This window comes from Quercus lobata, chromosome 2, assembly GCF_001633185.2.
Source record: "Quercus lobata isolate SW786 chromosome 2, ValleyOak3.0 Primary Assembly, whole genome shotgun sequence".
In the NCBI taxonomy this organism is placed as follows: domain Eukaryota; kingdom Viridiplantae; phylum Streptophyta; class Magnoliopsida; order Fagales; family Fagaceae; genus Quercus; species Quercus lobata.
In genome coordinates this window covers 37,621,154-37,692,944 of record NC_044905.1, presented here as the reverse complement: position 1 = coordinate 37,692,944, position 71,791 = coordinate 37,621,154, and the positions used below count along the sequence as shown (strand labels likewise).

At 36.1% G+C, this 71,791-nt stretch overlaps 3 protein-coding genes across 3 annotated transcripts; 1 reads left to right on the top strand and 2 right to left on the bottom strand.

Annotated features, from left to right (window-relative positions):
• Nucleotides 1-18,018: 18,018 nt before the first annotated feature.
• LOC115977876 (5-formyltetrahydrofolate cyclo-ligase-like protein COG0212) lies at nucleotides 18,019-22,422 on the top strand. The gene is made up of 6 exons (XM_031099901.1): nucleotides 18,019-18,388; nucleotides 18,490-18,580; nucleotides 20,418-20,644; nucleotides 21,239-21,314; nucleotides 21,900-22,025; nucleotides 22,163-22,422. Exons 1-6 carry the CDS (start codon nucleotides 18,053-18,055, stop codon nucleotides 22,309-22,311), a joined length of 1,005 nt encoding a protein of 334 aa, XP_030955761.1. The 5' UTR covers nucleotides 18,019-18,052; the 3' UTR covers nucleotides 22,312-22,422.
• Nucleotides 22,423-30,622: 8,200 nt separating this feature from the next.
• On the bottom strand, nucleotides 30,623-49,165 carry LOC115975514 (protein LIKE COV 2-like). The gene is made up of 7 exons (XM_031096316.1): nucleotides 48,968-49,165; nucleotides 47,669-47,721; nucleotides 47,424-47,533; nucleotides 44,871-45,038; nucleotides 35,443-35,540; nucleotides 30,773-30,888; nucleotides 30,623-30,637 (listed from the first exon to the last, which is right to left on the bottom strand). Exons 1-6 carry the CDS (start codon nucleotides 49,070-49,072, stop codon nucleotides 30,880-30,882), a joined length of 543 nt encoding a protein of 180 aa, XP_030952176.1. The 5' UTR covers nucleotides 49,073-49,165; the 3' UTR covers nucleotides 30,623-30,637; nucleotides 30,773-30,879.
• Nucleotides 49,166-56,284: 7,119 nt separating this feature from the next.
• LOC115963971 lies at nucleotides 56,285-57,163 on the bottom strand. The gene has a single exon (XM_031083245.1). The coding sequence runs from the start codon at nucleotides 57,161-57,163 to the stop codon at nucleotides 56,285-56,287; it is 879 nt and encodes a 292-aa protein (XP_030939105.1).
• Nucleotides 57,164-71,791: the final 14,628 nt, after the last annotated feature.

Sequence of the window (71,791 nt, the reverse complement as noted above, 5' to 3'; positions counted from 1 at the left end):
CACAACTGTATGAGCTTGAAAATAATGGGGTAGTTTTCATGTAGCATGCACCACGGTCAAAATAGCTTTCTCTAAGGGTAAATAATGAACTTCTGCTTCATGTAGTGACTTAATCACATAATTGGCTGTTGTACTCCATTTTCTACCCTTACCAATACCAGACTTACTACATAGGGAGCTATAACAATATAGGCAAAAAGAACCTCCTCTTCCTCGAGTCTGGACATAATGGGTGGCCAAAAAAGATAATCCTTCAATTGCTGAAAAGTTAAGGCACATCCTTCAGTCCACTCAAACCCATTCCATTTGTGCAATAGTTGGAAGAAAGGCCTACATCTGTCTGTAGATCGAGAAATAAATCGATCCAAGGCTACAGTCATTCTTGTTAACTTTTGGACTTCTTTGGTATTTCGAGGAGGTTTTAAATTATTGATTGCCTTAATTTAATCAGGGTTGACTTCAATTCCCCGATGGCTGACCATGTAACTCAGAAATTTGCCCGAATTAACGCTAAAGGAACACTTAGAAGCATTAAGGCGTAACTTGTGCTCTCTCAACACCTCAAAAATACTTCTGAGGTCATTCACATGCTCGGACATTGTCTTACTTTTCACCACCATGTCATCTATGAAGACTTCAATATTCTTGCCAAGCTGGGGTTCAAACATTCTAGTCATCATCCTCTGATAAGTTGATGCAGCATTCTTTAACCTAAATGGCATCATTTTATAAGGTAGTTTCCAGTAGTCGTTACAAAAGCAGTCTTCTCTTGGTCGGCTAGAGCTAATGGTATCTAATGGTACCCTTGAAAGGCATCCAAAAAGCTCATATGAGGATGACTAACTGTTGCATCCACCAACTGGTCTATCCAAGGTATCGGGAAGGGATCTTTGGGGCAAGCTTTATTCAGATCTGTAAAATCTACACATACTCGCTATTTTTCGTTCTTTTTCTTTACCACCACTGTGTTGGCCAACCACTCCGGGTAAAACACTTCTTTTATTGCCTCTACATGCTTAAGCTTCACTACCTCTTCTTTAACAGCATTAGAATGTTCTTTAAAAGAGCGTCGAGGTGGTTGTTTCTTAATGGTGACAGATGGATTAACATTCAAATAATGATAGTTGAAATTCAAGTCCATTTTGGGAGCTTCATAAGCACTCCATGCAAACACATCAATATTCTTCCTGAGGAAATAAATCAGTTCTTCCTTCTCCCGATGAGGCAACTGAACTCCTACTTGGAAATACTTCTCATCGTCATTATTAATGATGATTTTTTCTAACTCTTCACACTTTGCCCCCTCTGCCACAGTATCCAAGGATGTGACTGCTTTCTTTGGTTGCTATGAATCCCTTTCTGTAAAAGCCAAGGATTCACCATCAGACTGATGTCTAATTGCAGCCACTAAACACTGTCTGGCCATGGACTAACTTCTAATCAACTCCTCAACCTAGTCCCTTGAAGGGTACTTCACTGATAAGATCTTAGTAACCCGTGAAGAAATGGATTGAGTAGAGTAATAAAGAATAGAGATAGGACATTAGAGAAGGGAAATTAAGAAGATAAAGGAGATAGATGAGAATTAGAGAGGAGATTATAGAGAAGATAGGAATGAGAATGTAATTCTTATTATACATCCAAAACTCAGTACAACCTTCTGTTTCTCCCCTTTTATACTATTACAGTTCCACATTCTTAACTAACTCCCAGCTAAACTAACTAACTTCCATGACATCAGCACAACAGCCAATGACAACACATAGTAACTAACACAGCAACTAACTAACTGTCACTACTCACCACTCATCCTCTAATTACAATTAATACAATTCTCCTAATTACAATTCTTATCAATTCCCTTCCCCTTAAAAAGACCTTGCCCTCAAGTTCCACCTCCCCCCAAGGGTCACAAAACCTTGCCCACAAGGTGAGGGAACTGCTACTGCAAGTTGTAAAGTGACTCCCAAGTAGCATCTTCTAGAGAATGAGCATGCCACTGGACCAAGACTTCAGAGATAGTTCTAGACCTGAGCTGTTTAGTCCTGTTTTGAAGGATGGCAATAGGTTCAGGATTAAGTACACCAGTAGAAGTAACAGGAAGAAGAGTTGGAACTGGAACTACATTTGATCCCAACTTAAGTTTCAAGCATGAGACATGAAAAACCGGGTGGATAGAACAATCAGTAGGTAAGTCAAGTTTATGTGCCACCTGACCAACCTTCTGCACAACTTGGAAGGGTCCATAGAACCTAGGAGAAAGCTTATTGAAACCTTTCAGCCTCAATGAGTGCTACTTATAAGGCTGGAGCTTCAATAAACCCAATCACCAACAGTAAAACTTTTATCAATTCTATGCAAATCAGCCTGAGATTTCATCCTAGCTTGAGCAGAAAGTAGATTATGTTTAAGCAAGGAGATGAGGGCCTGTCTGTTCTGCAGTAACTGATCCACAGCAGCCACTTGGGTAGCACCAGGAATATAATCCAACAAACTGGGAGGTGGGATGCCATAAAGAGCCTCAAATGGGGTCAGCTTAGTTGAAGTATGGAAATTGGTGTTAAACCAATACTCAGCCAAGTGAAGCCAATCAGCCCAAGCACTGGGTTTGTCACCAACAAAGGCCCTCAAGTATTGCTCTAGGCTCCTATTCACCACTTCAGTTTGGTCATCAGATTGGGGATGGTAAGCTGAAGACATAGCTAACTCAGTACCCTGCAACTTGAATAACTCTTGCCAAAAATGAGCTGTGAAAACTGAACCTCTGTCACTCATAATAGTCTTAGGCATACCATGGAGTTTAAACACATTTTTCATAAAAACTATAGCCACCTTCGCAACTATGTAAGGATGAGAGAGGGGAATGAAATGGACAAATTTAGACAATCTGTCAACTACCACAAAGATCACTTCATAACCATGAGACTTAGGTAACCCCTCAATAAAATCCATACTGATATCAAGCCAGGGTCTGTCAGGAACAGGAAGGGGCTGTAATAAACTAGCAGGCTTGGAAGTGCTCACCTTCACCCTTTGACAAACCTCACAGCATTGGTCATGAAGCTTGACATCCTTAACCATACCTTTCCAAAAGAAATCCTGCCTAACCCTATGTAATGTCTTCAAATAACCAGAGTGACCACCACAAGGAGAATTGTGAACGTGCTGCAACACTAGAGGCTTCAATGGGGAACTATGACTGAGGAAAATACGACCCTTATAAAAAAGAAGACCATTATGAAGAGTGAAACCAGCAGGGGCAGAATCTTCAATAGCCAAAGCTTCAAAAAATTACTGGTACTCATGATCAGTATTATAACTATCCTTAAGAATGTCCAACCAAGAAGAACAAGGAAAAGAAATCAGGAAAAAAAAGGTAGAATTAGAGTCCTCCAATCTCCTTGAAAGTGCATTAGCAGCCTTATTTTCTCTTCCATGCCTATATTCCACCAAAAATGAATACCCCAACAACTTAGTAATCCACTTTTGTTGAGTTGGACTTCCAATCCTCTGCTCAATCAAATACTTAAGACTTTGGTGATTAGTCTTGATGATGAAAGGCTTTCCAACCAAATAAGGCCTCCACTTCCTCACTGCTTTCACTAAAGCCAAAAACTCATTTTCATAAGTAGATAAGTGAAGACTCCTACCCTTCAAAACTTCACTATGATAAGCTAAAGGTCTATTACCTTGTATCAAAACAGCACCCAATCCCTTACTTGAAGCATCACATTCAATCACAAAGGGTTTAGAAAAATCAGGTAGTGCCAGGACAAGAGGGGTGGATACAGCCACCTTAAGAGCAGTAAAGGCCAAAGTAGCTTGTGGAGACCATTGGAAGGCATCTTTTTTCAGTAATGTAGTTAAGGGAGCTGCAATGAGGCCATAATCCTTAATGAATTTCCTATAATACTTAGTCAAACCCAAAAAACCCCTCAAAGCCTTTACTGATGTAGGAATGGGCCAATTTTGCATGGCATCAGTCTTCTTGGGATCAGTTCTAACCCCTTGACCTGAAATTAAATGCCCCAAATACTCCACCTCTTCACAACCAAACACACACTTGCTTTGCTTAGCTTATAGTTGGTTATCAAGCAACACAGTCAAAACCATCTTCAAATGAGAAACATGCTGCTCAACAGAACTACTATACACCAATATATCATCAAAAAATACTAATACAAACTTCCTCAAATATGATTTGAACACTTTATTCATTAATGATTGAAAGGTGGATGGTGCATTAGTTAAGCCAAATGGCATAACTAGGAATTCATAATGGCCTTCATAAGTTCTAAAGGCAGTCTTATGAATATCCCCCTCCTTCATCCTAATTTGATGGTAACCAGACCTAAGGTCTTAGAAAAGATCATAGCACCACTCAACTCATCAAGCAGCTCATCTACAATAGGTATAGGATACTTATCCTTAACTGTAGCCTTATTCAAAGACCTATAATCAATACACATTCTCCAACTTCCATCAGCCTTCCTTACTAACAACACAGGTGATGAAAAAGGACTATGACTGATTCTAATATAGCCTACTTCCAGTAAATCATGAACAATTTTTTCAATTTCAGTTTTTTGATAGAAGGGATACCTGTAGGATCTCTCACAAACAAGTTCAGTGCCCTCCTTCAAGACTACAATCAAATCAACCTGCAATTCCTGACCCTGAATTCTGAGATTAACCTCATGGCAAGCACCTTGTGTTCTAAGTACTTCCCCATTAGCTACCTTAACTGTGAAGTTTTCTTGAGTTGAAAATGGCAATTTCAAGGATGACCATGAAGAAACATCCAAGAAATTATGAGTACTACCACTATCAATCAAGATAAGCACATCTTGATGATTAATTCTACCCCATACTCTCATTGTACCTGGAGAAGGACTTCCCAGTAAGGCATAAAGAGTGATTTCTGCACACCCTGCCATCTGTTGCTGCAATTCTGTGGAAACATCATACACCACTGTTCTTTCTTCCTCAAGAACATCTTGCTCACTTCCCAGGTTGTTCTGTTGAAACGCTTCCATAAGGAAAATCTTTGGTGTCTTGTATTGATGTCCCACATGCCATTTATCCTCACAATAGAAGCATAATCCCTTCTTCTTTCGATCTTCAACCTGCATAGCAGTAACCTTCTGCACCAGTAGTTTGGTAGTCTTCAAATCATTATTGATTGGTGGGGGTCCCAAAATTGAAGGCTTAGACACTTCACCCCATGATCTGACATTCTTCTTGCACGCAAGAAGATATTCTTCTTGTATTTTGGCAAGACCAAAAGCTGCATTCAAATTCTAGGGATTCAGCATCCTAATTGGTAATCTAATTTCATCCCTCAGTCCACTTAGGAAACAGTTGAGTCTGTGCTTCTTAGATAGTTCCTTAATTCAATTGGACAAAGCTTCAAACTGTCCCTTGTAAGCAGATACAGACCCCACTTGCTTCAATTTTGTTAGAGTTTTCATAGGATCATCATAGGAAGAAGAACCAAACCTCACGTGCAATGCTCTAACAAAAGCCTCCCAACTAGTAAAAAGACCAGATTCCTCTGCATCTTGAAACTAAATCAGGGCCTCATCTTCCATATGATATGATGCTAATAATATCTTTTGGTTGATTGGGGTATTATACAAATGAAAAAATTGGTTGGCTTTGTACACCCAACCTGATGGATTCTCACCCTTAAACCTCGGAAACTCCAATCTCACAGCTTTAGGAATCATCGCAGAATCTTGTTGTGGGTTTGTCACTATTAGAGATGAGGTTCTTGGAGGAGATGACGGAGGTCTCTGTTTCCAACCATTACCAACTTCTGTAATACCTTGCACTATTTCTGATAGAGCTTGCAACAAACTTGTGACTACATCCAATTTCTGATGGACTATACGAAATTCTTGATCATGTTGCTCGATCGTCAATGATAGAGCATTGACTTTTTCATTAAAGAAAGAAGAAGATCAAGTTTCTGCCATAGTAGCAGAATGGGCTCTGATACCAATTTGATAAGATCTTAGTAACCCGTGAAGAAATGGATTGAGTAGAGTAACAAAGAAGAGAGATAGGACATTAGAGAAGGGAAATTAAGAAGATAAAGGAGATAGATGAGAATTAGAGAGGAGATTATAGAGAAGATAGGAATGAGAATGTAATTCTTATTATACATCCAAAACTTAGTACAACCTTCTGTTTCTCCCCTTTTATACTATTACAATTCCACATTCTTAACTAACTCCCAGCTAAACTAACTAACTTCCATGACATAAGCACAATAGCCAATGACAACACACGGTAACTAACACGGCAACTAACTAACTGTCACTACTCACCACTCATCCTCTAATTACAATTAGTACAATTCTCCTAATTACAATTCTTATCATTCATTTTCAAGTGCAAAGTGGAAGAGACAGCCCCCATGGCATGAAGCTAAGGTCTCACCATAATAGTAGTGTAGGGGGAATATGTGTCTACCATAATAAAATCCACTTCCATGACCTCTAACCCTACCTGAACTGGTAATCTAATATGGCCCTTTGGGATAATTGTCTTCCCATCAAACCCCACCAAAGGGGAATCATAGCTGAACAAGTCCTCGGGTTTTAGCTTGAACACCTTGTATAGGTTAGGGTACATGATCTTTGCACCGTTGCCCTGATTTACTAAAACTCTCTTCATATCATACCCCCCCCCCCCCATTCGGAGGGTAACCATTAAGACATTATCATGTGGCTGAAAAGTTCCCACTTTATTTTCATCAGAGAAGCTTAGAGTAGGCCGGACTTCCACTCTCCCCCTCTTAGAATCAGGGATCAAATCCTCAGTATGTGGCCTTGCTATGGACATAACCCTTGATGGATAAGAGCCAGTTTGACTTAGGGCAATAAGAATAACACTAATCATCCTCAACGGTGGTCTTGAGGAAGCATCCCTCTGATGTGCCGACCTTACCTGGCTCCCCTACCCAGTAGAATTGCCTTATCTTCCCAATTTTGACCAACTGTTCTAGGTGATCACATAAAGTCCTACACTCTTCTGTAGTGTGCCCTCGATCTTGATGGTACTGACAATGAAGACTTTGATTACACTTCATGGGGTCTCTTCCCATCTTGTTTGACCACTTAAAGTATGGTTCATTCTTTATCTTTTTCAAGATCTGGTGCACAGGCTCCTTGAACACAGTGTTGACTACCTGGGTAGTAGCAGACCCAATATGTCTAGCAAAATCTCTCATGGGCCGATTATTATTATACCTCTCTAACCTAAAATCTCTTCAGTCCTGGGGAACTACCTTCGCCTTCCCCTTTCCTTGTTACTGATCTTCCTCAACCCGTTTATACTCATCAATTTGATCCATGAGCTGATGTACACTTTGGGCAGGCTTCCTTATCAAAGATTTCCTTAAATCATGCTCAGCAGGTAGGCTAACCTTTAACATCCTTATTACTACATCATCGAAATTTCCATCTATATCATTAAACATCTCTTGGCATCTATCTGAGTACGTCTTCAGGGTCTCTCCCCTTCATATGGCCATAGACAGCATGAAATCCAAGAAACGAGGAACCTTACTACAAGTAACAAATCAGGACCCAAATGCCTTGGTAAGTTCTTGAAAGGAGCTAATTGATCCTTCCTTTAGTCCATCAAACCATCTCATCGCCCTCGGCCCCAAGCTAGATGGAAATACCTTACACATTAAGGCCTCATTCTTCGAGTGAACAACCATTCTCTGATTAAAATGGCTAACATGCTCAATTGGATCTATCCTATCATTATACATGGTAAATGTTGGCTAAGTAAACTACCAGGGAAGTTTTCCCCCTTTAATCCTCCGTGTGAACGATGATTTGGAAATTTGGTGCAAGGCCTTACTAATAGCATCATTCCCCAAGCCCCTACAAGACAGGCTTCTACTCTTCTACCTATAATGGCGATCCTCATCACAAGAGAAAGACTCACTGAGAGGAGTCCTTGATTTGGACCTATAACTATCATCATCACCATTAGAGTGAGATTCTGAACTTGAGGGAGTCCCTTCCCTTTGCTTACAGCGTAACTTCCTTTGTAAATGATCTATCTCCAGCTGGATGTTCCTAGTGTTTTCTTCATGGGACACATGACTCCCACTTCTAGAATGACTCCTACTTGTATGAGTGGTGTGTACACTAACTTCACGATCTTTCCTTTGTTTAAGATTAAGGAATTGATCTTGCCGTTGGGATCCCACAAATTCTTCATGGTTTGGCTCTAAACCTACTATATTTGAACAAGCTCAAGAATGTTCAATTTCTCACAAACAACGCCAATTGTAAGGACACATTTAGCTCCTAAAGCCCAAATGGATGGTTAATGGCCCAAAGAGCCCAAAACAATGAATTTGTTACAGAATGGGCTTGAAACTGAACTTTCAATGAGTTAGGTTAATAATGATCATTGTAGGTTAGTTATTACTAGGAAGAATAAAACAAATAGTTTTGAACAAGAAAAGTTCTCCTTGATCAAGTCCGAGGAAGGTTTGTTCATATATATTTCTCTGAAACTTGTACAAAAATTACAGTTCTTGGGCATATAGTGATTTCTCTCTAGTTTTTCTAATCCCCCATCTGTAATGGGGTTCCTCTCTTTTATATTCCCTCCCTTTCTTTCATCTCAGCCCTCCACATGTAGGTTAGATTGCTAATCTTTTTTATACTTATTCCATCAGCACCTTCCTGAAGTCTTTGGGAGTAACGGTAAGGCTGAAAGTTACTATTCAGGTATCATTTCCATATTAATGCGGCCAGGGAAGTTAGATGCAGAGCATTCAATATGGTGGTAGTAGCTTTCTTCTCAGATATTTCCCAACTTTCTTTTGTCTCATCCGTCTCTGATGTTCATCCTACGAGAATGATTGTTTGCTACCCAGTACTTGATGGGTGGTCAGCCTCCCGGCCTCCACCCTGTTGGTTGAGGAGGTAATGTTCCTCGGACAATGTCCCCTGCTCATCATGACCTAATTTCTTCCTCGACCTAATATTTGTCTGCCTTCACTTGTACTAGTATGTCCTCGGGTTATCTGACGTCCTCAGGGGTGGCCCATGGCCCAATACCTATATTTGGGCCCTTCATCCCTACACCTTCAATTCGTTACTTTTTCAGTTAAATCTAATGAAATTATAATGATTATAAATGCAATTTAAGAAAACAATAGTGCAATCTTCAACTTTTTCTCTTCCTTATGGTGTTCAACTAATAATTTCTTCCAAAAATTTCGTTAGAATTAACTGATAAAGTAACAAATTAGGAGTATTTACTTATTTACCAAACATAGAGGGGGAAATTAGTTGGTTTCAAAGATAAATGAGGGAATTGTGAACTACCCCAAATATAAAGGGGGAAAGTGATTTTCCCCTACCTAAAAATTAAAAAAATTAAAAAAAATTAAAAATCAAATAAGGGCATGAGAGTAAATTTATACAATCTAACTTTTCTATTTTTTCATTTTTCTTTTCAACCAAACAAATAAGTTTTCCATTTATCTATTTTTCCATCATCCCAATCGAATACATATGAAAGAAAACTAAATTTTTTCTATCATTCCACTTTTCCACTCCTCTAGACTTTAAGAACAACGGTTAACAGACATTTTTTGAAAATAAGTCAGCTTTTAAATTTTTTTTTTTTTTTTTTGTTTTACATTATACAAATATAATATCGAGAAAATAAGCAAATTTCAAATTAAAATAGAAACAGTCCCATTAAAAAAAATAGAAACAAAAATAAATATATCTATACTACTATTAAAGGGGCTTCCCCTATTTGGGATCCTCATTTTTTTGATTCAAAAATACCCCTACACCCTTATATTTAAGTAGAGACAAAACTAAAGGACAATCCAGTAGACAGAAACTAAAGGACAATCCAATAAAAATACAACTCTAACTCCCACTAAAACATTGCCTAAAAAATAGGGTCACTCTCCTATTGATTTTCAAATTGCTTTATCCACTTACAAATTAGATTTTCAAAATAAAAATTACATAACAAAAAAAAAGAGGTGCTACGTCCACAATATTTTCACAACAAATTATAGGTAGTTAGTTGTTATTGGTTCAAATTTAAACCTAATACTAAAATAACTTTTTTGCCCCAACAATAACAACCAATAACAATTTGCCACCTAAGGTTTGTTATAAAAATATTGTGAAAATATTGTAGACATATCATTTCTCAAAAAATAAGACACAAGTTTTTTTTTTTTTTGCTATAAAATAGGACCACTAAGCCTAATGTTTTCACTTTTTTTTTCTTCTAATTTTTTTTCCCTTTTATCAAGACTTAAACGTTTCTCTCTTCTTCTTTTTTTCTCTTTTTTTTTTTTTTTTTGGTTTCCTTTCTTCTAAATTCTAATCTCACATTTTGTTTTTTTGGTTTTTGTTTTTTTGGTTTTTGTTTTTATTTTTCAAATCTCTTCTTCTTTATTTTTGAACTATTAAAAAAAATATGATTTTTAATTTACTCCCTTTATTTTCATTTTAATGAATGTATTTTTTATGTCCAAAATAAAAATCACTATATGTGTGGATTAATTGGATAGAAAAGAGAAATGTCTCAAATTGAGATGAATGAAAAATTATGACATTGAATCTAAAAAAAAGCCTCATCGCATGCGCGAAAGCCTTGTGATGAGACTAGTTATTATCATGGTTTTAAAAACCGAACCGACCAGTTCAACTGGTTTAATCGAGAACCGGACACTAATTTGGTCCGGTTATGATTGAAAACCGAAAAATCATAAAAAACCGGAATTAACAGGAAACTGGCCGATTAACTGTGAAAACCAAAAACCGGAACGGCTCAAACGATTTTTGAACAGTTCTGTTAAAATGCCAAAATGATCCCAAAGTCACAGTTGTTAAAGCAATTAGAGGCACTTTTGATCTTAGTTGTTGTTTTTTAATCTCTTGAAATAATTATAAATAGAAAGAAAAAGAACATTTAGTCGAAACACCCACAGCAGATCTACAAATTTTGACTTACAAATTTTTATCATTGATGAGGCCGTAATATCACCAGTGAGCTACACGATCCACGCTCGCTCAAGCTAACAACCTGCAAGAAGAAAAGAAGTGATCTCGCCGTGGGTACTGGTGTGGTGTCGACCAAATACCCTCCGACGGTCAAGTTAGAATTGTTCTCAACTCTAGAGTGTTAGAGAGGGTAAATTATGTGTGCCTTGATTTGCGAGGGTATTGAGGCTTTTATAGTAGTAGGTTGACCTCTCCTCCTTGATGCGGAAGTCTTTTCCTTATAGGAATCCTCTTGAGTAATCCCAAACGTGATGGACAATGGTTCTTCCTTGTAGAGGGGATTAACGCGCGTATCTTCCGGAATGCTCTTTGCGCTAGGTTTCTGATTTCCTTGGAGACTCTACGTGTGCGACAAGAATATGGAACTGCTCTAGGCCCCTGGGCTCTACTGTTGCCGGCCCATGGGCTCGGATCCGTCAGGCCCAATATGGTGAAAGTCCATTGTGCTAGATTTTGACCCTTCAATCATAGTTTTGAATTTCCAACTCCCTTTTGGAGGCACACCATAGATTTCAGTGTGCCACAGTGCCAGTGCCGTCACTGCTCTGTATGTGTGTGTAAGGAGAGAGAGAGAGAGAAATTTAGATTTGAAATCTAGAAGTTTAAATCAATGAGAGAGCAAGTGGGCAGTTATGAAATCTGAGAAATTTATTAGATTTACAAACTGTGAGAGGAAGAGAAATTTAGATGTGGTCTAAGAGTAAGTGGGCAGTTGGGCTACACTTAGTATTTATATGGGGCATTAGGGTTGTGGACTCTTTTTATTTTTTTTACCTTTTGTTTTATTATTTATTATTTAAGGAAATGATATTAGTTTGTGTGGTGGATAGTTTTAGTCTGTTTGCACGTTTGGTAAAATAGCACAATTGCACAAGTAAGTCACAAGCACGATTTTTTTTTTTTAATGTTTGTTTGCTTTTCTTTTTTAGGAGGATTATTTTTCTTAATCAAATGAAATAACTTAAAATGTACTATACTTTTCTTTAAAATGATTTCATAAAAAACCAATTACTATTTTCTTATATTAATAATTTTATAATATAATTTATGAGATTAACAACAACTCTTTTTTTGTTTTTTATTTTTATTTTTATAATCAACAATTACAATCTATGTCATAAAAGAAAATAAAGACTTCTATACAAGCTTTTAAAATTGTGTACAACTTTTTTTTTTTTTATAGTGATGGCCATCTATGCCACTAGTTATTTTTATTTGTTTTAAGGATGATATTGTAACGTTAATATGTTTAGTTACATTTTTATTTAATATAAAAGGTGAAAATTCACTTAATTTTTTTTTATAAAAAATTTATTATATTCTAGTCGCTAACCCATGTAATGCACGGGAAAGTTACCAATTTTTTCCAAATGATGTGACATTAGCTATTGGAATTCAGCATCAATTCTCTGGTAGCACATTCTTATTTTTCTATTTCATTTATTTGATGTCTTCCACTAAATATTCAATGCATTCATTATATTTTAAAAACGTTGAACTTTAGATATTGTTTTTCAATTCCTCTTGACACACAATGATACTACCTAAACTTCTCTTGAAGTAGTAAAAAAACTCTCGACACACAATGATACTCTTTGATTTTTTTTATTAAAAAAATATGGATTGGTATTTGGTACTACTTGAGACTATTATAGATTCAAAAGTAAAATGAAAATAGAACATTGGATCATGAATGTCTGGTTCTTCTTCATCACAAACGCAAATTACTTAGGACACAAATTCACTCAACCTCATTAATTTAAGACACATATTCTCCATACTCTATCCATTCAATAGATGGTTAATTCAATTTCACAACTCCTACTAAACCATACTAACTAAAAAAGAAAAAGAAAAAAATCCTATTGAAGTCTAAACATATATGCATTTTTTTAACACATGACATACGTACCAACCAAAAAACTACACAAAACATATTGTTTATAAACCAAATTATTAGTTGTATGTTAAAGGACAAAGAAAATGCTAATTTTGACTATAAGCACAAATTTTGAAGAAAGAATCTTGTGCTCAATATGAGCTCCACATCACAGTGGTTTCCCCCTTTAAGCCATAGTGGTTCATACTTCTCTTTACACAGTTCCCAGAGTTGCTTACCATGGGAGCAATCAACAAATTCATATGAAGTCCCCTAAAAAAGGATATTAAAGAGCTAGACTACAAAAAAAATTAATTTATACCAGCATTTGGAAGCATTTTCACTTATTTCAGAAAACTCTCTTGGTGGGAAGCAAACAATCTACTTGTGATTATAAATGCATACTTATAATTGAATGCCATAAGAGAGGAAAGACCATGGCTCATTAACCTTAGAAGATTTTACAGAAGAAAAAGCTATTAATATTGGATTAGAAATATATATTTTTTGATATGTTTGGCATGACCAACATGAAGATTTATTGAGTTTTTTTGATGCGTCTTAGAAGTGTTAAATATCCACTCTTAATATCAGTGCTTCTCCACCAAAAGTCTACACATAGGCATATCCTAATAAATTCCTTAATGTATACCTGTACCAACTTGCCCAAGTTTAGAATTCACAGAAATATAGAGGACAAAACAGGGGTATGTTAAAGTTGTTGGTGATGGATAATGTCTATATTCTCATGTATATTTTTTAAAAGTTCCTTTGACCCTTAAATGTGAAGAGAAAACAATTGAAGAGCAGCAATTGTCGTTGAACATTCCACTTGACAAAAGACAATTAATCCTATCCATGAAGAATAGATGATCATTCCACTTGACAAAAGACGATTAAACTTGAAGAATATATATATTACCTACCAATCACTCAACTCTTCTACAAAAATTCAACTTTCTTATCTAAGTTTTATTTGAATAAATTTTCATTGCTCCAGTTAATTGAATACTTTGAAATAGATTTTCTATTTACATTGAATGAAGGCCAAACACGACAAACATAATCTTTCATGACTGAACAAATGATACTACAATTCCATTATCAAATTCCTCCCATTTCCTAAATTATTAAAGCAAAATTTAACAATTATTCAGGTTTTGAGATAAATTAAGGAGGGAATCCTAGAAAACAGCATGAATGGACAACTAATATCTATATAAATAGTAGTCACAAACCTAATTGAAAAATCAAAGTCATGGATTTCACTTCCGAGATTTATTGGCAAAAAAATTCATATTATGACCATCCATTATAAGCCCATCATATTCATGGGCAGTAAAAGTAAAGAAATAATTTTTTTAAGAACAAAGAAACCATAACGAATTAATAGCTTTATTGAAGTATTCACCTCATACCTCAAAGAATGTTCACAAATTCTTCACTTAGTTATCTCAGGCCTTGTGAAGAAGTAGAATGTTGAATGGAGGGAGAGGTATAGTGCAAAAGGCAAGAGTAAGTAATAAGCTCCACCACCACAGATGGAGACAGAGTTTCAAAGAATAATTGCATGATTTGGCAAGGTGAGATTTTATAAGGACACTTTAGTAGGACATATAAACATGACCATGTTCCTATAATTGAACTGAAAGATATATAAAACAATCCCTACAGTAACTAAATTTTTTTTTTAAAAAAAAAAAAAAAAACCCATTAAAATAAATTGCATTGTTCAAACGTATTATGGTGCAAAGTCCTGCATCATACATACACATGCATTTATTTGTTGTTGAAAATGTAACTTGATCTAAAATATAACTCAGTTAAATATGATTATGCAGGATGAGAATGGTATTAGATATTATCTTAAAATAAGTAAGATTGCAAGATTAAATAATTTCTACTTGGCTCAAGACATACCAGCAATATTTCAAGATCAAAGAAGGTATTGTCGTTCATCTATTTGTAAGCTTATAAGATTCAAAGATAAAGTATGTATAGTGAGGCTAAACTGTCTACAATACAAAAATAAATATGAACATAGTGGCATAACTTTCATGAAAAAAAATAGGCTAATGCCTGAGCCTATCTAATGTATATCAAAAAGAGAAAAACATTTTGTTGTGGCATAAGAATGTCAACAAAGAAATCAATGACTCATGCTAGGTAATTAGCAAAACTGGGGAAAAAAAAAATAGTTATTTCACCAATATGAATTTCAGTCTCATACTATATGGTAGTTTTCCTCAGCCTTATTGAAAATAGATAGATACCCAAACCAATTTAATCCAAATACCCAAAAGGGGAAAGAGAGAGTTATTTTAGCAATATAAACTTAAGTCTCATTTCACTGCATAATTTGAACATGGTGGAAGAGAGTTCACTATTCTAATATGTTTTAACATCGTAGTAATTCTTTTAATGATATTACTCAAGAGTTGATCTTTTGTCTTAATGAATCTTATGTAAAGGTTTGGAATTTTGAAATAAGGAACCATACAATTCAACATGATCCAAAATCTACAAACTAAAAATGGCAATTGATGATTTAAACTATAAAATAATCATTATTTTATATATCCATGAAGAATATATAAACAAACAGGAATTAATCTCTTATATTAATTTTGGATGGCTGTAGGTAATATGTTGAATTTCAGTGATAAAAAAAAGTGAATTTCTCAAAAACTCTTCTCATGAAATAAAAAGGAAAAAGTTACTTTCCCACCAACAATGAAAACCCAACAGGAACTCAATATGCCAAAAAAAAAAAAAGAATCTTTATAGCTATCAATGATGAAACAGAATAATAACAGAGCAAAACCACAACAACATTAAAACATTTTGTATTGCTTGCCTAATACATTAGGCATTCAGAATTCAACTATTAAGTTTTTGTTGACATTTTTCCCTAAGAATAACTTTTCTTTGATAAAGAGGTTGCAAACATTATCAATGTCGAAAATCCAAATGAAAACATGCACTGCAAAAATTAATATAAAAAACTAAAAGCATACCTTGCTCAGAAACTTCAAACATCAAAGAGTCTCAAGTATATAGAGTCCCTAAAACAATAGGGGTAAAAAACTATTATTGAGAGCATAATATATTCTTAATTCCTTTCATAGATTAAAATAATGACCAAAATAACATAAAAATCACAATAACAAACCACAAAATTTGGACTAAAATTATAAACTTTGACACTTTCAATAACATTAATAATAAATTACAAACTTACCATACATGCAATAATTTATTAGTTGTGACGTTAAGAAAACATGCCTTCAAATTCCAATCTGCATAAAGCAATAATTTTTTAAAAAAGATCTTCACCACGTATGTAATAAATAGCAACCATAAAACTCATTAATAGAAGACAAATATATATACAGCAACTTCTTCATCACAATGATAAAAGCAGATTTAAAACAGCAACCTTATGAACACTGTTTAGGAATTCTATCAAACTCTTGTGCGGAGCCAATAACAAAAACATATGTACAGCCAACAAACATCATTATTATGTACACATATATATAGCCAACAAAAAAAAAAAAAAAAAAAAAAAAAAAAAAAAAAAAAAAAAAAAAAAAAAAAAACTCTTGACACACAATGATACTATTTGATTTTTAAAAAAAAAATTCAAAAATTCAGTATGAACAACGTAATGAATAACTAACCTCAACGTACTCCACACCAATTTCGCTAAGATTATCAGGAAGCAAGCAGATAACTCCACCTCGCTCAGTTTCCACTAAACAAATTCAAACCCGTGGCTCAGTTTTCACACAAAAACAATTCAAATTAACCAATAGAACTAAAATTCAAAAAAAAGTTAAATTGATTATCTAAATGTGTGCACAAAAATTACAATTCAATCAACTATAGAATACAAAATAGGCTGGGGTAAAAAAATAATCTATAGCTTAGTTTCCACACAAATTGAATAGCCGTGAAAAAAAAAAAAAGCATCATGAAAGGTTTATATATATATATAAGCATCGTTAAAATATATATATATATATATATATATATTATAGGTTTATAAGATAATACCTTTGGGCCGGTCTCGACGGGCTGGGTCGGTTGCATTGCCGACCAACATAGTTGTTGGGCCATGGGCTATAGGTATGGTGGGATCTATGGCCATGGGCTTGCCGTGGAAAGGAAGAGGCAGAGGATCGATCTGTTGGGTCGGATCGGTATCGGGCTGTTGGGTCTTGCCGTGGAAAAGGAGAGGCAGAAGATCAGTCTGTTGGGTCAGATCGTTGGGTCTTGCCGTGGAAAGGAAGAGGCAGAGGATCGATCTGTTAGGTCGGATCGTTGGGTCTTGCCGTGGAAAAGAAATGGTAGAGAATCGGCCTCGGTCTGTTGGGTCGGATCGTTAGGTCTTGCCGTGGAAAGGAAGGTAATGGCAGAGTATTCGTGTGGGAGGAAGGTCTGGTATTGCCGTGGAAAGGAAAAGGCAGAAAAGAGCTCGTAGAGGAGGAATGGTATTCGTGAAAGGGAAAGGTATTCGTGAAAGGGAAAGAGAAGGAATGGTTTTATTTTCGCAGAGAAGAGCTCGTAGAGGAGGAATGGTATTCGTGAAAGGGAAAGGTAATCGTGAAAGGGAAAGAGAAGGAATGGTTTTATTTTTTGTGTTTTATTATTTGTTATTATTTTGTTATTTTTTTTTTGTTTTATTATTTATTATTATTTTGTTATTATTTTTTTTAATGATGTGCTGACGTGAAAAATTGTGGAAACTTGAAAAGTTTCGGTTATATATATATATATATATATGAATTATTAGTCATAATCTTATTATATATTTTTATAATTTTAAAATTATTAATTAAATATTTATGACATCACCAATTCGGCAACCGGTTAGGCTTCGGTAGGACCACAAAACTAAAAACCACCCCTTTCTTCGGTTCTTTAACCGGACCGATTTTTAAAACAAAGGTTATTATATTAGGCCGTTCATATCCAACCATCAAAAATTAATCGTTAGCCACTCAAACGGAGCGGTGGGTTTGAGAAAATAAAGTCGAAGCTGTGGTGGTATTGCATGTATGCTAATGCCAATGCCACTGCTACAAATTAGAAAATGGATTCAAGTCTGTTCCGATTATCAACTCCAACGTTTACGCTGCCAAGAGCAAGGCCCAGCCTTTCCTATAAAAGAATTCATTGTCAGCGTGAGAAGGTGGCGTTCGACGAAGCGGCTTTCGAGGCCGAGAGACTCAGCCTTGACGCCAAGGATCGTGAAACGATGATGGCTCAATCTAGTAGTAGTAGTAATGGTGGTGACCCGAAAGCTTGGAAATGGGTAATCCGAAAGAGAATTTGGGATACGATGGAAGCCCTCAATATTGCTCAAAATCCCAGACCTGTTCACCACCGGATTCCCAATTTCGTCGCTGCTTCAACTGCTGCCAAAAATGTTTAATTTTTTTTTTCCTAATAAATAAATAATGTCTATTCTTTTTTATTTATTTATTATATATATATATATTGATGATACGGTTGGTTGGGTTGGTGCAGTTAAGTAAGTTGAAGGAGTTTGGGGTTGCCAACTGTGTAAAGGTTAACCCGGATTCGCCTCAGAAACAAGTTAGATTTCTCACACTTTCTGGTTAGTTACAGTTGCTTTGTTTTTATCTATCTTATATATGTTTTTGTTGGGGGTGGGGTCCTTTGCTACTGCTATCTTGACACATATATTTTGAAGAACATTTTTTTTTTTGCCTTATTAGGCTGGCTTGATTTTGATAGCTTGGTTGAAATTGTATTTGCTCAGGAAAAGATTTTTTTTTTTTTTTTTTTCGGGTGCTTATGGAGTCAGAGAAATAATTCTCAGCCTGGGACAACTTGCTACAACTTTTATGTGAAGCATCATATGTGGTGAGAAGAAGACACTATATTCATATGGAATGATAACTAACTGGTATTCTAAACTAAAAGGACCACCATTAATTCCGAAGTTTGGCCAAAAGGGATTTTTCTTTTTTAAATGATGAAAGTGAAATTAAGCTGCAAAACATTCAAGTGTTTTGTGCGACAGAATTTGGACTTGGAATGCAGCAGGATCTAAAAAAAAAAATTGTTTTGATTCAAAGTCAGATGTTTGTAAGTTTAGTCGCATCAAGCTGACTATATCTCTAGCTTCCTTCAAAATCATGAAACTATACATGCACTCAGGTTTGGGAAGCTTTTATGGCTTTCTAAAGCTGTGCCTAAACATGCTTTCATTTGTTGGCTTCCCATTAGAAATGGCTTGACAATTAGAGATAGACTTGCAAATTGAGCTTACAATGGAGACATGCGTGTTTTTTCTTTAGAAGTAGAATGGAGAGATATGTGATCATTACTTTGAATGTGTGTTCACTAGAAGATTGTACAATGCTGTTTTCAACAAATGTTTGAATAGATGATCAATTCATGATTGGACTGCTAGGTAAATTGGGCAATTTCCAGTCTTAGAAGTTAAGGATTGAAATCTTTGGTTCTAAAGCTACCTTGGGCTGCAACTATCAACCATATATGGCGTGATAGAAATGCTAGAATCTATAATGGCAGATTCAAATTGGAGGAAGGGGTACTTCAATAATGTGTGATCACTGAGATGCAGGCTTATGACCTGTAAAAGGATTAAGAATATTATTTAGAATAGGTTGTTTGATGTAAGTGGCAAGTTCTTCTGTCTTTTTTGGGGGAAAATGCCCTGACACCCCCTGAACTTTGGGGTAGTTGCACTTGCACCTCCTGAACTTTGGGGTAGTTGCACTTGCACCTCCTGAACTTTTATTTTAGCCAATTTAGTACATAAACTTTGATCCTGCAGCAAATAGGCCCCCTTAATTTTTTCTTTCACCTATTTGGTACAAAAACATTCATATTGTACCAGTAACAACCTTTTTTTTTTTTTTTTGGTGTGTGTGTGTGTGGCTAATTTAACCTCTTTTTGCACCAAATCATTAAAAAAGAATGAAAATGAAGGGGTCGTACTGCAACATAAATGTTTATGGGTCTTGTTGTTACAGTATCAAAGTTTATGTACTAAATTGGCTAAAATAAAAGTTAGGGGCTCTATTTTTAACCATGCTAAAGTTTCTAAATTGGCTAAAATAAAAGTTCACAGGTGTAAGTGCAGCTACTCCCAAAGTTTAGGAGATGTCTAGGCATTTTACCCGTCTTTTTATAAAAGAAGCAGTTTTTTGTTTTTTTGTTTTTTTTGGGTAGTCTTCAGATGTTTCTGCTAGTGTTAAGTATTCTATTTTTTCTTGAATGAAATACTAATTCATCCAAAATAGAAGGACTGGTTTTACTAATAATTGAACTTGCATTTCTTTGAATTGACATACTGTTCTTCACATGAGTTTAACCCTTTATATTACATTTAATACCAGTAACAACGTAAACTTTTTCACATAAAAATCTTATTTATCTTTACGACCTTGTATCGTGTGCAGGTGGAAAGAAGTTGTTAACTCCTCAGCCCCGATTAAGGACTGGGTTTTTCTCTGTTCTTGAATCCCATATGTTAGCTCCTAGTGTCATCTATGAGGCTTGTACCTCTGTTGGGGTTGCCAAGTATGGCCGGTCTATTGGACTAGATGAAAAGATAAAGGTGGATCTAATTGTTATTGGCTCAGTTGCTGTTGACCCAAAGACAGGTGCTCGACTTGGCAAGGGTGAGGTAATAACAAACTACTTGTTGCTTTACAATTTGGCTCTTTTACTTTTAGAAAGGGTGAAAAATGTAAGATTAAAACAAGATTCTAGAATCTTAATGTTGCAAATCATGCATACCAGTTGTATGGTTGGCATGGAAGTTCCAAGGCCACAGAGTTTGACATCCCTGTGCTCCTTTGTTGGGTGCTAATACAAAAATGTTCTTGGCTATGGGCTTGCTTCATTAAGTACTATTTTTCTCATTGTCTCATGATTTAGATTACCTTTACCAGACTATGTCTAATGCTAAAGATCACATTTACTTGCTGACCCTTGATCATTTTTCTTTTATATAGCTCAGTCATGATTTGTGAAAACTTTCCGGCATTTATTTTCAATGGAGAAATGATTCCTGCATGTTTGGTGAATGCCTCTTCCTTTTGGGCTAATATAGTTTTATCATAGTTTCACTATATGAGTGAGCTAATATACTTTGAATAGGGTTAAGTTTTATTAACATCTGAAGTGGTGCTGAGTCATTTATGTAACTTAAAGAAGTTTTGATTCCAAGTTTGACTTTGCTCGCTGAAAATATAGTTGCATTACATAATTTGTGTAGGGATTTGCAGAACTTGAATATGGGATGCTGCGCTACATGGGAGCCATTGATGACTCAACACCAGTTGTCACATCTGGTAACTGTGGTTTCTTTGCTTCTACCTATTATCTTTTTCCTTTAGGGAGATAGAAAATTGACTCCCATGTGTGTGCGCTTATTCCGTTTAGTGCGCTAGGGGAAACTCAAGATATACATTTTGAACTTGAACCTCTTCATTTCAGAATGTTGTTGAGCTCAACTTTCTAATAATATGGCATTGTGCCTTCTACATGCTCACTGTTTACCTCTAAGAGTATCAATTAATTATCAATGACCTAGGAAAATTTCATCATAAAGGTATGGTGGCATGTTTATAAATGTGCCTCTTTTATAGGAAATGCAATTTCATTCCTTCTGCCCTATTTAACACTCTGTTATAATTATTTTTTAATTTTAGGCCTAGAGAGGAACACAATGGATCCATCACAAATGGAGAGGATCCTACATTTTTCTCTATCCTTTTCTTTACATTCAATAGGGTATTTCTGCCCTATTCTATCCCTAATGTTAATACTGTTAGAGGTTTTAGAAACTTACCTATTCTAAGTTTCAAATGTTGTGCTCTGCTGATAATTTCCTTTGTCTGTTTGCCTCTGAAGTAATATTTGAACATCTGATGCAGTGCACGATTGTCAATTGGTAGATGATATTCCAGTTGAGAAACTGTTAATCCATGATGTGCCAGTAGACATCATATGCACTCCCACCCAGGTCATTTATACCAACACGTGTATTTCAAAGCCTCAAGGTTGGTGAAACTCTGTGATTCATTTCATTGTTTATTGTCACCCATGATGTGAAGTTAACTTGTGATGGGGCAACCTGCCTTAGTGCCTTTTATGATTGAAGATAGTATTACATAGACTTCACTTTTGTTGACTATAGGAATTTACTGGGACAAGTTGTCACCTGAGAAGCTGGGAAAAATTCGAATACTGAGAGAGCTGAAGAGCAGAATTGAACAAGAGACAGGGCAGAAACTTCCTTGTGGTCCTTCTGAGAAACTGCCACCCTCAGCTCCTCGGAGGCGCTAACTTATTTTACAATATAATTTGGGGATAAATGGAAGAATATAAAAAGAAAGAAAGCGAAACCAAATGCAACTTTTATTTATTTATTTTAGTATGAGAAAATATGACTTAATATCAGAGACGTGAATGAGAGGAATGAGTGATCATTCATTATTCTAATTCAATTGTATATACCCTTTATTCACTAGCCTACAAAGAAAAAAAGAAAAAGAAAAATGTCTATACATTTTGATGAATATATTCTCTCTGAAGAGGATTTGGCTGGGAGTGGGAGATGTGCTCGTTGTATTTTTATGATGGGCTGCAGTACTGCTTCCTTTTATTTATTTTTTAAATAGCTCTTTTAGGTACGTAAAACTCTTATAACTATAGACGTAGTTGTCGTTATTTTTCAGTCCATTTGGAGGGCCATAGCATAGAAGGGTATAAACTTGTACACAAAATTTGCTATAGGAAGGGTTTGTTGAACCTTCGACATTGTGGTTAACAGCCACACAAAATTCTCTATGGGAAAGGCTACTCCACCAACTTTAAATCCAATCAGCGTAAAAATAGCTTCTAAAATAGTATGAAGTGTATATATGATTTGACACCCCTTCACAAAGTGTAGTAAATTAGTAATTCTAGAATCCGTTAACCTTGCTATCGGGTGTATTTTTTTTTTTTTTGCAAAGGCTATCGGGTGTATTTAGTCTCTCAAAAGGAAAAAGAAAAGAAACAGTATGTATAATTCTTTGCAAATCAAATATATGTCCCATTAAATAGGGACTGCCAAAATTGACCATGCAATTTTTATGGCATTAACTGCAAATCGTTCGTAAAAAAGAAGGATCGACCATAAATTAGGGACTAAAAGCTAGCTTGTGTACTAGTACATTCACTCTTTTCTACTTTTATTTTTTGTTGGTAGAAAAAATAAATGATTAGAGGAGGTGACCTGTGTGGCTTTCTTACTTAGGTATTAACTATAATAGCATCCTAAATGCTCTTAGACTAAGGTCCCACACCACAGTCTTGGATGAGTTAGGTGAATTTCACCCCTTTCTTCAAATCTAGAGGGGTTATTCCCCAATCTGCGTAACATCTTGAAGTTGGCTTCTGTGTAGACATCCTACAAGATGGGAACCTATCCCACATTTAGTTTAGAATGGTCCAATCACGTCACCGTGTTGCAACAGCTCGAGCAACAATAGCATGACAATAACCCCAAAACGCTGAGGTCACAGTCGATCAACTTGTTATGCTTATGCTCTAGGAGGTCATTTATCTTATGAAGTGTAATTGCAAAGATCACAGTTGATCAGCTTCTTATGCTTATACTCTAGGAGGCCATTTATCTTAAGGCATGTGTTCTTGGTTATGCATATTTGCGATTTACAAATGAAAAAAATCTAGGACTACAACTTTTTGAGCCACAACTTTGCTACAATTCTGATGTGGAAAATTGTGAGTGGTAGAGAAAAAATGGTGGATCCATATGAAAGTGACAAGTAATTAGTTACAGTTTACCATATAGGATAATTGAGGAATATGGCGTGGTATATGTTGTGATTGTTTTACCAAAAAAAATAAATGTTGTGGTCCTAGAATAACTCTTTATGAATCCTATAACTACTAACCCCATAAACTAAGAAGTAAAAACCCCAATTGCCATAGACTAAAAAGTAAAAACCAAAATCATAAAGAACATTCGCATTCGGTGATGCAAACTGCATTTTTAGATGATACAGTCGAAAAATATACCAAAAACACACCCACGTCTAGTTATGTATCACTGTTGAATTTTTTACATATTGCTACAGTATCATCTAAATATAGATGATGACTATAACATGTATATCATTTATTCTATTTTTTATTCACACTATCCACTAGTTAGACCTCTACCTCTCTCTCTCTCTCTCTCTCTCTCTCTCTCTCTCATTGCCTTGTTGTTCTCGAATCGCTACAATAGTCGTCTAATTGTTCCCAACGGATCACGTTGTCGTCGTTCCCGTCTCACACTCTTCCTCCTCCCTCCCCTTCCTTGTTATTTTTAGCCCAACCTCTAAGATTCGAGTTGTTGTGATGGTTGTCATGGCTAGGGTGAGTTGTTGGTGGTGGTGTTGATGGTTGTTGACATCGGTAGTCATCTATGTGGTTTGTTGTTGGGTCAAGGGTGGGTTTGGTTTTGGGTTTTGGTGATAGCGTGGGTAAAAAATGATTTGGCAATAGGGAATATGGCCATGAGGAGTGATTTTTCATGTTCAGTTTTTGTTGTTGGTGATAGCGTGGGTAAAAAATAGATTATTTTAATGGGATGAATTGTAAAATAAAGAATGAGATATATGGTGTATTATAAAACTGGTTATGTGAAATAAATAAAGTGACTCTTAGTGATCTAAAATACGATGGCAGTGGTGGTGGTTTTTTTTTTTTTTGGCATATCAAATGTGAATGCTCTAAACTAGCCCTTACAATTTTGTAGTCATCCCAACTTGTAGACGTGTACATACAAATTTTCACCTGCTAATCCACTCACTCATATGCGTGTGAGCATGCATGCATAGTATAAGGGTATGAGCATTCACATCAACTTATGCAAAAATTATTGTCAATTTTATAATAAAAACTTATTTTTTTCTATTTTAGCTAACCATTTTTCAAAACACCCACATTTAATTCTCTATTTTATACACTTTCATTAAAATATCAATATTTTCTTGATTATTTTTAATCGTTTCTGTAGGGACACGATTTTTAACGACCCAAGAATGACATTGGGCTCGTATGTAAAGGGCCCGAACAATATAATTCATAGAAAGTGGGCTAGAAAGGCTGGACCTTGGTCGTTAGACGGTGGTTTGGTCGTGATTTTCATGGAAGCTCATACGAAGGTAAGTTTGGCCAGAATAGCTAGGCTTCACATCGGCGTAGCTCGTAGGGTTTGAGTCCTCGGACTACTAAGTCCGAGGAGCATCACATTCTTCCCATTCTTCTCTTTTGTAAGATCCCCCTCCTCCCCTGGCTCTCTTCCCCTTTTATACCAGTGTTCACCTCCCGTTTTTCGTCTACGTGTCAGTTTTGCCTTTTTGGGGTATTGACTCGTCCTATCAATCCATACGTTAGGATGGTTGGGGGTGGTTGGGAAAAGTTAAATAGCATGGTCTGGAGTATGGGCTTGTCAGACGCTGGGCTCCATATTACGGTGTTGGTAGCTTTCTCCCTTGTACTGCTCTTGTACTGAGTTTGTCCTTTTCTTCAGGCGTTTGGTGAGGTGTTGAGCATGAGGTCGTCCTCGGCCACATCCTTGGGCTTTTTTGGGGCTTTCATCACGCGTCCTCGGCAACTAGGCTCCTCAGCCTGGGTCTTGGGCCCTAAATGTAAAGTGGGCTGGGACCTCAAATTTCCCGGCCCCACAATAGCCCCTCAAAATCCTACTGCCCGGCCTTGTTGTTGGGGAGGAGGGTTTTGGTAATGTTAGGCTCAAACCATGACTTGCCCAGCTCCACACTTCATTAATGTCGGGGTTATTGTATTTGCATGGGGGGCGCGCTAAATTGTGAGACATCCCTCTAGATCTTCTCACGTGGCGCCTTTGACGTTTCAGTACTCGAGGCGTGCCATTAATATGTCTCCTTCACGAGGCTACCCAAACTTTATGGTTGCAAGCGGCGCTGGGAGTTGAGCAAAGACTGTCTCGTCCATAGCATTTCTTGGGAACATACGTAGATTAAATGCCATCGGTTTGCCCTTTGTATAAGTAGGATAGGGGGTTACTCCTCCTACATATAAACCCTTCGGCCCCATCCCAATTCATAATCCTTCCGCCATACTCATAATCTCCACCTCCAGTGCCATCCACCCTTAGAGCAATATGTTTGAGGCATGGGTGGGGATGGATCTACACCCGCTTCAGAGGCACCGAATCCTTCCAAAACTCAAAGTGTTGCGGTCTGGACAGGGAAGACATAGACTCAAGATGATCTTTTGTTTTGATAAGGTGGGGATGGTATCTCTACCTCTTTTAGTCAAAATCCGAAGCAGGCACTAGTCGCATCAGATTCTTGGTACGTCAGAAGTAAGGTTTTCTGTCATCAGCGCCGTCTGCTTTATCGCAGGCGTGGCTAACATGGAGGCTCATCAACTTCTGGCTCCCTGCACCTTTTCTTCAACAGTGCCAGCCTCAAGTTGGGCTCCCTGCACCTTTTCTTCAATGATGCTAGCCCCAAGTTGGGTTCTTTTGCTGCCTGAGTTATAGGCATGTAAAAGTATTGAGGAATGGTCTCCTTAGACAACATTTTGGAACTGCAGCATCCCTCTTCTCTGCACCTCTTCTTCGGCTTTTCCTTCTCTCCCTTGTATCTTTTCTTTTCGCTTATGTAGTTAGTTTTTAGTATAAGCTTATTCAAGCTCTTTCATTGTACGTTGTACTATTTCTTTGTCTTAATAAAAGATGAATTTATTTCCTTCTAAATACTTTTCTTTTCTGCAGCAATTACTTTGTGAATGGGTATGCTACATGTGTATTTTTCTTTAATAATACTTAGGACAGGAAACCTTGTAACAAAAAGCTATTAATTTGAATCTACTGAAACTATCAAATATAATAATATCAATCAATAGCAGATTAAACTTATGAGGCTAACCGAGATAACAGCTGAGTGTACCGTGACGCATGTGAGGCAGTTGCCCGAGAATGAGAAACCCCAAATAAACCATCCGAGAAGGTTGCCGAATAGTGTGGAACTTGGCCCGTGTTTTCGATAACAGCTGGCCTCTAATCTGAGGACCTAGGTATGATTGTACCGGGTTGTGTCTAGAATTTGTATTCTTTCTTTTAGGTAGGTTTCCCCATAGACTTGAGTCCGATGTTTATTTATTTACTTTTCGAAGGTTAGCCCCTCGACCAAGGTGGGGAGAGTTAGCTTGAAGTTGGAAGCCCCTAGAGCTGCCCGTGCCATCGGCACTGCGAGGCGTAGCCCCTAGCGGAAGTTTATGTCGGAGCAACAACTGCATGTCGTTGGAAATTGAGGAACCTTCGCAAACCTCTACTTGATAGAGGCTTGACTCCACCACCACCTGTGCCAATGCGCAAGCCTCCCCACAGACAGCCCCATTGTAGGGACACGATTTTTAACGACCCAAGAATGACATTGGGCTCGTATGTAAAGGGCCCGAACAATATAATTCATAGAGAGTGGGCTAGAAAGGCTGGACCTTGGTCGTTGGACGGCGGTTTGGTCGTGATTTTCATAGAAGCTCATACGAAGGTAAGTTTGGCCAGAATAGCTAGGCTTCACATCGGCGTAGCTCGTAGGGTTTGAGTCCTCGGACTTAGTCCGAGGAGCATCACATTCTTCCCATTCTTCTTTTTTGTAAGATCCCCCTCCTGCCCTGGCTCTCTTCCCCTTTTAGACCAGTGTTCACCTCCTGTTTTTTGTCTACGTGTCAGTTTTGCCTTTTTGGGGTATTGACTCGTCCTATCAATCCATACGTCAGGGTGGTTGGGAAAAGTTAAATAGCATGGTCTGGAGTATGGGCTTGTCAGATGCAGGGCTCCACATTACGGTGTTGGCAGCTTTCTCCCTTGTACTGCTCTTGTACTGAGTTTGTCCTTTTCTTCAGGCGTTTGGTGAGGTGTTGAGCATGAGGTCGTCCTCGGCCACATCCTTGGGCTTTTTTGGAGCTTTCATCACACGTCCTCGGCAACTAGGCTCCTCAGCCTGGGTCTTGGGCCCTGAATGTAAAGTGGGCTGGGACCTCAAATTTCCCGGCCCCATGGTTTCTCTCTCTTCATACACAAAATTTTATTGGATTATGATCAAATTACATTTTTTTTATGTTCTTAACAATTTTACTATTCAATTTATAAATTGATATTTTATTCACAATTTTGAAATACAAAAAAAACTGAAATTTAAGCATTTTAGAGATGAGATACTTATTGATTCTAATCATCTTGAAATTTTGAAAGAATTGAGAGTATAATGAAAAAAAAAAAAAAAAAAAAAAAAAAAAAAAAAAAAAAAAAAAATCGAACAATGGATTTGTCAAAATTTGCATTCAATAAAAGAAAATATTGAATGGTGTAATATTAGTTAAAGTTACATTAGGTGTAAAACCCTACCCAAATTTATCTATACTATATACAATAATAGAAGCACTGTATTTAATGTTGCAAAAGTCCTATTGCGCCACATCATCAGCGACATCACTCATTTTTCCTAACAATTTTTTTTATATATTAAATATAAATAAATAATAATTCTTTGATAAGTATACATTAAATGTGAAAAGCTAAAGTGGAGGGATTTAAAACCTAGATGTCTTTATTAGAAACACTACGAAGTGCCAATTAATTGAATTACAACACTCTTAGCAAATTTTTTTGTTTGTTTGATAATAAAATAGTTACAATAGGAGGGTGGATTTAAACCTTAGATATTTTGAACAAATAAATAATAATATCTTTAAAATATATAATAATAGAGATTTATTAGTCATTAATTTTGGTTTCTTGGCTTTTCTTCTCTCACCATTTTTCTAACCCTCCTAATTATCCCTTTCTTAACTCTTCTTATTCCCCATAATTCTTCAGTTTAGTGCTACAGCTCTCCCATTCATTCCATGTCTTTACTACAACAAATAAGCTGATCTCTCTCTCTCTCTCTCTCTCTCTCTCTCTCTCTCTCTATATATATATATATATATATATTGATGGGGAACAAAAATAAACCATCATCCAAGAAGATTCATCAAGAGAAGAAGGTGGAATCTCGTCTAAAGGATCGTCCACATTATATAATGTTCAGCACTTAGTAATTTTTAACTACATCCGCAAGTTTTGGGATTTATCACAAAAATCCACTAGTTCGAAACGTGGAAATGAATTCCCCATAATTCGCTCCCACTCACTCCCAAAATTCGCTCTCACTCACTCCACTAAGTCCACACATCTCCCATAAAAGAAGTGGCATCGAACAGGAGACCCACTCAAGACCCTTTATATAAAGGTCAAACTTCACCAAATCAAAGGTACAAGAAACATTTACTAACTCTTAAACTTTGAGAGTTTATGGATAGATTGAAGGAAATTCTAACTTCCAATCGAAGGGCCCTTGACCTACATCATACCAGTGCACTCTGATAGTGTGTTCTTTCTCTTTCAAGCCTTCAAATTATACACAAAATTTGAAGTATACAACTCATTGATTTCATACTTCATCATATATATATATATATATATAAAGGTCAAACTTCACAAAATCAAAGGTACAAGAAACATTCACTAACTCTTAAACTTTAAGAGTTTATGGATATCTTGAAGGAAATTCTAACTTCCCATTCGAGGGCCCTTGATTGGCAGTGGCACCACACCGGTGAATTCTGATAGTGTGTTCTTTCTCTTTCAAGCCTTCAAATTATACACAAAGTCCGAAGTATACAGCTCACTGATTTCACACTTCATATATAAATATATATATATATATATATATATATATAAAGTTTGGGCTACTATTTAGTTGTTTTGGAAGTGAGAATTTGGTTTATATGATAACACACTCAAATATGTATTTGATGTGTGACATGTGTCTACCAACTATTCGAATGATTTATTATAAATTTTGTCTCATGAGTTCAATTTCATTTTGATTTTGGCCAGTTAAAAATTTTTGAGATACATTTTTTTTCCCACTTTGGATATTAGAGAGAGAGAGAGAGAGAGAGAGAGAGAGAGTTTTTCGATTTTGATGTGATTTATTTTTTTCCCTTTTTGGTTTTGAATCGTGTTTTTGTTGGGTTTTGGGTCCTAAAAGTGTTTGTTTCATTTTCTTTTCTTTGATTTATAAATTTGAAGATATATAATATATTTTTTAGATATTGGGTGAGAAAGTTCGGATTTAAAAAAAAAAAAAATTTGGGGAATAATAATCAATTTCTATTATACTTATACTTTGATGATAGCACAAAATTTTGTAAGGAAAATGTTGTTTAAGGATGAATATTTTTTCTGCCTTACCTTTGAGTTCTTAAGAAAGCTTGTGTAGAGAAATTGTTTTATCTATAATGTGTATATGTGTATTAACTTTAAGAAAAACTTTTGTAGATTAGCTACTAGTTTATATAATACCTGCGCATTTCTTTTACAGAAGCAAGTGGTAAAAATACAACATTGTGCGACATATAGGAGGAGGCCAAGACCAAAAATACCACATAGTAGCCGATGACCCTATCCCATGAATCCATGACCAAACATGGAAAGGAGACCAAACATGATGTTGCCTTTCCGAGGGGTGTAATTTGTTAAAGTATTTTCTACAAGCAAGTAGTCCCTCCTCATGAAATCCTGGAACAAACACCCATATTAACAAAATCATATTACCAAGGAGAATATTTTAATGTAAGAAACAAACAAACCAAGGACTTCATCAACAACATCGTCCTCCAAACCCAACAACAGATGAGGCAATTTCAGAATCACCTGTTCTTAATGCCCTCATATTATTGTGTCCAGATGCATATCATCACTTAGAGGAGCAATCCCTACTGTAGGAGAAATCACCCGTGGCATTGTCATACCGACTGAAATTATGATCTCTGCATTTCGGGGGAAAAAGAAACCAATGAAGCAGTAAAAATCATGAAATATTAACAATGAAAACCATTTGCCACAAGTGACAACTGAAATAATAGACCTATGCAAAAATGCATTAGGCATGAAAAAATGCATCATATCCCACAAGTACAGGGATCAGTGTGAAATATTTTCAGCTATTTCAGACATTCATTAATAAATGCCATTTTTAATATCAAGTGGTTACTTTGTTAGTTGCTAGGGGCCATTATCTGGGGCAATGGTAAAGATCTCAGGCTTACAAGTGCAAGTTCAAGGGGTTTTAGTCTTAAGAGCGACCACTTCTAACACCCCTCCCAAGTCCCCATTTAAGTAGGACCAGTATTGCATAATGATTCTATGACCTATTTTATTAGTCCCTACTTCTTCCCCAAATCAAAATTAGAATAAAATATATGACAGCTAATTCATATCTTCATAAATGATTTCCTTGAATCCTTAAAATATCACTTGAGTGCTAGTCCATAATTTTTTTCCCCTGAATTTTTGCTAATTTTTAGCCCTGAAATCCAAAATATTTCTCGATTTTAATTTTGCAACTCCTCAGCATTCAACATTCCAGCCAAGATGTTAAAAGCATAATTTTCCATAATGCATAATGACTTACAAAAGACCATCCTGATGGCATCAATTTGTCACATTTTCTCATGTCCAATAAGAAAGAAACCTATCCTTCATGTTGCAAAATATATAGTATACAGGGATGCAAAATATATAGTATACAGGGACACAACACTATGAACATGAATACATAATCAGAATCCATGGTTGATGTGCAGAAAAGAGAAATCATACCTATGCATTCTCGAATAGACAAATTCGGCCGTATGATCTCTTCAGAATTGACCAGAAAAACATCACCAATATATAGATGATTTGTTGGGACATAGACACTGCATAACTCCACATCTCCTTCATCTCTCTGGAACCAACAGTCAAGGATCAGATCCAATAGAATTGGGAATAACAAAAGCATCTCTAAATACTCAAAAGTTTTATATCCCATTGAATGCAAAAAAGTAGATAAATAATAAAATACTATGGCAATATAACACCATTTTCTCTGATAAAGCCTGGCAACAATACTTTGCCATCCTAATTAACAGGCCAGGTTTGAATAGTAGCACTAGCACAACTTTACTGTGGCCAATGATACTAATTATCAACTCATTCATTGTTTCCACAATGAGGACCATCCAGACATGGCAAATTCTCCAAAACTGTTAAGCATGCATGAAAATTTCAAACAGGAGACAACTTTTTAATGGTATATTTCTTGGAAGTTTAAATTTACTTGTAAGTTTAGACATCATCCATTGCAACCTGAATATAACAAAAATGTAAGCCCAAAATTCACTACCAATTGAACCATGACTTAGCAAATGGTCCACTGTTTCACAAAATTATCTGCATCTGCAATACTGATTTACAAAAGTGATACCTGTCTAAACTAGATTCTTCACTGTCAAAATCTTCCCTAAGACTGTTATCCAAATGAACTAAGCAACTCTCTTTGGTACCTTAGTGCACTAAAATACTGTTCCATGGAAATCTTGCATCATTGGAACTACTTAGAGCCTAATAATAGGACTTTACACCAATCTTACCATTACCTTTCGGTCTTCACTTCAATTGATCTTGGGAAGCCGCAGTAATAGTGGAATAAAAGTCATACTCAATGCACAAAACTCCCACTTTTATGGGGTCTGAAGATGTGATTAATAGACAGCCTTACCCCCATCCCTTTTGTTTTTAGGAAAAGGCTGATTCCCATACTCAACCCTGTGATCTTTCAAAAAGAAATCAATTGACTCTAATTCCAAATCATTAAGCCACAAACACATTTGATATTCCATGATGGAGTCCCTCCAAACAATCGTTCCAAAGAATAAACCAATACATCATTATCAACCACAAGTGAGCACAGATTTGGATACAACTCTTTCAGTGGAATATCACCACATCAAATATAATGCCAGAATCTAACCTTAGTTCCATCCTCAGCCACACAAATAATATAACATGAAAATCTATCCCACCTACTCTTATACTCTTTCCACAAACCACACCTATGAGCAATTCTAACATTCTATGTAGTCCAATCCCCACACATCCCCAATTTTACACCAATCCATACCAAAAAATGGAATATGCAGTTGCTTGACAAAATCCAGTAAGAAAATACTGCCTCCCAACAACTCTCCATTTACTCTAGCTTTGGTAGACAGGCAGCATGTTGTGACCCCATTTTGAATTCTATCATTACTTCCCATCCTCAATTGGCCAATTCTATGCCAGTGGAGTAAAAAGATATAGTTACAAGTCGGCTATTGAGACCAATGAATCAATCCTTGACTTCAGACAGTCATGTGGTAACCTCATTGTGGCCTGTAATTTCTCACCACAGTGGTCTCGCCTTATTAAGACTAAGGGGTAATGCCATACTCTCCATTTGGGCTTGGCCCTTACCAACCCATATCTCCTCATCCTATGCCTCCTCTTCTGAGTTGCCCATTGGGTTGGGTTGGGTATTCAAAGATGAGCCTCTTTCCAAATGTATGTTAGGGGGATCCTTGAATTGGACTCAACTTTAATCACCCATTGGACATCAGCCTTTTTATTAAAGTCACCCCAGAATAATAGAACACCTCCATTTTACCTCCACCGTCTACCATGATTCACAATGTTTTAGAGTAGTTTTGGGATACTTTTATTGATGTGGTCTCCTATAAGTTTCCCTCATTGAATAAGTAATCACTGCCTTCTTCAATTGCAATTGTTGCAGAAAATTCTCCTTTTCCATATTGGGATTGGGAGAAAAATCCAAGCCAAGCCCTTCTTAGAAAGCACTCACTGAGACATGTACAGAATCTCAAATTTTTCTAGAGAGAACTAGTGCTTGCCATCTAAGAATTGCATGATGGGTCTCATTGGAAATGTTTGATGCTTCTTAGGGCTTCTTTGGTGACCATGCATTAGCAACGCTAGATTCTCATACTGAGGCGCTTCAAGTTAGCGAAGCACTGTAGTAGCACCATAGCCCTATGTCCCAAAATGCTGAGCCAAGAATGCTCTGTTGATTCACAAAGAATCCATGTCCTAGGCGCATCAAAAAACATTCTTTTCACTGAGCTTACATAGTATATTAGAGTGGTTTCAATTCTACAAAAAAATGCAGGACAGCCTCCTCTACTGCTTCAGCTGCCTCCCCTTTAGCTTGTTCTCAAACCTCTCTTGTCTTAAATTTCTTATCACCTCCATCACCCCAGTTCAAAGTTCTTACATCCTTGATTAGAAATCCTCTCCCCCGTATTATTCTCAAAATGCCCCCCACTTGCCTGGAAAAATTGGGTTCAGATAGAAGACAAAGATTCCAACCAACCCCTAAACTTCATTCCGTCAGGAATACACACCACTCCTTTCCAAGGCCATTGTGGAATTCTAGCAAATCAAGAAATCCCCCATCTTATTCTAGCATTCTTGCATTGTATCAAGTGTATAACCCCATGCCCAAAAAGCAAAATAAATTGGATTGTTTCATCTGCTTTGTCCACCATCCACCTTAGACCCTCCAATCCAATTCAAAAGATCCAACAATCCTGTTGCCATATTTCTATCAAATACTATATGAATTTGTTCTACCACCGACGAACAAAGTTCGAGAATTTTCAAGTCTATTCTCAACAATGTCCATCCAACCTAATGCAAGTCTCGAAGATTTTTCATTGGTGATGGACTTTGTTGTTTTGGTGGTGGATTTGAGTTGAAAGGGGGAAGATGTGGAAGTGGGAACTGGTTACTGTAGCCAGGATGCACAAAATTCAAGTTAGGTGAAGTTGGTCGGGGTGGGTGAGGGCCTAATGTTTTCACAAAATCTGGTTGGTTATGCTGTGGTGGTGCTATAGATTGGTTTAAGTTGTAGGGAAGCCATGGACTTGTGGTCCAATTGGCAGTGGATGGTGACTGATTTGGGGCGGTTGAAGATGTTGGGTTATTGGCAGGACATTGCTTATGCAAGCTTTTGAAGGTTTGAGGGTAGTGATTGTGGGTTGAAATTAAGAGGTGGCGTGGAAGGATAGAAAACATCTTTGATGGAAGAAGAATGTATGAGTACATCTTTGGTAAGCATAAGAGGGGCCAAAAAAGTGAAGTATTTGTGCAAGGATCCATCTTTTCCTCCCCTTAAAAGATGGTATGTTTCTACTTTTACAAAGTAGCCATCAATTTATTATTGAAAGGAAATCAGGCAATAGATCACTAGCTCCATGTCCAACTGCAACTGAAACCATGTCCTGAAGCAAGTAGTACTTGGAAGTTGGACCCTTACAGGTTTCTTTCTTATATGTTATATAGGAACAAGGAAAAGCAGCCTGTGAATCAGAAGATGGAAATCTCAACATAGATCAAAACAGAATAACATATATATATCATAACAAGGTGGCTCTCATAAAAACTTCTGAAAAACTATCTAGAAAACACATTACACAGCTTCTATCGATTGAACGTGATATATCTACCTGAAGGACTACAAAGGATGTGATAAAACCAATTGCATATTCACCAACACGAGGATGACGGATGATTGCAACCTCTTTAAAAGCTGTGGTATTTTGATCTGTAAAAGGACAACCAATTTTTACTCTATCAGCATACTATATTATAAATAAGCACTGAATCAATTCCATGTAATGGATAATAGTCGAACCAGCTGATGCACCACAGTGATAATTAAGAGAAATTCACTCATGAAAGCATGATTCAACATGCAATGCATGTACAAAGATAACAAACTGGATCATAGCATAACAAAGTCCAATATAACTAATAAATTAAAATCATTTGTCAAGCCCACTATGTATATCAACTTTTGAGAACTTACAAAACTGACTTATACATAAAACCCGACTGAAATATTTTATGTGAAATGTAAGGCTCCTTCCCTATCTTCTGGAAAAACAAACACCCAAGACTCCTGGTGCAAAAATCAGCCAAAGTTGAAAGCCTATAGAACTATTTAGGTGAAGCAATCTACAAAAGATATTAAAGATAACTCAAAGACCATTGGCAATTCCTCATTGCCTGCCAGCAACAGCTGATGATCTTGGTCAACATTATTTTTCTATTGGCTTTAGTAACAACACTTCATTCATGCTCTCTCCAAATAAATATAATTCTGAAAATTGTATAAACAGGATTAAAATTTTGACCTCACATTTAAGGGGAAGGAGATGCCACTTGCTTAGAAGACCATTGGTAATAAACTAATAATTCAGCAAAAAAGAGAAGCAATTGGCAATAGTTATAGTCAAACTTCTACTAATCTTGTCATCAATGGGAACCATTAGCATCACAATTTTATGGCATAAGTATCTTTTGTTTAACCACAAAATTAATCAATGACCATGCTTATTAGAAAAAGCTTAGAATCTACCTAAAGATGCATCTAAACACTTTTTTTTTATAGGTAATAAAACTTTTATTGAAAAAATGAACATCGTGTTTATGATGATAAACGCTTTGGACATAAAGAAGATACATAAAGCTCAAGAGCTAGAGCTAACAGCTAACAAATTGTAGAAAGCAGGAATTGAAATACATTGTGTAAGACCCCAAATACGAGCCCACTGAAATAATGTACCAAAAAGATGTTTTAACCGATCTAAAGATCACTCATTATCTTCAAAGATTCGGTTATTTCGTTCTTGCCAAACTAACCACAGTAGACAACCTGGTATCATATTCTAGATAGTTGACTGATGCTTCCCAAACCAATTCTCCCAAGCAAAAAGAAGAGATATAATCGTCTTCGGCATTAGCCAATGGACTCCAAACACATGAAAAACTTCACACCATAGAGCATAAACCAACTTACAGTGAAGTAAGAGATGGTCAATAGATTCCCCATCACACTGACACATGCAACACCAATTAACAAGAGATTGACCTCTCTTAACAAGATTATCAATAATAAGTATCCCATCCTTGGCTGCTGTCCATAAAAAGAATGACACCCTTTTCGGCACCTTTACATACCGAATGCTCTTCCAAGGAAAAACAACAGTTAAATCACCAAACAAAAAATTATAAAAGGAGCGCACATCAAACACATCATTCGGAGTCAACTTCCAAGATAGCTTATCCTCCCCCCCACCTCTCGGCATACAGGAGTAAAGAAGCTCAAAAAGAGAACCAATAGCCTCCAACTCCCAATCATAAGGAGCTCTTCGGAATTGTAGATTCCAACTCCTCTCTCCTCCTTCGGATGTAGAAACAATTAAGTCAGAAATCCAAGCTTCTTTGGACCGAGAATAAGCATACTGATCTGGAAAAAGATTCTTTAAAGGTATATGTCCACTCCATGGGTCATGCCAAAAAACGAATACAGTGGCCCTCCCCTAAAACATACACTATCTGTCCAAAAAACCTCTCTGCAATTGTGCTAATACCCTTCCACATCCCACACCCATAAGATCCTCTTACACCTCTAGTACACCAACCTCCTCTAGCCACTTCGTATTTCATTGCTATAACTTGATGCCATAAACGGCTACTTTCCTTCCCAAAGCGCCACAACCACTTTCCAAGTAAACCTTGGTTAAACAACCCAATCCATTGGATCCCCAACCAACCTACCTCCACTGGCTAACAAACGTCTTCCCAAGCCACTAAAGGATATTTAAAAAACTCAAAAGCCCCCCAAAAAAATTCCTTTGAATCCTTCCTAGTCTAACCGCCACAGCTTGAGGGATAGTGAACAAAGATAGAAAATAGGTAGGAAGGCTATAAAGTACTTTTTAAAAGAGTGAGTCTACCACCCTTTGACAAATAAAGACGTTTCCAACCAGTCAATCTCCCCTCCATCTTTTCTATAATAGGATTCCAAATCAATGAATCCTTATAATGAGCCCCAAGAGGCAAACCCAAGTAAATCATAGGCAAGCTATCCAACTTACAACATAAAACGCGAGCCAAAGCATTTAGATTCTTTACCTCACCTACTGGAACAATCTCACCCTTCCCAACATTGACTTTCAAGCCCGTAATAGCTTCAAAGAAAATCAATACCATCGTATGTATAAAAGTTGTTCCCTAGAAGCATCACAAAATAAGATAGTGTCATCATTAAAAAGAATGTGAGAAATATTTATACCCCCTTGCACTCTTCCCACTTGAAAACCACGAAGAGAACCAGCCTCTTTCGTTATCTTCAACAACCTACTCAGCACTTGCATAACCAAAAGGAATAAGAGTGGAGACAAGAGATCCCCTTGGTAGAGACCACGAGAACTACCAAAAAAGCCAGCAAGGCAACCATTAACAAGAACAGAAAACCAAACTGTAGCAAAACATGCTTTCATCCATCTCCCCCACTTTGCCCCAAAACCCATCCTTTCCATAAGGATAAAGTAAGGCATTTCAGTTCACATGATCATAAGCCTTCTCAATATCCAACTTAACAATCACACTAGGAACACTACTCTTCAATCTGCTATCTAAGCATTCATTTGCAATCAAAACTGAATCAAGAATCTATCTTCCTCCAACAAAAGAATTCTAAGAATCAAAAATGAGTTTATCTAGAACACTTCAAAGTCTATGTCAACAACTTAGAAAAAAGTTTATATAGACTACCCACAAGAGTAATAGGGCATAAGTCTTTAATATTGATAGCATTAGTCTTCTTGGGAATCAAACTTAGAAAAGTGACATTAAGAGATTTTTCAAAAACACACTGACTATGGAAATCCGAAAAATTATATAAAAAAATCCATGACATCCCCTTCCAGCACACTCCAACAATTTTGGAAAATGCCATAGTAAACCCACCAGGATCAGGGGCCTTGTCACCTTCAGCTCCTTAAGAGACTCAAGAATCTCCTCCTCCAAAAAAAGAGTCTCAATCTCATCTAAACTAGCAAAATCTAAGCCATCAATGGTAGGCCTCCAAGATTCCAGCCCCTAATACAACTTCTTATAAAGATCCACAACCTAATCAGGGATATCTTCATCATCCTCATAAAGATTGCCCTCTACCTCCACACCCCTAATATGATTAGTTCATCTATGAGAATTAGCAAGTCTATGGAAAAACTGAGTATTATTATCCCCTTCTTTAATGAACAGAGCCTTAGATGAAGCCAAAAAATCAATATCAGATTTAACCACAACCCTTCTATCTCTGTCCTCTTGGCTCAAAAGCTGCATCCCTTCTTCCACATCAAGATCTAAAAGCTCAATCAACATGCAATTTTTTCCTAAAAGACACATCCCCAAAAACATGCTTGTTCCAATATTTCAAATCCCCTTTCAAAGCCTTCAACTTACAAGCTAAGACATAACTAGGGGGCCCCATAAAGTGATAACTATTCCACTAAAGACGAATCATCTCCACAAAACCCTCCACTTTTAGCCACATTTTCAAATTTAAAGGAACTTTTCTCCATCGCTTCCCAAAGAAAAGGGCAATGGTCTAATGCCACCCAAGGGGAGTATCTTTGCGTCAAATCTAAGAAATGCTCCTCTCAGCCCACTGACACCAACACTCCATCAATTCTGGACATGGAAGGGTTGTCAGAATCATGAAATCAAGTATACTCACCTCCCACCAAAGGTGAATCCACCATAAGATGCTTCTCAATAAAATCCAAAAATTTAAACATGACTAGGCTAAACGAAGTACACCCAAGTCTCTCTGTCAAATACCTGATAATATTAAAGTTACCAAACAAACACCAAGCCAAAGTCCATTGTGATCTTATACTATATGTAAAGTTGTGATTTACAACTATATTTTATGTTAGCTTTAATTCCGTGTTAAATTTGATTGTAATTCCGTTCAATCATTTCCCTGTATTTTTGTGTGATTTAATATAAGAGTTGTGCGTGAGAGTTTGGTGAACAGAATTACAATCAAATTTGACAAGCTGACCCGCAAAACACGTCACGTGAGAAGCACATGCTGGAATTTGAAGAGTCTTTGATAAGCTGGATTTCGCGAGTCATTTGCGACTTAGGCCAAGTTGCAAGTGACCCGCGAAACTCTTTGCCTGATTACTTTTGAGTGTGCCTTTTCTCATACCTTTACTAACGCTATATAAACCCTCATTATCCACGAAATGTAAGAAAAACAAGGAAGATTGAGAAGAAACTTTGGAGAAAGAAAACCCTAGCCAAACACTTGAGAGTTAGAGATTGTTTACCCACACTCCTCTACATTATTTCTCTAGAGTTTCCATTTACTCCTACCTCTCCATCTACACATCCTTGAGAGGTTCTTAACTCAAACACTTACCTCACCCATTCTGAGTGTTAAGCGAAGTTTTGGTGCTTATGGGAAGCATTGGAAGAAGCTATTGAGTGGCAGATATAATCGGGCAGAATTGCGAGATCCGGATAACTAGTGAGACAAGACTCCGAGAAGTCTATTAGTAGCTAGAGCTTGGAGGGCTCAAGTACATTAAGTAGATTAGGCTTGGAGGGTCTTTTTGATATTCTTGTACTCCAACTTATTCACTAGTGGATCGCTTTTGGCTTGGAGGGCCGCGAAGAGGTTTTTTGCCGAGTACTTGGTTTCCTCTTCAATAAAACGTCTCAGTGTTATCTTATATTTGCATCTCTCTTCCCTACTCTTTAAGCTTTACATTTACCGCTTATTGTACTTGCTTATGCATTAGAGTAGTGTTCCAATTTATTACGCATCTTTTACTCTTATTCTGCACTTAGTTAAGTTAGAGTAAAAGTAATTAAACTGTAATTTAAAATTAAGGGTCTAAACAAGCATTAGTGTTTCTACACTAATTGAGCTTTCACTATCAAACTCTGCCCACATCTCCACCCACATCGGATCCCCAAGGCTATCATCATTCAGTCCATACACCCATGAACAAACCCATTCAAAGCCATCTACCACACCCTTTAACAAAACAGAAACCAAAGAACTACCAACCACACATTCAACTTTCTCAAAAACCCTTTGTCCCACATTAACAGTATCCCCCCAACTGTGTGAATGGCATCCAAAACTATCTCGTCGATATAAGGGCTGCCCCATAGACTTTTGACAACGGTAGAACTAGTATTGTCTAGTTTGGTTTCTTGAAGACGAACATCACATTTCCACTCCTTAATTAAATTCCTCACAACATCCCTCTTATAAGGGTTACTCAAACCCCTCACATTCCATGACAAAAGTTTCATAATTATGAACAAACAGCTACACACAGTCCAGAGGATTTCACACTACCTCTGGTATTCCAAACAGAATGTCCATCGTAATCAATAGTGAAAACCAAATTTCTCAATTCCCGCATCCCTTTTTTATTTGAATTACCTACCTGGGTGCTGACAACTTGTTTTTCCCAAAGCCTCTCAAGTTTTTGGAAGAAAGCAATGTACTGACTCTCACAGCAAGCAATAGGAAACCCCACATATGAACCAAACCTTTGATCATTGTTCTCACCCATTCCTAAGGCTCCAAATCATCCTCTGAAGAAAACCCATCAATAACACTCACCTCAGTACCAAAATCTGAACCTCCATTAGGATACCACAAAGCCAAAGGTTCAACAGCCAAAGAGCAAGTTTCCTGACCCTTTATTTTTTTTGATAGGTAAGAAAAAGTATATCAAAAAAACTACTAGATGCAAAATAGCACCAGCAGAACAAAATTACAAAAAAGAAGAAAAAGCAAAGACAAAAAAGTCAATAAATACAAAGAAGAGAGCTAAGGAATAAAGGAATAGAGTCACTAGATGTGAGTCCCCAAGCCCTAGCCCAATCAAAAAAAGAACTAGAAAAGAGAGCAAGCAGTTGGTCCTCAAATCTATCCAAATCCTCAAACGTCCGCCGATTGCATTCCCTCCAAATACACCACATCAAACACAGCGGAACTAGGTTCCAAATGTAAGATGAATGCTTTCCCAACCAACTCCACCAACTAAATAGAAAATCTCTCATCGTACATGAGGGAACCCATGAGATCCCAAAAATCCTAAAAACAAAACACTACAGCCGATAAGCCTTCCCACAATGTAACAACAAATGATCCACTGTCTCACCACAACAACGACACATAATGCTACAGTCAACGAAATCAAAACTCCTAAGTCTCAAGATATCTCCCGTGAGGATCCTATCCCACGCGGCTGTCCAAACAAAGAAATTGAAGAAGAGCCATGTAGCTTATGGTAAAAAGAGCGGATAGTAAAAGCCCCGTTTTTTGTCAACCTCCATTTCAAACGATCACCATTAGTCATGAAAGGTAAATTGGAAGCCAAGAAACGAAAGAAATCATCCACCACATCTGCCTCCCAATCATTAGGACCTCGAATGAAACGAACATCCCAAGTTCTCCTATCCCCTGCTCCTTGACAAATCAAAGATGATTCTACAAATGCCTCTTTGTTTGCAGCAAAATTGTACAAGGCTAGAAAAGCCAAATGGAGAGAGATCTCCGCACCATCTATCTGTCCAAAATTTCACTCTATCCCCCACCCCAACCTTATACTAGACATTTTTGTTAAAAACTTCCCAACCCATCCAGATACTTCTCCACAAACCACACCCATAAACGCCCCTTCCCAACTTAGAGGTCCCCCCTCCCCCCATTCTTCCCCAAATTTCAAAGCTACCACCCTCCTCCAAAGCCTATTCTCCTCAATCCCAAAACGCCAAAGCCACTTTCCTAGTAAGGCTTTATTGAAAGTGGTCAATTTCCTAATACCCAAACCACCTTTAGCAATAGGCAAACACACCTTATCCCAGCCCAATAAATGTATCTTAGAGTCACCCCGTAGGAAGTCCCTTTGAAGCTTCTTAATTTTGTTTACCATATTTGTAGGAATGGTGAACAGAGATAAAAAAAATAGGTGGGAAGACTAGATAGCATACTTTTAAGCAAAGTCAACCTACCACCTTTTGATAAATACAACTTCTTCCTCCCTGCCAACTTCCGTTCAAATTTCTCCAAAATAGGGTTCCAAATAGAAGGGGACTTGTGGGGCGCCCCCAACGGCATACCAAGATACGTCATTGGCAAGGCCCTAACCCTATAACCCAAAATCTCTGCCAAAGCTTGCACATTATTTATCTCCCCTATAGGAACCATCTCACTTTTAGCTACGTTAACCTTCAAACCAGTCACAACCTGAAAACAAAGAAGCAGCAATCTAACATGTAGGACTTGCTCCACCTCTACATCACAAAACAAAATAGTGTCATCTACAAACAACAAATGAGAAACACACTCCCCTCTACCCCTGACCCTTCTTTATCAAAAAAGGATCTTCCCAAAATTGCCTAGGTGCAACAGCATCGTTTGAGTCGTAACCCAACTCAAATAGAAGAGAGAAGAGATTTAGACCCAACGATTGTTGTCGCCGGAGCATTTCAGCTAACTCCAAGACTGAAAAAGACATCAGAAGACCCATAACAGGTGGAACAACCACAAAACCACCATCGACACGCAGATCAGCCTCCGAAGACAAACCCACACCAACATCGAGGCTCGGAATCACTTCTGACTGCTTCTCTGCTTCGTGGAAGCCCAAATCCGTTAAACCAACAAAATTAGCCTCATAAATAAGACCCACACCAACGCCGGTGCTCGGAAGCACAAACTCAAGCCTCATGTCGCTGTCATCGATGCCTGATCCTTCCCCAGCTTCCCAACAGCTTGGCCAAGCTATCAAACCCACACAACCTTCACGCGAGAGGCACATCATGTCCTCTATATTGGTTTGCTGCTTCATCGAGGACCCAGGCTCACAAAAGCTTTCAGGTTGGGCCTTATGAGGCACCATTGTGATACATAGAGATTTCCACAAACAAAGAGCCCAAATTTGATCGGCTGGTTATCTCCAAGATTTTTGAATTCTCCCGCATTCTTTTGTAAAAGTGTTGTTTGTTAAAATTCCAAAGAGGTCATTCTGCTAAACAAGCAATGATCCAATCCAAACCCAACCTTCCCACCCAAATAGAGCCATGATACTTACTCCAACAATCATGATTAGCGTAGGAATCTATTCTGCCACCAACAAAAACTAAAGAAAAAACCTTAGAATCAATACAAAAGAAGACTGAATTCCTCTCTATCACCCTAGATTGGGGGCTAGGCTTGGGTTGAAAAGATGGAGGAGAGGGAAGCTGTTTCAAGTTATTTTGTGGGGGAGGCCTATTATGTGGAACTTTGGGTGGGGGAAGCTTGCTAAGTGGCGGAGAAGGAGCTGTGGATAGCGGTACTGAAACCGGAGCAGGATGGGATTGTTGGAGAACCTGACCAAAATGATTAGGCCAGTAGAAAGGTTGTAGTAAAAAGGCATGATGTGGGAAGAAGGGTGGTTGTGCTGGGTAGGGTTGAAAGTGGGAGGGACCAAAGGGTAAAGGGGGTGGAAAGGAATGGAAAGGTGGAGGTGGTGGTGGGGGTTGTGTATGTGGTGGAGAGTGAGAAGGCGGTGGTGGATAATGTTGTGTATATGGTGGTGTTGGTATATTTGGTGGGGGAGGGTGATGTGGGGGGGAAGGGGTGGGAGCACTCATCTCATACACACTTCTCTATATCCGATATATATGGCTTTTTAGCCCATAGAATTAGTATTTTTCGACAAGCCTTAAGACCATAAGTAACACATGAAAGTAAGATCAGACACAATAAACCTTCACCACCCCTACTTCCCCTACAGGACTCCCTAGGCTGGAAGTCCTTGTTCAAAAAGTGGCTGGAGGAAAATAACAAAATATTGAAAAATAAATAAAAACCTAAATTCTGAGTGCAATCTTGAGAAAGTAAAGTTTACAATCTCTATCATGATAGTAATTTGGGATGTGTAAGTCATTGAACCAGTGGCTGTTATTACCCTAATAATATATTGTGTATAGATTCTAAATTCCAACAAGATATTAAACTCAGGGTAATAATGGATCTTTAGACCAAAAATGACTGTATTACCTGGAGAAATAGCAGTACTAATCTGTTTGGAGGCCGAGTAAATGTGCTTTACAAAGGGCATTCTTTTTATAAACCATTCTCCAATCCAAAAAACAGTGGCACCCACCCATGATGAAGCAAACATACCAATAAAGAATACGAAAATTAGTGATGTAATAAATCCAAGGCCTGCAAGAACAAGAAGTATTCAATGATGATTCCCATACAGTGAGATATTAGACTTGTTTAAGCATCAAGCTAATCAATATCAATTAAATGAAAACAAAGAGTATTACATCACATAATGAAGCAGAAAGGAAATAACCAACACCAAGTTCATAAGATTTAGAGCAATCTTTCCTGGTATAGGGCTTGATAGAGTACCAAGTGGAAATAAGACCGCACCGGCAGAGGAAGAGAACATAATGTTACAGAATGACTAGTAACTTTCTTTTACAAATCAGCATAGACTCATCAAGAGCAAAATAAAGTACCTGTCACTACTACCTATGATGACCTCTAGGTATTTCTTAGAAAACTGCTAAAGAGACACTATCAGAATACTGTTGCACTAGAAATAAAACCCACCAAGAAGAAAAAAAATTGACACTTGAACTCATAAAAATGACGACATACCCTGTATTCATAGTTCTAGCTATGACATTGAAGGTGCCACATTTTATTGACTGGTAGAACACACTAAGCAATGAGGAGAAAATAAGGCGATGACATTTTTCCGGATGCAGGTGGGTTTGAGTATGGGAATCAGCCTCTCCAATAATTGCGGATAAGGCCACCTACCAGCCACCTCTCCTAGACCTCACAAAAACAGTAGCCTTGTGCACTTAGTACGACCTTTTAAATAATGATTTCATATGCCCAAAAATGCAATGAGTACATCTTCCACATCATTGTAGAGTCAAATACCTTCTTTTTTTAATGACGCGGAACCTCACAGAGGCAGGGCCTTTTGGACCCACCCCTGGGGAGTAAACCACGGATACACAACCCCACCTGCCAGAATAGCAGATTCAATTACTTGAAAACATTAACATATCCAATAACCTAACTCTCTGAAATGAAATATTTAACTGGTTTGGTAAAATATGGCACTAACATTATTCAGATTATAACTGCAGATCTAAGGGCAAAAACAGGGAGTTGAGGGGAAGAACTGAAAATATAACAAAAATTGAAACTTGGATTTAAGATATAGACTAGGACAATAAAGAGTAGGAATTATTTTGATAAAAGTGATCATGTTATTAATTATAGGAAGACCTTTTGTTTAAAACCATAAGAAACTTAAGATATATTTCAAAAAATTTCACCCATATGAAAATATTTTGCAATTTCTTATGAATTTCTCAATTTATTTCAATGTAATTTTGAAATATTTCTTTTCTGGAAGAAGTTAATTGTCAAACGGTTTTGAACATTTTCCATCAATATAAATCAATCAACTAGGCTATCACAACAGCCAAATACCATTAAACATATTGCAAGTCTGATGCCTACAATTTAAGAATAATCAAGAAATACTCTGTAGGTTTTAGTTACCTCAATTGGTAAAGTCTCACTCTCTTGTTATCAAATAAGGTAAATAGGTTTGAATTCCACCACCAAAAAGAAACCACTTGGAGTTTTGCCCTACTGGTGAATAACTTAATAATTGTAATTTGCCAAACACTAAAAAACCTATCAATTAAAGCTCTTTATTACTAAAACTCTACAGCTAAGGATTTACTTCTATAGAAATCCCAAATGGGCACTAAATCATTCTATATACCTTTTTATCCATGACAAGAATTGATACTAGAAAAGGGGGTGGAAGAAAAAAATGAAATTGAACCCACACACAAGAAGCTCACCACCTAGGTAAAATCCAATGGGATACGGAAATTTCACCACCCAAAGGAAATCACAAAGGATATAGGGCTGTATACACTCACCACTCAATGTAATAAAACCAAAGAGATACAGAGTATAACACAAGTATTTCTGAATAATAATCACTTTCTCTAATTCCCATTCCAATTACATTAACATATATATAAAATAAGAATGAAAATAAATGATATGGTATTTCCCACAATCAGCATATTTCAAGACTCAGTAAATAAACGCAATAGGGAATAGGGTCATCAAGATTGACCAAATAAATGTTGTAGGATCAGCCTTAATGGGCTTTGACTAGGAGGACCAGCTATGGATAATTGGGGTAGATTTGGGCCTCCAAGTCCAAACCGAGATTCCTCTATTTAGGCTTGTAAGACAACAAGGGTTGTTGGGTCTGTTGGCTCTTTATTGGACACTCTTGTGTCAACAATTGGATATCAACTTTGACTGGTAAGAGACTTCCAAAAAATAATGCAGCATTTTCTATTATTCAAAGGAATGCTGAGGGCTGATCATATGTGTGTCATAAACAAATTCAGTCTCCAACACCAAAAAAAAAAATTTCCTCTAGAAAATGTCCAGATAAAAGCAGACAACAATTCAACAACAATAAGTTCACCGTCAAAGCCCCGAACACAAGAAAAAAAATATTGAATTGGGGCTTTAAACTCTTACCAAATAAGTCAATGCCAAGCCTGGCATATGTTGGACTGAAGAAACCATCAACAAACTGAATGAACCACCATGTGATGAAGAATGTAACAGCAACAGGAAAGAGAACCACACTACAAGTTCACCATTCAAAACCAAAGTTTGTTCAGAAAGATTAACAATATATATATACACACACACATATATTTTTAAAAAGAAAACAGCAAGGTCCACGAAAGATTGGATGGATCCCTTATTATGCTTATTACCATCCAGTTATAAACTTCTGTGAGACCCAACTCTGGAGAACAGCATAGCAAGCCTGACAAAATGCAGGAGTCAATGCTGTAGGGCATTAAAGTTTCATGTACTATATATTAACACAGGGCATAAATGGATACAAATTCAGCTCTGTTCATCACAGAAACTCCAAAGCTTGGAGTGTGGTTCCTTTGTGTCTATTGTAGAAACTTAAGAGTTAAGAGTGTGCGACATACTAGAATCAAACAATCCATCTAAGATGCTCTATTAGAACTTCTTGGACACGAGAATGTGAGTCAAGATTGGAACTGCAGTAATGCAAGTTAAGTTTTATATAAATCGTGCGCTATTTGAATTGAGTCAAATAATTGCATGTGCATGGTGGAGCTATGGAGTCCATTTTTAAAATATTAAAAGATTTTAACATATAATAATACAATGAACATAAATCATTAAAGTGTAAAATGGAATGCACTATAACACATATTAAAGTTTTCTAATTTCATTATAATTTTTTAAAAATTGTTAGATCAAATACACCATATTATATTACAAAATCTTCCCAAAACAGTTACAAGATTTGATATAAAAAATTTAGAGTACATAGTACATACCAAAGAAACTAGGTGTTAAATTTTGGTTTTCAACCTTCCAAATCGTTAGGAAATTTAAATTTCTCCTAGATATTGTAAGATTTCAATGTGGTAAAAGTTCTATCTTGATCTCCACTACCAATCCTATTAGTTTTCTCTTTTTTCTAGATACCCCAAAATAAAAAATACGAGTTTGAAACCAAAAATAAAAAATAAGTGGGCAACTCTTTGTACCATTATGCAAATCTATCTTTTACTTAAGCTACGGACAGTCCTTCTTAAGTCAACCGTTTAATTGAACATAAAATTATACTATACATACATAGAGTATCATACAAATTTGTAACTTGTTCAACCATATTTATTTATTTATTTATTTAAACATCCTTAAAACCAAAATTGCAGACAAACCTAAACTACTTCAAAATTGAGTTTAAAACCAGACTGAACTAGGTTCTTTTTAATTAAAATTAAAATTTAAAAAAAATGACGTGTGAGAGTCTGCTGTACCTTACTAGGTGTGTGGGTTGTAAAATGCTAAAAAGTTTCCGAAGCAAGAAAAAGTAACGAAATTATAGGATGATGAAGAGAACACAAGTGTCATTGAACATAATTGAAAGGTAGCGTAGTAGTAGTAGTAGCAGCAGCAGTAGTAGGTGAATTATGTTATGAATTGAAGGCAGGCAAAGGGTCCAGAGTGTGAGTGTGACTGACCTTGCGAGTGGAGGAAGAGGAATTTGGGGAGTTTGGGGGAGAATTTGCTGCGACGACGTCGTTCAGCGGACACGACGTCGATGTCGATGTCGATGTCGATGCCATTGAGTTCAAAGAGAATCAAAGAGAAAAAGAGTTGATTTGATCTTTTCTTATCTAACTGAACTGTTCCCAATCCAACTCTCTCGCTCTACAACTCTTTAACTCTAACAATACTTCAAACTTCAAAGTCAAAAAAAATAAAATAAAAAGTCTCCACTCTTCCCTTTCTTTAAATTTCATTTCAGTCTCTTTAATTTTGTTTTTTTGGTCATTTCAATTTTCTAACTTTCAAATTTATTGAATTAAGTTTTTTTTTCATCAATTTTTATTAAATATTGTGATTAATTTTTTAATTTTATAAATTTTTTAAATTAAAAAAATTCAATTAATGATTAAAAAATATTTTTCATATTTTGTTTTTAAAAATTTTTAACAAAAATTAACAAAAAGACCTTAATTGAATAAATCTGAAATTTAAAAGACTGAAATGAATGAAATTAAAATTAGAAACTGAAATGAAATCTAAAAAAAAAAAGTTAATGAGTTAATTTTACATTTTAGCCTAAATAAAATGTTAAAAACACAACAAGCAGCTAACTTATCATCTTTGAGGCTTTTTTTATGTTTTTAGGTAGGCCCAAAATTGTTTGAAGCCCAACCCAAAACTCTATTCCAACCTCCAAGAGCACCTTTTTGAAAACTAATGGGACAGTACCTACAAAAATTACTCAAAACCAACAAAAATAGAAAACATCGTTCGGCTGTTAAGCAAACAATATTATTATTGGGGGAAAGAAGAGAACTTAACTTATGGGTCCGAGTGGAAAAGAGATCTGGTGTGGTGGATCAACTTGCTAACTTCTTTTGATTTCTCTTAGTTGGACTTGATGATCTTTAATCGGCCATCTCCACCACACTTTTTACATTTTGGTATTATTTGGAGTGTCATTAGTTATTTTTTTCTTTTGTCTATCTACTTTTTCAATTACATTTTCTAACAGACTTTTTATCATTTCTCTAATTTTATTTTTTTATTCTTTTTTTATTCATTCCCAACAATTATACAAGTTGGCTTGTGTGACTTAGTGGGTCTCATTTTTATTGTCAGAGAGCAATGGAAATTTATCAAGTCATTGTGAAAACCTAAAAATAAATCACACATCAACGCATGTTGATATTTTAATTTTAAATGACATAAGTAGTCTAACTAAAAATTGCCATGTGTTGTTTAAAATTAGAAAGATGCTACTTTCACAATATTTTTACAACAAATCACAGATGATTAGTTGTTATTTGTTCAAATTTGAACCTAACACTAAGATTATTTTTTTACCCTAACAATAACAACTAGTAATAATCTGCCACTTAAGATTTGTTGTGAAAATATTGTAGACATATCATTTCTCTTAAAATTAAGACACTTTGGCTAGAAGTCCTCCTCAATCTTATGAAAAACATAAAGTCTTTCCATTTAAATCATGACACGTGTCATCAATGAGAACCAATCATGTGTCTTCAAACCTTCTTAAGACTCTTATCAATAAAGGTCCTCCTTAGTCTTATGAAAACGCATTCAAAAGCCTTGAAACTCTCCTAGAATAAAACTCTAAAACCTCCAAGAACTTTCACTTTCGAATACAAAGAGCATTCGAAGTGAAATGATTCAAATCATCCTCCTAGATCTCAACATTCACTGGAATCAAGCTCAAAGCCTTTAGAAACTCCGAGAAACTACAAATTAGTAAACCTCTACGAATTCAAGCCTCCAAAGTACTGAAGAACTTCCACTACAAATTTTTGAAAATGAAGAACATTCATCCAAATCATTCTTCCAGTTCTTAGAGTTCTATTGGGATCAAGTTCTAAAGCCTCCAAAAACTTTAAAAACTTTAATTCATCAAAATTTCATTGGATTCAAGCCTTTAAAGTCCCAAAAAATTTCAACCACAAATCTTTGAACACAAAGAACATTCGAAGAATACAAAGAACAAAGAATTTCTAATAAGTGCATAGTCAGAAATTCATTGTAATTCTATTACAAAGATCTTCAATCAATCTTCCAACAAAGGTGGAAGACATTTGTGTTCAAATCAAAATTGCATTGGCATAACATTTGAATCAAAGACTTTTTCAAGGAGATTGAATCAGAGGATTATTTTGTTGTAATAGAATTTAATTGCAAAGAATTGTACCCACAAATTTATCAATGCAAAAATAAATTTGTGAAACATTTTTAATTGTTTGATTTCCAAACTTGGGTCAAATCGGATTCTTTGTCTTTTTTCTTCTTCTTGTTGTGGGTGAGCCAATACAAACACTGTAGTAGATTACAATGGCTAAGTAGTTGACTCGCACAATTAATTTATAAGAACTAACTATGAGGTAGAATTTCCCTCCCTTATCTCCCCAGCTGGCCTGCTTCCAGCCGTATTTTCTGGATTCTTGTCACATCCCCCCTCTGTTCTGCCTCCCTTTCATCATAAAATAGGACTTTTGGGGGTTTGTACACTATTCAAGCTAGTCTATCTACATTTAATGTGGAAGAGTTTAGGTAAAAAACATCTCATTAATGCGAAGGTGACTACCTCTGTGGTCCTTATCCTTTTAGGATGTTTCCTAAAGAAAGTCTGGCAATGATGGCATCTCAGACCAAAAAGAGAGTTGGTTACTTATGGTCCCTTACGTATTCATCGTAGGATAAGTCCTACTTATTACCTCAAATAAGAGCCTCAATAATGGTGGCTAACTCAAATCTCCACGAGACCTATTTCGGGGAGTTGCCTTTTATTCCTCAGATGTCCTTACTTCTATCTACATTTTTAGGCTTGACCCATCTCTTAAAGTACGATCTCCTGGGCCTTTAGGCCTCAACCCAAAATCAAGTTCATCCCCCCACACTTGTTATGATTCAACTTTGTTGTTCTAATTTGATTACTTTTATTAGAACTAAATTGTGTTTTATGTTTTGATTGTGTGTCTCCATTTAGAGACATTTGAGGAAGAGAAATGAATTCGATTAAGATTTATAGCCTTTGAGAGGTGAATATTTTAATGGATTGTGGCTAATTTTTTTTTATTGCGATAAATTGTTCTGCTAATGAACATTTGTGCGATTTAGATAGACTATTCATTAGCAAAAGAGTGACTGTTCATTAGCAAAAAACATTTGTGCGATTTAGAGAGACTATTGGAGCATTATTTTGTAGTTTTACTCTCTAAATATTTGTGTAGGGATCCAACTAAGAGAACTCTCCACTAGCCTTGTAGTCTCTCTCTCTCTCTCTCTCTCTCTCTCTCTCTCTCTCTCTCTCTCTCTCTCTCTCTCTCTCTCTCTCTCTCTCTCTCTCTCTCTCTCTCTCTCTCATAAAATGTAAAGTAAATGAAACGGTAAAGGCTAGACGGTTGAGTAATAAATTAAGAGTGAAAATGTTGTGCTATAAATGAACCAAATCATTCATAATTAACTCAAGTTCGTTTTGATAAAAAACTCGTTCATGTTTGTTTATTTACAAATAAGCCAAGCTTGAGTTTTAGTTTTAAACTTGTATAATAAACAAGCCAAGCCCAAGCAAAAAAAAAAAAAAAAATTGTTCATGAACAAGCTCATGAGCTATAAGGCTTGATACAAAATAAGACGAACATAAACTCATTTATAGGCTTGATATGTGTTTGCTAAATAAATTCACTACACATACCTTAATAATGACATAACCTATATGAGACTACTACTTATTACCTTAAAATTTTCCCTTCCCTCTAAACTGACCAAGCATCACTTTAGACTTTAGTTACATTTTTAAAAAAGAAAATTAAGTGAGCCACGTATGGTCCTTTCCCATCCACCATCTAATGTAAAGTTATGAAACATGTTAGTTATTTCCTATTCACAATAGTTACAAACAAGTCTTTTTCTAGTTCTTCACCATCTTACGTGAATGTAAAATTTTATAAAGTTATAATTTGAATAATGGATAGGTGGGACTAGAAGCATAATAAAACGAGTATGTTATTTTCTTTTTTTTGTTTATGATGATGCACAGAAAATCAGTAGGCTGAATTCTTCGGCCTTCAATAGGCTTGTGGTTGCTTAGAAGGCCTAAAAAGAAAGAAGCATAAGATCAAAGATGACCGGGTTGAACCAGTCAAGAACCCTCCGATACTTAAGTTAGTTTTCTATCTTGAACTCAGGAATTCCAATTCTATGAGTGGTGAGAACTTACCTTAATTTGATATGACTAAGTCCTTTTATAGTGAACTTTGGAGTGGTTACTTGTTAGTAACTTCCTCAACGTGGATGGAAGTTAGAAAATTCAGACTTAACTTCTACAACTGCTATCAGAAGTTAAGAACTTAGTGGGAAGTTAGAGCGATGAATAAGGATTTTGCTCCTACTTCATAATAGTAGAACGTGGTCCAAATTATGAGCTTTTGGATATAGATTTACTTCGAAAATTTTCTAAGTGTTGGGTGGTTGTCTAGGTGACTCCATGTTGGACAACCTTCTCACACTTGGACGACCTTCCTAGTTTTGGACAGCACTATAGACGAACTAGAGATGGTCCAATTTTTTTTGGTTCACAATCAATTTACTTTATTTTTTGAGATTTAAGCATTTGATAATGTAATTTTGTAGAATCTCGAGCTGAAAATCTTGACTTGAGCTCGAGTTTGAGCTTGATATTAAGCTCATGCTTAACTTGACTAATTAATCAAACCAAGCCAAGCTCAAACCCTAAAATTATTTTAGGCTTGTCTCAAGCTCGAGTCAAGCTTGAGCTTTTGACTTTTACTATTCGACAAAGCTCGACTTATGAAAATGTGTGGTTGATAATAAATGGTTGAATTAATTCCTTTTTTTTTATATAGTGAAAATTTGTAGTTTTAAAAAATTAGATAGGCTTGATCCTTTAATTTTTTTTTTTTTAAAGAAAAAAATAGAAAGGCGTAATTATAAGTTAAAAATAATAAAAATAATCTAAAATATAAGAACTAGGCAACAATTAATGATTTTTTAGGGAAATTTTAATGAATGAATTTGTGAGGCCAAGGAACTTATGATCCGGCCCACGCTCTACTAGGGCTCAGGGCCCGTGCCGAGGAGGGTATTTGCCAAGGACGAATGGGGAAAGGCCGAAATGCCGGGGGTACAGCCGAGGATGACCCTGTCCTCGGCACTCCAAGACTTCAAAGGGAAGAGCAACATCTCGTTGAAGGCGGCCCCCAAAAAGCCCCCTGAAGGAGATGCGAGCAGAATGGGACCCACGTGGAGGTACGGTGCGAAACTGTTTCAGAGTAAATACGTCTCCTCCGCATTAAATGCACCCGCCAACATCCTAACCATATTAATGAGAAAAGATGCCTGAACAGGGCGATTTCGATCATCGCAACTAACAAAAAGCAAGGGGAGACAGCTGATGGGACAGGTATTGAAGTAGGCACCTGCCTGATCAACAAGTGGAAGGCTAAGATCAACCCAGAAGAGCCATATAATGTGAAGGTCGATGCGCCAAGAAAGGGGGCTGGGAAAAATGTCCAAGAACCAGAGCCTCCCAGTCCGCCTCCAGGAGAAAGACTCCTCGAGCGAATACGATTTAATTCTATATGAACACCACGACAAACCACCGTCTGGTGACCAAGGCCTAGCCTTTCAAACCTATGCTCTACAAATGATATTGTTTGGGCCTTTTTTACGTGTGAACCCAATATCATTTTGGGTCGTTACAAATCGAGTCCTTACAGAATTCATTCCAAATTAGAAGGGTTTGATAAATTTCAAGACTAACATAAAATTGATAAATTTTAAATTACATAGAATTTTTAAAGGACTTGCACAAATACTAACATAAATTTGATAAATTTCAAATTACAATTTATTCTAAAAATGCATGACCATTTGAACAATATGACCATTAAAAAAATTGTTGGGAAATATGAACCTTGGAGATTTTGAAAAATGTTGTTGTTGCGAGATTTAAAAAATCTAGTTGTTGCCAATGAATAAAGGAATAATATTTAAATAGGATAAAAAAAGAATAGAGAGTCTATTAAAAATTGCATTTGAAAAAATACATAAGGAAAGAGTAAAAGTAACTATTGACTCTCCAAACAGAATCTCCGAACAGAACCAAAATATAGGAAGTTTGCTAGAGATGCAATTGGCACTCCCTTCCCTTTTTATAGAGGCCATGTATATATGTATCTTGAGTTCTCCCTTAAATGTTTTGAATTTTCAAGCCCTTTCTTCCTTACTTCTAATAACAACCAGATCTGAATATTTGATTGTCCTAGTCTTATCTAATTCATGTCAACATTTCTATGAACAAGTTTTTAATTTAGTTTATGTGATTCATTGTCTTTTTTTTTTTTTTTCGACAATAGGTTCTTTTACAAGATTTCTTTTGTTGATCCTTGCTTTCTTATTATTTAGTTTGCCTTCATTTTATATCATTCTTCCATATGACGGAAGATTACTTAAGATATCTATCTATTCATCTGTCTATATTTTATAAACTATAATTTATATACAATATAATTTCTAATACAAGACTTTTGTCCAATCTATGCTACATTAAATTCATGATCAAAACCATGCAATGCATGGACCTTCAACTTTTTATTTTTTGAGAATCAACCTTCAATTAGTTTTCTTTAAATAGTTTTTTTTTTTTTTTTTTTTTTTTTTGAGAATCAAGTCAATACTTTTATTTATCAATGAATACTGTCATGAATAACAAGCTGTTGCACATCACTTGGGATGTCATTTGACCAAACATGGGGACAAGGTATATTTTTAGTAGCCTTAGCCAGTCTATCTGCAACGGCATTCCCTTGTCTCTTTACATGTATAAAGGTAGCTGATACAAAGTTCAAAGCCAAAGCTTTCACATCCTCAAGAATATGACCAAAAGAGCTGTAGCAACGAGTGCCTGAGTTGATAGCAGTTGTGATAGATTCAGAGTCCCCTTCAAACACCATGTCTACAAGTCCAAGCTAAAGAGCGAACCTTACGGCGTCTCTACATGTGATGGCCTCAACCTCCTCCACTGTTCCGAGTAGTACCGTTTTGTCTGAGAACGCACCACGCACCCTTCCATCTGTGTCTCTGGCCACTACACCAACTCCCGCCTGTCAGATTTCTTTGAACAGAGCTCCATCATAATTGACTTTGTGCTGTGATATCTGGGGCGGGTACCAACGTGTTGCACCTGCGGGCCTAAACTCAGGTATGGAAGGCTGTTAAGCTAAACGAAATTCGAGTAATCTCTCTCGCATGTCCTAGTACAGCAGATGAAATGGAAGGGACGTTCCATGCATTCCTGAGGCATTTCTTTTGTTCCAAATACTCCAGGCGACAAAGGCAAACCGTTCAGCCAAGTTTGGTTCTTCTAAGTTTGTGATACCAATCCATAGATCTCTACAGTCCACGAAGTGCATGGAGAGGTGGTTTCTAAGGATTTCTTCTTCCCACCAGACCTCTTTGAGTACTTGGCAGCCCCACAAGGCATGAACAGAGTCCTCAACTTCCTCATTGCACCATTTGCATAGTGCATTCCTTGTGACATTCCTGGCTAGCAGATTCTTTTTGGTAGGAAGTGACTCACGGCAAGCTCTCCATAGGAAGTGCTTGATTTTATTTGAAACATTCAAGTACCAAATTCTTTTCCAGCAACTTGTTTGGGCCGAAGTATCAGATGGGCTAGGAGTGGACAAATCCGGCTTAGACATCAGCATTTTGTACGCACTCTTGGTCGTGTATTTCCCTGATTTTGTGCCAACCCAAATGAGAAGGTTAAGGACCTGGTTTGAGCTTAGTGGGATGCCCAGAATTTGTTGGGCTTCATGGGGAAAGAATTCCTGAGTTACTCGCTCTGTAATCCACCTTGGGCCATCCTCATCAATAAGAGCACATACCTTTGCATTCATAGGGAGGTTTTTTTGGGGAGAGATGACATGTTTTGTTGACATGTCAGGTAGGCACTTGTCACCCCTAATTTGCACTGAAGCACCATCCCCAATCCGCCAATATGCTCCTTGCTTAACCACCTCCCTTGCCTTGAGAATGCTTTGCCAAGCATATGACCCATTGGATTTTACCCCACTTTCAAGAACCGAGCTCGTAGGGAAAAACCTTGCTTTGAAGAATTTGTAGAACATGGAATCGGTATTATGAATTAATCTCCAAATCTATTTACCTAGGAGAGCTAGATTAAATTTTTCCAATTCCCTAAAGCCCAAACCACCATGTAATTTTGGTAAGCAAAGTTTTTTCCAAGCTATCCAATGGATTTTTCTTACCTCACCCGAATACTCCCACCAAAATTTTCTAGTCAAAGCTTCAATGTCCTTGCACAAATTTTTGGGGAGTTTGAAACACCCCATGGTGAAGGTTGGCATTGCTTGGATGATAGCTTTGATTAGGATCTCCCGGCCTGCTTGTGATAGGAGTTTTTCTTTCCAACCTTGGATTTTGTGCCACACTCTCTCTCTAATATAGCTGAAAGTTTCCTTCTTTGCTCTCCCGACAAATGATGGCATACCCAAATATTTCTCATAGTGAGTCACCACCTCAACCCCCACCAAGTCCTTCACCCTATTCTTGATGTCTTCTTGAGTATTTGTGCTGAAAAATAATTGTGTTTTGCCACGGTTGATTTTCTAGCCTGACGCTTCTTCATACACTGTGAGGATATTCATCACTCTTTGGCAATCAGTATCATTGGCTCTACAAAAGAGCAAGCTGTCATCTGCAAAGAATAAGTGGGTGATTTTTGGCCCTTCTTTGCAAAGAGACACTCCATGTAATTCTCCGTTGTCAGCTGCCTATTGTATTAAGGAATGAAGACCTTCTGCACATAAAAGAAATAAGTAAGGTGATAGAGGGTCTCCTTGACGGAGACCCCTACTTGGGTGAAAAAATCCATGAGGCTCTCCATTAATCATGATAGAGAAAGAGACTAAATGAAAACAGCAACCCACTAGATTCCTCCATTTTCCATCAAACCCCAATCTCTCCATGATTTTATCCAAGAAATCCCATTCAACTCTATCATATGCTTTATTCATGTCAAGTTTTAGAGCCATGAACCCTTTTTTGCCTTTTCTCCTGTTTTTTAGGTGGTGGAGTGTTTCAAAGGCAACAAGAATGTTATCCGTTATGAGACGGTCTGACATGAAGGCACTTTGAGTCTCAGACACCAGTTTAGGGAGGATTTTTTTGAGTCGGTTGGCTATGGTTTTGGAGATTATTTTGTATATGACATTGCATAGGCTTATGGGGTGTAATCTTTTAGGTTTTTTGGTGATTTTGTTTTGGGGATGAGGGTAATGAAAGTATGGTTTAGGTTTGGAGGCATTATTCCTGAATTTAAGACAGATAATGTTGCGTCTATAACATCAGACCCAACAGTATTCCAATAAGATTTGTAAAAGATTGGGGGCATACCATCAAGTCCAGGGGCTGTCATAGGTTTCATTTGCTTAAGTGCTTGCTCCACTTCCAAGGCTGAGAAAAGCCAAGTTAGGTCGGCATTCATCTGTGGTGTTACTTTGGACTCAATCCCTTGAAGGATTGGATCAAACCCGACTAGACTGGCTGACTGGAAAATAGATTGGAAATATTGCACAAAGGCCTCCCCGATCTTCTGTTCATCCTCCACAACTTCTATCAATGGTCAGTTTAGATATGAAATTTCTTCGATTTCTTTGTTTTGCCCGACTATGGAAATACGCTGTGTTAAGGTCCCCCGCTTTCAGCCAATTCACCCTTGATCTTTGCTGCCATAGACACTCTTCCTCGGCCATCAAATCATGTACCTCAACCCTCAAAATTCTCACCTGGGAATGGTTGGATCCGTTCATGGATTTTGCTTCTGCCTGCATTAGCAATTTTTTCTTTTGTTGTAGCATGTGACAGATGTTGACGAAAGAATATTTACTCCAAGACTGAGGGGATAATCGACATGCCTCTAATTTTTTTGCCACTCTGGCCATCGGATTTTCAATTGCATGGTCCTCCCATGAGTTTTTTTATCACTGCTTCACACCCTTCATCCCTCATCCAAACCGCTTCAAACCTAAAAGGTTTTCTTTTCCTGTAAAACCGGGCATTTTCATCGTCAATACAAATCCATAAAGGGCTGTGATCCGAAAGCGAACCTGAGATATGGTGAACTCTGGTTGATGGGAACATTTGGATCCAAGGGTTGGTTGCTAATCCTTTATCCAATCTAATCCAAGTCACTGTACCATCAAACTGGTTATTGCACCATGTGAACGGAGAGCCGACAAAACCCAAGTCCTGGAATCTGCAGAAGTCAAGAGCTTCTCTAAATTCAATCATTTGTCTCTCCCGACGCATTGTACCACCCAGTTTCTCTTCTGCTCTGACAATCTCATTGAAGTCTCCCGTACAAATCCAAGGGAGGTCCATTTTGAGGCTTAAATGTTTAAGTAGTGCCCAGGAGTGTTCCCGATTGGTCGTTATAGGGTTTCCATAAAATCCTGTAAACCACCAGGCGTCATCCATTCCTGGGTTCACCATTGCATCAATGTAAGTGGGTGTTGCATCTAGCATGTGTAGATTGATATCTCTACTCCAAAACAGTGCAAGGCCACCACCAGTATTGAGTCTAAAGACTATGTGGACATTATCTAGTTGCAGTTTTACCCTTAAATTCTTCACCTATTTGTCTTTGGATTTTGTTTCCATGAGGAAAACAATTGTGGGAGCGTATTTTTTCACCATCTCGGTGAGTTCCTGAATTGCACATGGTCGTCCCAAACCACGGCAGTTCCAGCTTATGTTGTTCATTGGTGTCGGTGGGGCTGCCTCGTAGCCACCACTGTTGGGCAAGCTTCTGGGGATTTCTCATAAGGCACTGCGATTTTTTTTGTGGGACGGCTACCTTCTTCAGGCTCATCGCTTCTTTTGTGTTTTCTCTCAATCATGAGCACGTCAGTTGGGTTGCTTTGTTTGTCACGTGGAATTCTGACCCACGTTGTTTTGGTTGGCAAAGGTTTGGTTTGGCTTTTTGTGATATTGGTGGGCTGATGTATGGTGCACGGCCCAATAGTGGTACGGGTGAGTTGGGTTGGCTTTGTGTTGTGATGGTGGGCTGTTGTGCATGGCCCAATAGTGGTAGGAGTGTGTTGGGATAGAACTTTGGGCTTTGAGTCTAGTTTGGTCTCGGCTTCAGAGTGTGAGGAGTTAAAGACTTTCTCTCTGTCTTCAATGTTGGCATTTATGCTGGATTTTTCAACGGATGCTTCCTCCGTGCCAGAGATGCTGCCGTTAGGGTCATTGAATGTTTTGATTATCTTGCCATTCAACTACAGATTGATAAGCAATTAAGACCTCATTTATTGTCGTGGTAGTGACAGTTGTTGGGATTGACGCCGAGGTTGGTGGAAAGTCATGTGGTTGGGATGGCGGTGATTAGGTGTTTGGGGCGGTGGGTGTTTTTGGTGGTGGTTTTTTGTAGTTTGGGTGTTTCGGTCTTGTTCCAGGTATAGTAATGAAGGTTTTTGGTATTAAGGTCTATCTCTACTCTCATCCAATCCCCAAAATTCTGGTCTGACTTTTTCAGTGAACCTTTGCTTCTCAACCAGCGTTCACAATCTCTATCATCATGGCAGACCAAGCCGCACCAGTAACAAAAGTTTGGGAGACGCTCGTACTTCAAAATTGCGCACCCAATGACGGACCCTTCGGACCATACCTTGCGGACCTATTCAAAGGTTTAGTAATATCAATGCGAACTCGAACTCGTATATAGTTTCCCTTACCTCCTTCACATTCTATATCAGTCATGAGTAATGGTGTGCCCAAAGAGCTTCCAATGGCATCCCGTGTTTCTTGGTTGAGGCATTGAACTGGTAGTTCATGGATTTGGATCCAGAATGCTGTAAACTGGAAGGTGAGTGATGATATGGGCACGTTTGCAGCCACTTTCTCAAAGACCACAAGGTGTTTGTCATATGTCCAAGGTTCATGTTCTAGTACCCTGTCTAGATCACATTCATCTTCAAAGTTAAAGAACAGGATGTTGTCACCCATATCTTTAATTTGAACATCCTTTTCCGATCTCCATAGTGGCCTGAATGTTCGAGCCACTAATTCCACGTTGACGACTCGTTTTGTCAAAAATTTAGCAGCAAGAGTGAAAGTGTCAACTGTCAAGCTCTGTTTTCTTTGGGCATGCTATTCCCGTTTCTTCTTTGTCTAATAGGGAGAGTTTTTTCCATAATCCTTCAAGGGACTCCATGTTGGTAAATTGTATAGGTAGTGAGGTGAGCAATGGTTGTGTCTTGGATGGTAGAACCAGAGTACTAGAGGGGAACTGGAAACCTGTACAAGGACAGGGACCGAAAAGCTCCACTGGGGTTGAAGGAAAGGATCATCCTAGAGCCTTAGAGAGCGACCTCAGTAAGTTGATCTTATTTATTTATAGCATCTTGTCTTATATAGTTGAATATATAATTCCATATACAAACACAACACAATAGTAATAAATGCATAATACAAGAATCTATAGTTCCATATACAATATCAATTATAATAAATATATATTAATAATTACCATAATAATCAAATTTCATATTTAGACAAAAATAAAAGAAAAAAAAAAAAACTAACTATACCATGATAAACTTGATTGTGTATTGCATAGGTCCCTGGCTAGTCTATTAATCAAAGGAAGATAATGCCAAATTTGGCCATTTGATATGTATGAAGCCTTCAGAATTTGTCATGTGGCTAGATTTTCAAATTATTTAGAAGGGTAACCTATATATTTGGTCTCTATCATTTACACCATATTTCAATTTGGTCATTAACATTTCAATGCTGTATCAATTTAGTCATTGTCGTTATCTCTTGGATATAAATTGCAAATATGACAAATGGCAAAGAAAAAAAAAATAGTTTTTGTTGACGTGGCAATAAACTATTTTTTTTTATTTTAGTTGCTTGCCATGTCAGCAATTTCCATTTAAGAGATAACGGCATAGACTAAATTAACATGACACTAGAATGTTAGGAATCAAATTAATATAATTAAAAGGTTAAAAAGCCAAATTAAAATATGGTGTAATAAATAGGAACCGAGTATGTATTTTACCCTACTAAGAACTATGTGGTCTATAATTTCCACATGGCATGACACAATTCGTGTCTTAAATAGACTTCATATTTTTTAAGAAAAAAGATCTCCTCAAATCCCTCCTGCATTAAATACGCACCACATTAATTTATGGAAAGTCGTCATTGGCACCCATTCAATTGTGTATGAAATATTACCACATCTGTCACATATTATTGGTCTTGTTTAGAAATTCAACTTTGTAAGAGAACATCATTTAATCCTATGTACTTAAATTTTATCCCCAACATTTTTTGTTTTGATTTGTGGTGATAGGTAGATAGTATGGAGGTGAGAAGTGGGGTTCAAATCATAAATATGGATGGTACTTTACCACTAAACTATCACTTGAATCCTATATTAACATTCGTTCATTTATTTATTTTAATACATCAATAGTTGATAATCGATTGGGGGAATTTGAATCTTAAATGTCTTTGTTAAAAACACCTGAATGTGACAGTTGAGTTACAAAACTCTTGGCATATTAGCATTCATTTTTTGGTTGAGTTTAGTTTCATCTCAAAATAAAATGGATAGTTTATTCAAACACACAAAATATAAATTGTTCACGGTTTGATTTGTAATGGTCATCTTAATGCCTTCTATGGTAGTATTAATTAATTGTCTTGTAGTTTGTTTGTTTGTTTTTATTTTTTATTTTGTTGCTGTTGTCTTGTAGACTTGTAGTATTAAGGTGTGTCGTATTGCCTCTTTATTCAACATTGCTAATTACAACAGGAGAAAAAAGAGAGAGACTCTTTTAACCACACAAGGCAATGTTTTGAAAATTCAAGCTACACGTACTGACGTACATACAGTTATGGTTTGAACATTCAGCATGGAATATATGGTCATGGAGATTCTAATCTATCTCGTTGCTAATCATGTATATTTTTGAGTTATAAAAACAAAACAAAAACAAGAAAAGCATACTGATAAATGGGATATATTTTCCTATACTTTTTCATTTTCTCCTTAAAATGATCATCCCTGGGACTTTCCACTTGACATTATTAATATTACTAGTTAGGGCAGCACATGCTTATTGGGAAAAAACAATACTATAGTAATTAATGTCAATTCTAGATTTTATTGTATTATAAAAACAAAGATATAAATAATTTGGTTTTTAAAATATATAGAGATTTACATTAATTAAAAGAGACATTAATTTTAAGAATTTTTATAATTATGCCGAAAAAAATTAATCTCATTCGTTTAAGAATTTTGATCAACCACAAAGTTAGGGTAGTTATTTAACATATAAATATTTATTTAACTATAATAGTTTTTTAATACCTACTTGCTAAAGACAATATATCTATTCTCTAAAAACTTCTAAGAATGATCACGAATATCATCATCTTCCAACAATAAACAACTGAGTTTTGCTAAAAAAAAATAAATAAATAAAAAAAATAAAAAAAAAAAGATAACAAAAGGCTTGTGTCATTGAATATCATCATTCTATCTTTTTTAAAAAAATTATCATTTAAAATTCAAAATACGTAAAGAAAATTTGGGTTTAACAGAGAGAATAACAATAAGATATATTTGCTCTTTTCCAAAATATTAAGAGAAAAATTGCATGATTTTAAAGTTTAAGGAAGAATTGTAAACTGTCCCAAACATAAAGGATGAAAAATGTTTTTTTCCTAAGTTTTTGTTTTTGTTTTTGTGTGCAAAACTATGTGTTTTTACTTAAAATAGTGTGTACAGAAAAAAAAAAATATATACAAAAAGGCAACCCAAAAAAATTGTATGTGGAATATTAAATTTTGGTTCAACAAAGTTGAATAAACCAACTTGGTACTATAGCTACGGTTCAAAACTTAAAAAAAAAAAAAAAAAAAAAAAAAAAAAAAAAAAAAAAAAGTGATAAAGTGGCTCAAGAAAATGGTACTGTAGATGTACAACGCAAAAACAATGGATGTACAGTGATATATATATATATATATATATATATATAAAAGGAAAAAAAGTACAAACAAAATACTTTTAAAAAAGCTACTGTAGCTACAGTGCCACTTGGTACTGTAGCTACGGTTCAAAACTAAAAAAAAAGACAAAGTGGCTAATCAAAATGAAACTGTAAATGAACAGAGAAAAAATATTGTAGAAAAAAGAGCATAAATCGATGAATGGGAAAAAAAAAAAAAAAGCAATGAGCAGTATATATTGAACAAGCCAAAAGTACTGTAATTTTTACACATTTACCCAACAAGTGTCACAACATTTTCACAAAACATTTATTTTCAGTTGTAATTAGTCACAGTTTCATATTTTATTATTTTATTTTGATTTTTAAGAAATTAACACCTCAATAATTGTGAAAATATTGTGAAATTTTTTGTGTCAGTATAACAATATATATGCGAGTTCTTATAAATATTTAAACGAAAAAAGGACAAACGAAAGACTGAAGAAAAAAAAAAAACTTTGTAGCTACTGTAACTATAACATTTTTACAAAATATTTATTTTCAGTTGTAATTGGTCACAGTTTTATATTTTATTATTTTATTTTTACTTATAAGAAATTGACATATCAATAATTGTGAAATTTATTGTGTAAGTAAAATAATATATTAAAAAAAAAAAAAAAAAAACCTGTAAGTAACTGGGACTGTAACTACTGTTCGAAACTTAAAAAAAGAAAGTGCTCACCAAATTTTTACTGTACATAAACAGTAGTATAAACAGTAAAATACACTGAATGAACAGTATTAAAGTACTGTAGCGGCATTATTAAGAATTTGAAATTTATACGATGTACCGAATTCGGACCATTTTCAGTCAAAGCCTGCCAGGTTGATTCTTTTTCCGTATATGGCTCAGAGCCATATTATAATTATTATTATGAGTAAGGTTGGTTTTTTATAATTTCTTCTCCAAATTTTTTTTTTTTTTATAATTTTTGTCATAATTTGTTTATTTGACAAGTTGTGAGTGGTAGAGTTATGGACTCATCACTTTTATTTCACCACTCACAATTTATCACATGTTAATGATGTTGAAAAAGTTGTAATCCAAACATTTTCCTATTACTATGAGCCTATTAGCCTAACATTTATTTAAAATACGTTAGAAACGGGAAAAAAAAAATTTATCATTTTTATTCAACAGTTTGACGATTTTCATATATTCTTAAACTTAATTATTAATTTTTGGCCCAGTTAATATTACCTGAGATAGTCACTCCTACTCCTACCAAAACAAAAATTAGAAAGATTGTGAAAGTCAGGCCTTCTACATAAAATCAGCATTGCGCATGCATAAAAGTAAGTTCTCACCCATTATCAGAGTTTTTAAATCCATTTCTTTTTTAAAATTTCTTTTGATATTTTTAATGGGAATATAGATAAATTTTTTTTTGTCTTTATTTTTATTGAATATTTTGTATAACCAAGTAGGTTATAACATAAGTTTGATTTCACTTTAGTAGTGGAATAATGTTATTTAATCCTTTTCAAATTGATGTAGAAATTTACAATTAATATGTAGATATCCTATTTTGCAATTTACATTTGTTGATGCCTAATTTGGCAAGAAGGCTCAATAACAAGAAGAAACCCAACAACATGGAAGGTAATAAGGAAGAAGAGTTAGCGAAGAAGAGTTAGCAAAGAGAGAAGAAAACCATTAAGCCCAAATGACAGGAATAATGGTCCAAAAGCCTATAAAATAGTAAAAATGCCCCAAAGAAAGTAAACGGGCCAAGAGAGCCTAAAGAAGGAAGTAGTAAGCTCATAAGAATTATAAAAAATAAAAAGCAAGCAAAAATGGGTCAGAAGAGCCCAAAAGAAAGGAATTAGCAAATGGGGTTGGTACAAAGGCCAATAAACCCCAAAAGCCCGTGGGAATTGGGCCGGGGAAGCCCAAAAAACGTAGCAAAAGCTCATGGGAATGTAAGAATGGAATGGGCCAAGGATGCCCAAAGGAATGAGATGCGCCAAGGAAACCCAAGATGGCATGAGGATTAACCCAGCAAAAACACTGGGCAATGTGAATTCAATAAGAGAAAAGTAAATGGCAGGCCCAAAAGAGGCCCGGCAAGCACAAGTCAAGTGGTAACATGGCAGGAGCAACGGAATGGCGTGGCAGGAACACTGACCGACCTACAAACTAGAAGTAAAGAAAGATAGGGGCCGTATTGAAGGAAGAAGGGCCCATACCCAAGCAAGACCCAGCCTAAAGAATGAAATGAAGTGCAAAGAATAAAGACTCAGTGACTCATCCATACCACAAGAGGTTAAGAACAAGTAGCAAAACATTCAGCAAAGACCAAACAAGCCCCCAAGCTATGGCAAACACATGAACAGCAGGCAGACCGTGAACTCACATGAAAGTGGAGCATGCACAAGACTCATGCACCACCCACTTGTATCCAGTCAATACAAGGTCGGTGGGCCATGGGTCAAAGGTAAGAGAAGATATGGTCTGGTGGAATCACTAGATGCATGCCGTAGGAGTTAGTAAGAGAGAATACCTAACCCTTATTAGGATGGGAATGCCATGGAGAGCAAGAAAACAAAACAAAACTCTTTTGTCTGGGAATGAAACGTGGCACGGCCAGCACAGGGTAGTGATGAATGATAATGGCTGGGCAGCCAACAGATCAATGGGTGGTCTGGGAAGGACACCACACCAGGCCAAAAGTAGTCGAGGGGTAAAACGGTAAAACTCATCACGGTAGGCAATATAAAAAGGCTTTAGCTGTGCACAGTAAACTAGAAGCAAGAAAGAAGAGGGAGAGGAACAACAAGAGGCAATCAGAGAGAGTAAGGAAAAACAAGTGAGAAAAATAGCAAGAAAGAAAAGAAATGGAAAATAAGGAAGAAAAAGGGAACATAGGAATAAGAAAGAAAATGGAGAGTATAGAAAAACAGAGAGAGGATAAAAAAGGGAAGTGAGGAAGTAAGAGTGTGATAAGGGCATGCACCAATAGGCTACTCCCTTCTCTCCCTCTCTACAGCCTACTCTCTAGCAATATTAAAAGGATTCGAGGATAAGCCATTTAGGCTCATTCTTTCAAAGTGGGTAATTTCCACGGTAAGACTTCCTTGTGAGATTGCCCACATTGAAAAGTGGTTCCCTTCTTGGACTTAAACCTCCTAAGGAACCAGCACGGTAGACTAACCACTCCCTTTTTTTTCTTTTTCTTTTTTAAGTTGATCAAGCATTAACATTACTTCCTTTTTCTTTCATTATTGTTGCTAACCTATTTCTGCCGTACTCATATTACTGTGTTTTCTTTACTAAGAAAGTGGCTTAATCATTGTCTTTGGTTGATAGCAAATATATTCTTCTTATTTTATTATATTATGCCCTCCTGCTATAACGTTTTTGTGAGGGCACGTGACCAAGATCTAAGCAAAAGGGTCCTAGTTTGCGCACAAGTTGGCTTGAGGTGAGTTTCAATCAAGCCAATCCCGACTCTCCTACCCCAGAACTATTGGGCCAAAACGTGGCAGGAAGCAGTCCAGCCAAGAAGTACAAAAAGGCCCACCACAACATTCAATCTCATTTCGAAAAAAAAAAAAAAAATCATATCACTTCTCAAGGGTAAAATTGCAATTTTTATGGTTTTAATTTTCAATTTCTTTGAATAAAATAAATCTTGAAGTCACAACGATTAAGATACCAGGTCATGAGCCTTAATAGGTCCACTGAATTGAAAAATATCACAAAAACAAGATTTAACGGTTAACTTGCACTTGTATAAATTAAATCCCGACCACATGAGTATAAACTTTTAATTCTAATTGGTTTATTTTTAGTTCAAATTAATTTTAATGACGTGCCATAACACTATTGATTGAAGATGTGGTTTATCATGGAGTTGCATGCACCTAATTCAATCAATGGGACAAAGCTTTAATTAAACCATAAAATTTGGTTGAAATTAATTAATTTAGTGGATAATTGTTTTAATTAAATTAATTTTGAGTTTATTGTCTAAACTTGAGGACCAAGGAAGGTTTAAAGTAGTTGAAATTCGGAGAAAATTTGAGCATTAAAGACCAAAACGCTTGAAAAAGGAAAGAATCATCAAGCATAATATGGGCTCGATTGGCACTTGGACTAGATTTTCTAGGATTTTCTCCTATTTTGTCTTGGCTTGTTCCCCACTCAAGTTAAACCTTACCCACTACGAATTTCACTCAAATTTCAAATTTTCTTAAGTCTTATATTGCTTAGAAATTGATTATAACCCCCCCCCCCCCAACATCTAGCATAAATATCACTCTCTACCATTAGTTTAGGGGACTTGAAAGACAACTCAAGAAATGCACCGAAAGGACTTAGAATCGAGATATACAAGGCCCTCTGCAAGGGACCCAATTGGTTCCTAGACTTAAAACATATGGCAACTCCTAAACCCTCCTCTTTCAATCCATCCGACTAAGACATACTCTTTAAAGAAGTGCAAGAACACACAATTAAGAAAGACGTAAACCCAAGATCACCCCCTAGAAAGAGAGGAATGTAGGGCGATGCCCTCACAATGATACATGTTGTGATTACAAGCCAAATCTTCTAGAAGCAAAGCTACCAACTTCGCCATAAAACTCATGACTACAATATCTCTCTTTGGTGCCTTTTTTTAGGAAAATGAAATTAGGGATTATTTAATTACTTTTCATAGAATGGGTTGAACGAATCTGAATGATTAGAGGGTTTTTTTTTTTTTTTTTTTTTTTGAATCAGTGTTTTTGTTGAATATTTTGTTAATTTGTTGTTGTTGTGCCTTATCTTGATCTTGATATTATTTGAGCTAATTTTATTTTTGTAATTTGAAATATTATTTATTTATTTATTTGTTTAATGGGTTAAGGATTAGAGTAATAATACGTCCACAACATTTCTACAACAAATTCTAGGTGGCAAACTCTTATTGGTGGATAAAAAGTAATGTTAGTGGTGTACCTTGTTTAAAATCAATAATAGTCTATCACATAGAATTTTTTTTTGAAATTTTTATGAAAATGTTATGGATATTACTCTAATCCTTAACCCTTTAAACAAAAAATAAATAAAAGTTCAAATAACAACAACAAAAATTTAGTTCAAATAACAACAATAAGGATGTCAGGGGGTCTAAGATTTTTTTATGAGTATGTTAGAGACACAACAAAATGTCACAACAATTCCTACATTAGCATACCAAAAGATTTAAATTAGGGATTATAGAGGATTCATGTGTGAGTTGGCATGCTAATTTTGGAATGTTGTGAAATTATTATGACATTTTATTATGTCATTACTTTAAAAGGAAAAATCCGTTACACGGTGTTTCAATAATTGAAATTGTAAGTTAAATTCATGATTTCAGTTTTGAAAACACACACTTACACACTGTGTGGAATAAATAACTATTGCCATATTTTTATTTTTATTGAACCCAAATTTTTAGGATTTTCAAGGTGTTTGTAAGAAATAATTCAAATATAATTATGTTTATAATATTTTTGGCAAGTCAATCCTGTGATATGAAAAACTTGGGTTAGTATTTGAACTAACCTAATAATAAATGATCAAATTGTGGGTTCCAGTTAGCTCAACTGGTAAAGTCTCTGATGGTTGAATAAGAGATCTGGGGTTCAATCCCCGCCTACACTAAAAACTGATTTGTGTTTTGGTCTGATGATAAAGAGTTATCATCAGAAGGGGACGTCATAAGTTGAAATTCTATCTCAAAAAAAAAGAAAAAGGATCAAATTTATATTTAATCATAAACTAAAATGTTGTGGAGATAACATTTATTTAAAACTAAAGGTAGAATTAAATACAAAACTTGTACCGTTTCTTTTTTCTTTTTCTTTTTTTGAGGAACATTGTACAGTTTCTTAAAAACATGATTGTATTAACTAATCTATATATAATAATAATAATAATAATAATAATAGTAGGTGAAACTAAGAAAAACTCAAATCAAAATTTCAAATTAGAGTCCCAATTTTGCACCATGTGTCATAAATTATTTGTTCTTAAAAAGTTTTATTTCTTAAATTTAGAATCAAATGTGGGATCACATTATAAATATTCATCCAAGTGAGTTATTAAGTACAAAAATCAAAGAGACTAGAATAAATAAATCATAAAAAAAAAAGTGCTTCACAATAATTAAAAAAAAAAAGGACAATTTACATTTTATACCTAATAATATCCTTACAAAAATTTTTAAAGAATTAATAAAATATAAAAATAACTATCAATAGTATTTAAATTATATTATACATCTTATTGTATATATTTAAGTGTATCTATATATATGCATGAAGTTACAAGCTAGTATTATATAATACATACATAATACATCATACATTAACCAATATCATACAATACAAATATGATATCCTTCAAATTTAATTAAATTTATATATAATGTATTACAGAAAGAATTGTATGTGAATTTTTATTTTGAAATAAAACATCGGAAGGTGGGAGGGAAAAAAGAAACATCCTAGTTGGTCCGGCTGAAAAAAAGAAAGAAAAAAAAGAAAAAGAAAAGGGGAATACGACATCACGATCTTCCTGATTATACCTATTCTATCCACGTATGGGTTTAAAAGTTGACCAAAAAAGGGTCCAAGTTGAGAATTACATGAAAAGTTCCTCGCTCTCTCTCTTTCTCTCTTTGTGTCCCTATCGTCTTAGCAACGCAAATAGGGTCGTCCCAAATCAGACACTTCCACATCAAGCTTTTTATAAATATAAATATTTTTTTTAATACGACAAACCTCACCGAAAAATGAACAAACAAATTTGTCTAGGTTCTATTCAACTTGGGTCATCATCATCATCTTCATCATAAAGTTAGTTCTGCCAAACTCATCAGTCGGTTTTAGGTTAACAACAAAATTACGTGGATGCCATGCCCAGTACTTAGTTTACCTTGCTTTTTATGACGTGCCTTCAATTCAAGGATTCATGAAAAGGAATTGAAGACCAAATAAATCTATATATATATATATATATATAAATTTGAAAAGGAAAAAAAAAAGAAGAAGATGTTATTCCATGAGTTTAATAGTATTAATTTGGGTATAATATTCCTAAGCCGTGCACATGACGCATGTCAGAAATCTAAAAAAAGAGACGTGCTTTGACCGTACAAATCAATTCAATATATATATTAGGATAAGGGATGCCATTTACTCATTTACAATGTGCAATGCATATTAGAGTTTTATCCCAGAATTTGACCTTAGCTAAAAGTTCTTCTAACATAAGTTGACATTATTGATAAATATTGTTGTATCTTTTTTTTGGCTAAGGGATTAAATTTTCCTCCATCTTTATCAATGACCTAATTGTATTAGGTTCTTTTGCATTTCGTGAAGCATTGAAGTAATAAGATTTTTTTTTATTTAAAAAAAAAACCCAAAAAGGTTTCTTGGTGTAATTACGCTTCTAAAACTTAGCGTAGGAAATGTAATTGCGTGGCGTCAAGCATGAAAGTCTCATCTGTTTTTTTTTTTAATTATTTTTTGCTAATTATAAAAGTCTATTCAAAACTTTTAAAGATTCAATCGGAATTGTTCATAAACTTTGATTAGTATAATGATTTTAATTATAAGAATGCAAGTTTAAAGATTGTAGGTCCCATAATATATAAGAGCCCATTAGGAAAAGTG

Excerpts from the sequence above, each read along its gene's own strand:
- LOC115963971 (XM_031083245.1), bottom strand. The coding sequence starts at position 57,163 with ATGTTCTACAAATTCTTCAAAGCAAGGTTTTTCCCTACGAGCTCGGTT.
- LOC115975514 (XM_031096316.1), bottom strand. The coding sequence starts at position 49,072 with ATGGCATCGACATCGACATCGACATCGACGTCGTGTCCGCTGAACGAC. Across the intron at positions 47,534-47,668 it reads CAGAAGTTTATAACTGGATG|TGTGGTTCTCTTTCCTGTTG; the intron begins GTAATAAGCATA and ends GTGAACTTGTAG. Across the intron at positions 45,039-47,423 it reads GCTTGGCATTGACTTATTTG|GCCTTGGATTTATTACATCA; the intron begins GTAAGAGTTTAA and ends TTGTTCTTGCAG.
- LOC115977876 (XM_031099901.1), top strand. The coding sequence starts at position 18,053 with ATGGATTCAAGTCTGTTCCGATTATCAACTCCAACGTTTACGCTGCCA. Across the intron at positions 18,389-18,489 it reads CTTCAACTGCTGCCAAAAAT|TTAAGTAAGTTGAAGGAGTT; the intron begins GTTTAATTTTTT and ends GGGTTGGTGCAG. Across the intron at positions 20,645-21,238 it reads CTCGACTTGGCAAGGGTGAG|GGATTTGCAGAACTTGAATA; the intron begins GTAATAACAAAC and ends TAATTTGTGTAG.